Raw genomic sequence first — 72,089 nt, forward strand, 5'->3', positions numbered from 1 at the left:
AAAACCAGACCGGATCGGGTCCCCGGAATGGCATGCCACGGAAAAACCAGACCGCATCCGGACCCCGGAATGGACTGCCGCGGAATAACCGGACCGGATCCGGCCCCCGGAATGGACTGCCGCGGAAAAACTGGACTCATCCGGCCCCCGGCATAGCGTGCCGCCGAAAATCCGGACTGGATCCGGCCCCCGGAATGGCATGCCGCGGAAAAACCGGACCGGATCCGGACCCCGGAATGGACTGCCGCGGAAAAACCGGACCGGATCCGGCCCCCGGAATGGACTGCCGTGGAAAAACCAGACCGATCCGGCCCCCGGTATGGCGTGCCGCGGAAAAAACGGACTGGATCCGGCCCCCGGAATGGCGTAGCGTGGACAAACTGGACTCATCCGGCCCCCGGCATAGCGTGCCGCCGAAAATCCGAACTGAATCCGGCCCCCGGAATGGCGTGCAGCGGAAAAACCGGACCGGATCCGACCCTCCGAACAGTGTGCCCTGAAAAACCGGACCGGATCCGGCCCCCGGAATGGCATGCCGCGGAAAAACCGGACCAGATCCGGACCCCGGAATGGAGTGCCGCGGAAAAACCGGACCGGATCCGGACCCCGGAATGGACTGCCGCGGAAAAACCGGACCGGATCCGGCCCCCGGAATGGACTGCCGCGGAAAAACCGGACCGGATCCGGCCCCCGGAATGGCGTGCCGCGGAAAAACCGGACCGCATCCGGCCCCCCGAACAGTGTGCCGCGGAAAACCGGACCGGGTCCGGCTCCCAGAATGGACTGCCGCGGAAAAACCGGACCAGATCCGGCCTCCGAAACGGCGTGCCGCGGAAAAACCAGACCGGATCGCGTCCCCGGAATGGCGTTTCGCGGAAAAACCGGACCGGATCCGGCCCCTGGAATGGACTGCCGCGGAAAAACCGGACCGGGTCCGGTCCACGGAATGGACTGCCATGGAAAAACCGGACCGGATCCGGCCTCCGAAATGGCGTTTCGCGGAAAATAAGGACTGGATCCGGCCCCCGGAATGGCGTTTCGCGGAAAATCCGGATGGGATCCGGCCCCCGGAATGGCATGCCGCGGAAAAACTGGACCGGATCCGGCCCCGGAAATGGTGTGCCGCGGAAAAACCGGACTGGATACGGCCCCCGGAATGGCGTGCCGCGGAAAAACCGGACCGGATCCGGCCCCCGGAATGGACTGCCACGGAAAAACCGGACCGGATCCGGACCGCGGAATGGACTGCCGCGGAAAAACCGGACTGGATCCGGCCCCCGGAATGGCGTAGCGCGGAAAAACTGGACTCATCCGGCCCCCGGCATAGCGTGCCGCCGAAATACCGGACTGGATCCGGCCCCCGGAATGGCATTTCGCGGAAAAACTGGACTGGATCCGGCCCCCGGAATGGACTGCCGCGGAAAAACTGGACTCATCCGGCCCCCGGCATAGCGTGCCGCCGAAAATCCGGACTGGATCCGGCCCCTGGAATGGCATTTTGCGGAAAAACCGGAACGGATCCGGACCCCGGAATGGACTGCCGCGGAAAAACCGGACCGGATGCGGGCCGCGGAAAAACTGGACCGAATCCGGCCCCCGGAATGGCGTTTCGCGGAAAAACCGGACCGGATCCGGCCCCCGGTATGGCGTGCCGCGGAAAAACCAGACCGGATCCGGCCTCCAGAATGGCGTGCCGCGGAAAAAGCGGACCGGATCTGGCCCCCGGAATGGAGTGCCGCGGAAAAACCGGACCGCATCCGGCCCCCGGAATGGACTGCCGTGGAAAAACCGGACCGGATCCGGCCCCTGGAATGGCGTGCCGCGGAAAAACCGGACTGGATCCGGACCCCGGAATGGACTGCCACGGAAAAACCGGACCGGATCCGGCCCCCGGAATGGCATGCCGCGGAAAAACTGGACTCATCCGGCCCCTGGCATAGCGTGCCGCCAAAAATCCGGACCGGATCCGGACCCCGGAATGGCATGCCGCGGAAAAACCGGACCGGATCCGGCCCCCGGAATGGCGTGCCGCGGAAAAACCGGACCGAATCCGGCCCCCGGAATGGAGTGCCGCGGAAAAACCGGACCAGATCCGGCCCCCAGAATGGAGTGCCGCGGAAAAACCGGACCGGATCCAGCCCCCGGAATGGACTGCCGCGGAAAAACCGGACTGGATATGGCCCCCGGAATGGCGTGCCGCGGAAAAACCGGACCGGATCCGGCCCCTGGAATGGCGTGCCGCGGAAAAACCGGACCGGATCCGGACCCCGGAATGGACTGCCACGGAAAAACCGGACCGGATCCGGCCCCCGGAATGGCATGCCGCGGAAAAACTGGACTCATCCGGCCCCTGGCATAGCGTGCCGCCGAAAATCCGGACTGGATCCGGCCCCCGGAATGGCATGCCGCGGAAAAACCGGACCGGATCCGGCCCCCGGAATGGCGTGCCGCGGAAAAACCGGACCGAATCCGGCCCCCGGAATGGAGTGCCGCGGAAAAACCAGACCGATCCGGCCCCCGGTATGGCGTGCCGCGGAAAAACCGGACCGGCTCCGGCCCCCCGAACAGTGTGCCGCGGAAAAACCAGACCGGATCGCGTCCACGGAATGACGTGCCGCGGAAAAACCGGACCGGGTCCGGCCCCCAGAATGGACTGCCGCGGAAAAACCGGACCGGATCCGGCCCCCGGAATGGACTGCCGTGGAAAAACCAGACCGATCCGGCCCCCGGTATGGCGTGCCGCGGAAAAACCGGACTGGATCCGGCCCCCGGAATGGCGTAGCGCGGACAAACTGGACTCATCCGGCCCCCGGCATAGCGTGCCGCCGAAAATCCGAACTGAATCCGGCCCCCGGAATGGCGTGCAGCGGAAAAACCGGACCAGATCCGGACCCCGGAATGGAGTGCCGCGGAAAAACCGGACCGGATCCGGCCCCCGGAATGGCGTGCCGCGGAAAAACCGGACCGGATCCGGCTCCCGGAATGGCATAGCGCGGAAAAACTGGACTCATCCGGCCCCTGGCATAGCGTGCCGCCGAAAATCCGGACTTGATCCGGCCCCCAGAATGGACTGCCGCGGAAAAACCGGACCGGATCCGGCCCCCGGAATGGACTGCCGCGGAAAAACCAGACCGGACCCAGGCCGCGGAAAAACTGGACCGGGTCCGGCCCCCGGAATGGCGTGCCGTGGAAAAATCAGACCGGATCCGGCCTCCAGAATGGCGTGCCGCGGAAAACCGGACCGGCTCCGGACCCCGGAATGGAGTGCCGCGGAAAAACCGGACCGGATCCCGCCCCCGGAATGGACTGCCGCGGAAAAACCGGACGGGATCCGGCCCCCGGAATGGACTGCCGCGGAAAAACCAGACCGATCCGGCCCCCCGAACAGTGTGCCGCGGAAAAACCAGACCGGATCCGGCCGCCGGAATGGACTGCCGCGGAAAAACCGGACCGGGTCCGGCCCTCAGAATGGACTGCCGCGGAAAAACCGGACCGGATCCGGCCCCCGGAATGGACTGCCGTGGAAAAACCAGACCGATCCGGCCCCCGGTATGGCGTGCCGCGGAAAAACCGGACTGGATCCGGCCCCCGGAATGGCGTAGCGCGGACAAACTGGACTAATCCGGCCCCCGGCATAGCGTGCCGCCGAAAATCCGAACTGGATCCGGCCCCCGGAATGGCGTGCCGCGGAAAAACCGGACCGAATCCGGCCCCCGGAATGGAGTGCCGCGGAAAAACCAGACCGATCCGGCCCCCGGTATGGCGTTTGGCGGAAAAACCGGACCGGATCCGGCCCCCCGAACAGTGTGCCGCGGAAAAACCAGACCGGATCGCGTCCACGGAATGGCGTGCCGCGGAAAAACCGGACCGGGTCCGGCCCCCAGAATGGACTGCCGCGGAAAAACCGGACCGGATCCGGCCCCCGGAATGGACTGCCGTGGAAAAACCAGACCGATCCGGCCCCCGGTATGGCGTGCCGCGGAAAAACCGGACTGGATCCGGCCCCCGGAATGGCGTAGCGCGGACAAACTGGACTCATCCGGCCCCCGGCATAGCGTGCCGCCGAAAATCCGAACTGAATCCGGCCCCCGGAATGGCGTGCAGCGGAAAAACCGGACCAGATCCGGCCCCCAGAATGGAGTGCCGCGGAAAAACCGGACCGGATCCAGCCCCCGGAATGGACTGCCGCGGAAAAACCGGACTGGATATGGCCCCCGGAATGGCGTGCCGCGGAAAAACCGGACCGGATCCGGCCCCTGGAATGGCGTGCCGCGGAAAAACCGGACCGGATCCGGACCCCGGAATGGACTGCCACGGAAAAACCGGACCGGATCCGGCCCCCGGAATGGCATGCCGCGGAAAAACTGGACTCATCCGGCCCCTGGCATAGCGTGCCGCCGAAAATCCGGACTGGATCCGGCCCCCGGAATGGCATGCCGCGGAAAAACCGGACCGGATCCGGCCCCCGGAATGGCGTGCCGCGGAAAAACCGGACCGAATCCGGCCCCCGGAATGGAGTGCCGCGGAAAAACCAGACCGATCCGGCCCCCGGTATGGCGTGCCGCGGAAAAACCGGACCGGCTCCGGCCCCCCGAACAGTGTGCCGCGGAAAAACCAGACCGGATCGCGTCCACGGAATGACGTGCCGCGGAAAAACCGGACCGGATCCGGCCCCCGGAATGGACTGCCGTGGAAAAACCAGACCGATCCGGCCCCCGGTATGGCGTGCCGCGGAAAAACCGGACTGGATCCGGCCCCCGGAATGGCGTAGCGCGGACAAACTGGACTCATCCGGCCCCCGGCATAGCGTGCCGCCGAAAATCCGAACTGAATCCGGCCCCCGGAATGGCGTGCAGCGGAAAAACCGGACCAGATCCGGACCCCGGAATGGAGTGCCGCGGAAAAACCGGACCGGATCCGGCCCCCGGAATGGCGTGCCGCGGAAAAACCGGACCGGATCCGGCTCCCGGAATGGCATAGCGCGGAAAAACTGGACTCATCCGGCCCCTGGCATAGCGTGCCGCCGAAAATCCGGACTTGATCCGGCCCCCAGAATGGACTGCCGCGGAAAAACCGGACCGGATCCGGCCCCCGGAATGGACTGCCGCGGAAAAACCAGACCGGACCCAGGCCGCGGAAAAACTGGACCGGGTCCGGCCCCCGGAATGGCGTGCCGTGGAAAAATCAGACCGGATCCGGCCTCCAGAATGGCGTGCCGCGGAAAACCGGACCGGCTCCGGACCCCGGAATGGAGTGCCGCGGAAAAACCGGACCGGATCCCGCCCCCGGAATGGACTGCCGCGGAAAAACCGGACGGGATCCGGCCCCCGGAATGGACTGCCGCGGAAAAACCAGACCGATCCGGCCCCCCGAACAGTGTGCCGCGGAAAAACCAGACCGGATCCGGCCCCCGGAATGGACTGCCGCGGAAAAACCGGACCGGGTCCGGCCCTCAGAATGGACTGCCGCGGAAAAACCGGACCGGATCCGGCCCCCGGAATGGACTGCCGTGGAAAAACCAGACCGATCCGGCCCCCGGTATGGCGTGCCGCGGAAAAACCGGACTGGATCCGGCCCCCGGAATGGCGTAGCGCGGACAAACTGGACTAATCCGGCCCCCGGCATAGCGTGCCGCCGAAAATCCGAACTGGATCCGGCCCCCGGAATGGCGTGCAGCGGAAAAACCGGAACGGATCCGACCCTCCGAACAGTGTGCCACGGAAAAACCGGACCGGATCCGGACCCCGGAATGGAGTGCCGCGGAAAAACCGGACCGGATCCGGCCCCCGGAATGGAGTGCCGCGGAAAAACCGGACCGGATCCGGCCCCCGGAATGGACTGCCGCGGAAAAACCGGACCGGATCGGGCCCCCGGAATGGACAGCCGCGGAAAAACCGGACCGGATCGGGCCCCCGGAATGGCGTGCCACGGAAAAACCGGACTGGATCCGGCCCCCCGAACAGTGTACCGAGGAAAAACCAGACCGGATCGGGTCCCCGGAATGGCATGCCACGGAAAAACCAGACCGCATCCGGACCCCGGAATGGACTGCCGCGGAATAACCGGACCGGATCCGGCCCCCGGAATGGACTGCCGCGGAAAAACTGGACTCATCCGGCCCCCGGCATAGCGTGCCGCCGAAAATCCGGACTGGATCCGGCCCCCGGAATGGCATGCCGCGGAAAAACCGGACCGGATCCGGCCCCCGGAATGGCGTGCCGCGGAAAAACCGGACCGGATCCGGCCCCCGGAATGGACTGCCGTGGAAAAACCAGACCGATCCGGCCCCCGGTATGGCGTGCCGCGGAAAAACCGGACTGGATCCGGCCCCCGGAATGGCGTAGCGTGGACAAACTGGACTCATCCGGCCCCCGGCATAGCGTGCCGCCGAAAATCCGAACTGAATCCGGCCCCCGGAATGGCGTGCAGCGGAAAAACCGGACCGGATCCGACCCTCCGAACAGTGTGCCCTGAAAAACCGGACCGGATCCGGCCCCCGGAATGGCATGCCGCGGAAAAACCGGACCAGATCCGGACCCCGGAATGGAGTGCCGCGGAAAAACCGGACCGGATCCGGCCCCTGGAATGGCGTGCCGCGGAAAAACCGGACTGGATCCGGACCCCGGAATGGACTGCCACGGAAAAACCGGACCGGATCCGGCCCCCGGAATGGCATGCCGCGGAAAAACTGGACTCATCCGGCCCCTGGCATAGCGTGCCGCCGAAAATCCGGACCGGATCCGGACCCCGGAATGGCATGCCGCGGAAAAACCGGACCGGATCCGGCCCCCGGAATGGACTGCCGCGGAAAAACCGGACCGGATCCGGCCCCTGGAATGGCGTGCCGCGGAAAAACCGGACTGGATCCGGACCCCGGAATGGACTGCCACGGAAAAACCGGACCGGATCCGGCCCCCGGAATGGCATGCCGCGGAAAAACTGGACTCATCCGGCCCCTGGCATAGCGTGCCGCCAAAAATCCGGACCGGATCCGGACCCCGGAATGGCATGCCGCGGAAAAACCGGACCGGATCCGGCCCCCGGAATGGCGTGCCGCGGAAAAACCGGACCGAATCCGGCCCCCGGAATGGAGTGCCGCGGAAAAACCAGACCGATCCGGCCCCCGGTATGGCGTTTGGCGGAAAAACCGGACCGGATCCGGCCCCCCGAACAGTGTGCCGCGGAAAAACCAGACCGGATCGCGTCCACGGAATGGCGTGCCGCGGAAAAACCGGACCGGGTCCGGCCCCCAGAATGGACTGCCGCGGAAAAACCGGACCGGATCCGGCCCCCGGAATGGACTGCCGTGGAAAAACCAGACCGATCCGGCCCCCGGTATGGCGTGCCGCGGAAAAACCGGACTGGATCCGGCCCCCGGAATGGCGTAGCGCGGACAAACTGGACTCATCCGGCCCCCGGCATAGCGTGCCGCTGAAAATCCGAACTGAATCCGGCCCCCGGAATGGCGTGCAGCGGAAAAACCGGACCAGATCCGGACCCCGGAATGGAGTGCCGCGGAAAAACCGGACCGGATCCGGCCCCCGGAATGGCGTGCCGCGGAAAAACCGGACCGGATCCGGCTCCCGGAATGGACTGCCATGGAAAAACCGGACCGGATCCGGCCCCCGGAATGGACTGCCGCGGAAAAACCAGACCGATCCGGCCCCCGGTATGGCGTGCCGCGGAAAAACCGGACCGCATCCGGCCCACCGAACAGTGTACCGCGGAAAACCGGACCGGGTCCGGCTCCCAGAATGGACTGCCGCGGAAAAACCGGACCGGATCCAGCCTCCGAAACGGCGTGCCGCGGAAAAACCAGACCGGATCGCGTGCCCGGAATGGCGTTTCGCGGAAAAACCGGACCGGATCCGGCCCCCGGAATGGACTGCCGCGGAAAAACCGGACCGGGTCCGGTCCACGGAATGGACTGCCATGGAAAAACCGGACCGGATCCGGCCTCCGAAATGGCGTTTCGCGGAAAATCCGGACTGGATCCGGCCCCCGGAATGGCGTTTCGCGGAAAATCCGGATGGGATCCGGCCCCCGGAATGGCGTGCCGCGGAAAAACTGGACCGGATCCGGCCCCCGAAATGGCGTGCCGCGGAAAAACCGGACTGGATCCGGCCCCCGGAATGGACCGCCGCAGAAAAACCAGACCGGATCCGGCTCCCGGAACGGCGTACCGCAGAAGAATCGGACCGGATCGGGCACCAGGAATGGAGTGCCGCGGAAAAACCGGACCAGATCCGGCCCCCGGAATGGACTGCCACGGAAAAACCGGACCGGATCCGGACCGCGGAATGGACTGCCGCGGAAAAACCGGACTGGATCCGGCCCCCGGAATGGCGTAGCGCGGAAAAACTGGACTCATCCGGCCCCCGGCATAGCGTGCCGCCGAAATACCGGACTGGATCCGGCCCCCGGAATGGCATTTCGCGGAAAAACTGGACTGGATCCGGCCCCCGGAATGGACTGCCGCGGAAAAACTGGACTCATCCGGCCCCCGGCATAGCGTGCCGCCGAAAATCCGGACTGGATCCGGCCCCTGGAATGGCATTTTGCGGAAAAACCGGAACGGATCCGGACCCCGGAATGGACTGCCGCGGAAAAACCGGACCGGATCCGGCCCCCGGAAAAACTGGACCGAATCCGGCCCCCGGAATGGCGTTTCGCGGAAAAACCGGACCGGATCCGGCCCCCGGTATGGCGTGCCGCGGAAAAAGCGGACCGGATCTGGCCGCCGGAATGGAGTTCCGCGGAAAAACCGGACCGGATCCGGCCCCCAGAATGGACTGCCGTGGAAAAACCGGACCGGATCCGGCCCCCGGAATGGCGTGCCGCGGAAAAACCGGACCGAATCCGGCCCCCGGAATGGAGTGCCGCGGAAAAACCAGACCGATCCGGCCCCCGGTATGGCGTGCCGCGGAAAAACCGGACCGCATCCGGCCCCCCGAACAGTGTGCCGCGGAAAAACCAGACCGGGTCCGGCCCCCGGAATGGCGTGCCGCGGAAAAACCGGACCGGGTCCGGCCCCCGGAATGGACTGCCGCGGAAAAACCGGACCGGATCCGGCCCCCGGAATGGACTGCCGTGGAAAAACCAGACCGATCCGGCCCCCGGTATGGCGTGCCGCGGAAAAACCGGACTGGATCCGGCCCCCGGAATGGCGTAGCGCGGACAAACTGGACTCATCCGGCCCCCGGCATAGCGTGCCGCCGAAAATCCGAACTGGATCCGGCCCCCGGAATGGCGTGCAGCGGAAAAACCGGACCGGATCCGACCCTCCGAACAGTGTGCCCTGAAAAACCGGACCGTGCGGCGAGCGAGGAAAGCAAGCAGCCAACTCAACGTGAGTGATAGAGCAAGCTTCAGTTTTATTTTTAAGTCACAGCGCTTTTATATGCTCTTGTAAACAAGCTTCCACAATTACTTCATACGGATTGCGACACCTCCTTAACGAACAGTCTATTTCTGTACTTCGTGCCTAAACTCCTTGTTGTTTGTCGGATGCTCTCAAGGCCGAGAGACATCCCTGCCTTTCTTCTTTGCTCTCAAGGCCGAGATATCTCTCGCCTTTCTTCCTCCTCCTGGTGACTTGCAGATTCTCTGTAATTTCCCATCATCGGGTCTGATCTCTGTAATTTTCCATCAGCGGGTCTGACACTGGGTCTGTAGTCAAGCTAATTCCATCGCGTACCTATAATCCTCCAGCCCGCTTTCTATCTCAAACAACTTATCAGGGGACCCGCATGTGGATTCAACCCTATAGTTTCCCACATTTCCCGCTTTTTCTTTTATTCCTTGAGAAAGGAACACGGCACTCATACTTCTTTCCATCATTCGTCGCATACATTGCGATATACAAGGAACACACATTAATACAATGATAAACAGTATAAATATCATTAGTCCCATCTGCAAAATACTCTTAATCCAATTGCCAATGCCCCATCCATTAAACAAGCCGTTAAACCAATGCCATGGATCATCCTCCCTAAGTTCTGAGACCCTCCTTCTTAAGCTCTCAATACTTGCATGTATTGATTCCGAATGATCTGATAGATTCATGCAACACATCCCTTCAAACTCAGCACACCCATGTCCTTGGGCTAAAAGCAAAAAATCTATGGCTGCGCGGTTTTGCAGCGTAGCGTGTCTTACAGAGCCTACATCTAGTAATAAGTCGGATAATGCCTTTGATGTGGCATTTGTTTGCTTAGCTAGCCAACACCCTAGCTTGTTTAATGTCGTGAGGCTTTGAGCAACACCAACTCCAGGAGCCAAGAAGGAAGCAGCTATGATCTTTGCCGGATTCCAAAACTCAGCTGTAGAGTCACAGCTGTTCTCAAACTTATGAGTGCTCCTTTTGCTTCTCATCTTTCTATAATGTTGATAAATCATTGAAGTGTTAGGAGTAAGAAGTGTTAGGCGACCTATAGAGCAAGGCCCTCCCTTTATATGTGACGGGATGCCAGGCCAAGCCCGGTCTCCACAAATTAAAAACAAACCTGCAGGTAGCGCAATAGGCATATTGCTAGAGCGTGAGATATTTGCAGAGGTATAGTTACACCAAGCAGTGGCATTTTTATATACACTTAGGGTGGCATTCACAGGCCAAGAAAGAGACTGGTTTCGTTCCGTATAATTAAAGTATAAACAAGCATCCATTGACAAAGAACCCAATAGCTCAAGCTCTTGTGGCTCGAGATTAGTTTGAGGGCGATGGACTGCCCAACCGTCCCAATTATTCACACAATTCTGGGGAGTATCACAAAGGCTCCCTAAGTGTGGTGTATTTTGTGGTATCACTAGCGTCCAATTATCAACCGGCACTCCAACCAAACAGGTGGAGAGGGGATTTCCTGGCGATGACAATGATAGGCAGATGGAATCTTGGCCTGTTAGATTTGCCAGGGTAACCCATACATTCTGTTTTGGCTGGGGCGGTATGTACATGCCCTCGGTGATTCTTATCACGATACTTACGATGACTAACGGGAGTACTATTGATTTGTCTAATCCAGTCAAGGGTGTACAATTCATATCGTCTAGAACCCTCTATTTCGTGGCCTGTGATGATTAAAACCTTATGTGTCTGTGATGGGTGATAGTAGCAACTGTCACACCATCCCCTAGCTCGATGGGTTCTTACCCACCCGCGCTGTTGACAGCTATGACACTCTCTTAGTACCCAGGGTCGGCACTTACTACATTGGGGACATTCTATCCGTATCCTGGCTACCTCTACCGGTGCAGTCATACGTCTTCACTGTCTCCTGTCACTTCGCAGATTTCGTTCTTCTGTTCATTAGGCATAGCCTTTACCCATCTACTGGGTATCCACCTTGGACCTGTGGGGGTAAGCACACACATGTAACCTCGACCAAAGTATTTGACTTCTACGGGCCCTTGCCATAGACCAGTGGAAGGGTCTCGATACTTTACCATTACTGCCTGTCTTGACTCCTTCCTACCGTCATTCCCATGCACCCACGCAGGAGGGTTATCGTGTTCTGCAAATATGCACAAGTGATTTAATACAAACAAAACTTTTGCGAGCCGTTCTTGTACATCTTTTACGTCTCGAAATTTGTTTAGATATTGTTTTAGAGTCTGGTGCGCCCTCTCAATTATTGCTTGCCCTGTGGGTGAATGTGGAATGCCCGTGAGATGGCGTACCCCCCATGCCTGTAAAAATTTCCTAACCTTCTGACTACAGTATGCTGACCCATTGTCTGTCTTAATCTGTGTTGGAGTTCCCATTACAGCAAAACAGACTGTTAAATGACGTATAACATGGACAGCCTTTTCCCCTGACTGTGCTGTTGCCCATAAAAACTTGCTATAAGTATCGATAGTAACATGAACATATTTTAGTTTCCCAAATTCTGACACATGCGTAACGTCCATTTGCCATATTTCCCTGGCCTGAAGGCCTCTGGGATTAACTCCTAGCCCTATGCCTGGTCCGTGATGGCTGCAGGTAGGGCAGGCTTGTCTTCGGCTGTAGGCTTGTAAATATCCATTCCAACACCCTTATCTTCTCCCCCTTTTTCTTTTTGCGCTGAGTAAGTGCACCCAAAATGTGAGTAGAACCATGGAGTATGGTGAGATCGATGGGGAGATTGGGGTCCAGCCGGTCTACTGCTCTCTGAACGATCTCGGAGCTAAGACGTTGTATCATAGAGGTTTGTTCGGCAGTCGGTCGGACTGGCGCGGCAGGGTCAGTGCCCTTTAACATAGGGCGAAGAACCTCCAAGTCATCATTAGTGATTCCGGCTACTGGCCGTAGCCATTGTAGGTCTCCTAACAGCCGTCGAGCATCATTAAGGGTTTTGATTGCCGTGTGTAACGTAAGTTTCTGTGGACTGACTTGAGAGTCACTGATGCGCCATCCGAGGCATTTCCATACTGGCGAACGTTGAGCTTTCTCTGCTGCTATTACTAGGTCGTGTAGCTGGAGCTGTTGCTGTAAATATAATTCTTGCTGTGCCGAGAAGGGTTGTTGTTGCGCAAACAAGCTGTCATCCATGTAATGGTAAATTATAGTGTCCGGCCATTGCTGCCGCACATTTTTTAATGCAGCATCTACGAAAAGTTGACACAGAGTAGGGCTATTCTTCATGCCTTGTGGCAATACTGTCCATTCGAAACGTAAGTCAGGACCCTCTCTGTTGATTGCTGGTAATGTAAATGCAAATCGCTGGGTATCCTGAGGATGCAGCTTTATAGTAAAGAAGCAGTCCTTTAAGTCAATAATTAGCAAATGCCAACCAGCTGGTAACATGGCTGGATTTGGAAGGCCAGGCTGTAAAGCCCCCATCGCTTGCATTTGCTGATTTACTGCCCGTAAATCATGTAACAGCCTGTATTTCCCTGACTTTTTCTTGATAACAAAAATAGGGGTGTTCCAGGGGCTTGTTGACGGTCGGAGATGTCCTTGATCTAATTGTTCTTTTATTAATCTGTGGGCTTGCTGTAGACTTTCCCGTTTGAGCGGCCACTGCCCGACCCATACTGGCTCTTCTGTGAGCCATGCTGATCTTCTGTGGACGAGTGTCCATCAAAGTGACATCTACTGCTGTTGCCAAGTCCAAGCCGAGGCTTCCTCTGGTGGCGGGTTGCAAATTGGAAGCTGGCCGGAGCTGCTCGGCACGACTGGTGGCGTGGTGACGGAGTGCTGAGAAGTCACTGGAGCCGCAATTGGTGCCTGCGCGCTGCGACTCTGGGCGCTCAGCTTCCCGTTTCCCGAACGCCGGCAGGCAGCTGTATTGTGGCTTTGAGCTTGGCAGTGTTTGCACCATAAGTTAGCTTCGCTGCACTGTCTCTTCATGTGTTCTGCTTTTCCGCAGCGGAAGCATCTAAAAGTAGCTGGCCCTCTGTTAGGGTTTTTAGCTGGACCCAATGGGGCGAGAGCGGCACAAACTTGTTGTTGAACCTGTACCATTCCTTGCCCAACTTCCCTCAGTGCCTCAACTAACATAGCTTGAGGACCGGTAGGTACTCGACTCATGCGTTCAAGCATCACCTCAATGCCTGCGTCTAGGGGAAGTGTAATTAAAATACTTTTAGTAGCTTGGTTGGAGTTTTCCATAACACATTGACGCAGCAATGGGCCCTTCATAAACTCAGGTAAGTCGGTACGATCTAACGCTTCTGTAACTCGATCTACAAATGTGGCAAAAAGCTCTTCCCTCCCTTGCTTAATCGACATGTAAGAAGGGGTGATTGGTGCTGTTTTGACGCGCTGTAAGGCGTCCCTTGCTAGCCTCATTGATTGTCTTAGTACATCAGGGCCTGTCTGCATTTGCATGTCTAGAGACGAGAAGGGTCCTATTCCCATAAGTTGTTCTACTATTACTCCTGCTAGCGGATCGTTTTGCTGGCGCTGGGTGTTTGCCGATCTATCGCATAGGGCGTGCCAGTGAGCCTGCCATAAAAGCTGCTGCGACTGTGTCAGTATGAACTTCATAATGTTTTTAATATCCTCGGGACAAAGCAGCCCGCTTCCCCAAATGTAATTTAGCATCTGTCTGGTCGGCTCACTGTGTACACCCGATTCGCTGACCGTACTTCTCAGCTGGTTCAAGATTTTCCAATCAAGAGGAGTATGGTGTGCGAATAAATTTTGATTGTTAGCAGGGTCCGGTTGATAGATGACAGGGAAAGCCTGAGCCAACAAGTCGGCGGTCTCTAGGTCCCCATTTTGTAATGCCTCAAACCCGATTTTCCGCCAGTCAACTCGGCTGCGCACACTAGGCACAGAACGGTGACTAGACGGGGTGCTTGGCTTATTTTCCTCCACCGGAGAGACTACATCACATGAATTTTCAATATCTTCACCTCCCTTTCCCAAGCTTATTCCTTCTCCGCTAGTTTCTACAGATCCACCAGGAGGAGGAGGAGGGGGAGGAGGAGGAATAAGGGGCTTTCGAGGTACGGTAACTGGGATCCCCAAGAAGGGAGGCGAAGGATTGCCTAAGCCAATTCCAATCTTTCCAGCATTGGGGTCACAATTGTCTAGCCGATCAGAGGCGGCTGTTGCTAATCTTTTTTCAGTTTTATATTTTTTCATACAGTTAATAACTTCCCGCCAAGGTTTCATTAGCTTTTTCGCTGTCTTATCGTCATCTATCACCAAGTCCCACAAACAATCACCATAAGCTCTCCACTCCTCTACTTCAAAAATCGACTCCGGTTCTTTAAAGAACTCTTTCACTTTGCCCACTGTAACTAGCCTTGACAAGTCTTTTAACTGACTTACTCCCCGCTTTTCTAAAAAGCGCTTTAATAATTCAAAAGCTACCTCGACCTCCATCGCCCGATGTGAGGATAAATCAGCGTCGTTTGTACGGCTCTCGCTCCCGGGTTAGCTTCAACTGCGGAAAGCGGATCCCCTCTTGAATTCCGAGGTTGGATCCAGGCCGGAGGGTCGGAACGTATCGGAAATGATGCATAAATCGACTCCTCTTTTGCCCCCTGGCCGCCGTCTGCCAGTGCGTCTCCGTCTCTCGCTGCCGTATCAGAAATAGTCCTTTTCAGGTCCCTGTTCGGGCGCCAGTTGCGGCGAGCGAGGAAAGCAAGCAGCCAACTCAACGTGAGTGATAGAGCAAGCTTCAGTTTTATTTTTAAGTCACAGCGCTTTTATATGCTCTTGTAAACAAGCTTCAACAATTACTTCATACGGATTGCGACACCTCCTTAACGAACAGTCTATTTCTGTACTTCGTGCCTAAACTCCTTGTTGTTTGTCGGATGCTCTCAAGGCCGAGAGACATCCCTGCCTTTCTTCTTTGCTCTCAAGGCCGAGATATCTCTCGCCTTTCTTCCTCCTCCTGGTGACTTGCAGATTCTCTGTAATTTCCCATCATCGGGTCTGATCTCTGTAATTTTCCATCAGCGGGTCTGACACTGGGTCTGTAGTCAAGCTAATTCCATCGCGTACCTATAATCCTCCAGCCCGCTTTCTATCTCAAACAACTTATCAGGGGACCCGCATGTGGATTCAAGCCTATAGTTTCCCACAGGACCGGATCCGGCCCCCGGAATGGCATGCCGCGGAAAAACCGGACCAGATCCGGACCCCGGAATGGAGTGCCGCGGAAAAACCAGACCGATCCGGCCCCCGGTATGGCGTGCCGCGGAAAAACCGGACCGCATCCGGCCCCCCGAACAGTGTGCCGCGGAAAAACCAGACCGGGTCCGGCCCCCGGAATGGAGTGCCGCGGAAAAACCGGACCGGGTCCGGCCCCCGGAATGGACTGCCGCGGAAAAACCGGACCGGATCCGGACCCCGGAATGGAGTGCCGCGGAAAAACCGGACCGCATCCGGCCCCCGGAACGGACTGCCGCGGAAAAACCGGACCGGATCCGGCCCCCGGAATGGACAGCCGCGGAAAAAGCGGACCGGGTCCGGCCCCCGGAATGGACTGCCGCGGAAAAACCAGACCGGGTCCGGCCCCCAGAATGGCGTGCCGCGGAAAAACCGGACCGCATCCGGCCTCCGAAACGGCGTGCCGCGGAAAAACTGGACCGGATCCGGCCCCCGGAATGGACTGCCATGGAAAAAGCGGACCGGATTCGGACCCCGGAATGGACTGCCGCGGAAAAACCGGACCGGATCCGGCCTCCGAAATGGCGTTTAGCGGAAAATCCGGACGGGATCCGGCCCCCGGTATGGCGTGCCGCGGAAAAACTGGACCGGATCCGGCCCCCGAAATGGCGTGCCGCGGAAAAACCGGACCGGATCCGGCCTCCGAAATGGCGTGCCGCGGAAAAACCGGACTGGATCCGGCCCCCGGAATGGACCGCCGCAGAAAAACCAGACCGGATCCGGCTCCCGGAACGGCGTGCCGCGGAAAAATCAGACCGGATCCGGCTCCCGGAACGGCGTACCACGGAAAAATTGGACCGGATCGGGCACCAGGAATGGAGTGCCGCGGAAAAACGAGACCGGATCCGGCCCCCGAAATGGACTGCCGCGGAAAAACCGGACCGGATCCGGCCCCCGGAATGGACTGCCACGGAAAAACCGGACCGCATCCGGACCCCGGAATGGACTGCCGCGGAAAAACCGGACCGGATCCGGCCCCCAGAATGGACTGCCGCGGAAAAACTGGACTCATCCGGCCCCCGGCATAGCGTGCCGCCGAAAATCCGGACTGGATCCGGCCCCCGGAATGGCGTGCCGCGGAAAAACCGGACCGGGTCCGGCCCCCGGAATGGCGTGCCGCGGAAAAACCGGACCGCATCCGGCCCCCCGAACAGTGTGCCGCGGAAAAACCGGACTGGGTCCGGCCCCCGGAATGGACCGCCGCAGAAAAACCGGACCGGATCCGGCCCCCGGAATGGACTGCCGTGGAAAAACCAGACCGATCCGCCCCCCGGTATGGCGTGCCGCGGAAAAACCGGACTGGATCCGGCCCCCGGAATGGCGTAGCGCGGACAAACTGGACTCATCCGGCCCCCGGCATAGCGTGCCGCCGAAAATCCGAACTGGATCCGGCCCCCGGAATGGCGTGCAGCGGAAAAACCGGACCGGATCCGACCCTCTGAACAGTGTGCCCTGAAAAACCGGACCGTGCGGCGAGCGAGGAAAGCAAGCAGCCAACTCAACGTGAGTGATAGAGCAAGCTTCAGTTTTATTTTTAAGTCACAGCGCTTTTATATGCTCTTGTAAACAAGCTTCCACAATTACTTCATACGGATTGCGACACCTCCTTAACGAACAGTCTATTTCTGTACTTCGTGCCTAAACTCCTTGTTGTTTGTCGGATGCTCTCAAGGCCGAGAGACATCCCTGCCTTTCTTCTTTGCTCTCAAGGCCGAGATATCTCTCGCCTTTCTTCCTCCTCCTGGTGACTTGCAGATTCTCTGTAATTTCCCATCATCGGGTCTGATCTCTGTAATTTTCCATCAGCGGGTCTGACACTGGGTCTGTAGTCAAGCTAATTCCATCGCGTACCTATAATCCTCCAGCCCGCTTTCTATCTCAAACAACTTATCAGGGGACCCGCATGTGGATTCAACCCTATAGTTTCCCACAGGACCGGATCCGGCCCCCGGAATGGCATGCCGCGGAAAAACCGGACCAGATCCGGACCCCGGAATGGAGTGCCGCGGAAAAACCGGACCAGATCCGGCCCCCGGAATGGCGTGCCGCGGAAAAACCGGACCGGATCCGGCCCCCGGAATGGACTGCCATGGAAAAACCGGACCGGATCCGGCCCCCGGAATGGAGTGCCGCGGAAAAACCAGACCGATCCGGCCCCCGGTATGGCGTGCCGTGGAAAAACCGGACCGCATCCGGCCCCCGGAATGGACTGCCGCGGAAAAACCGGACCGGATCCGGCCCCCGGAATGGAGTGCCGCGGAAAAACCAGACCGGGTCCGGCCCCCAGAATGGCGTGCCGCGGAAAAACCGGACCGGATCCGGCCTCCGAAACGGCGTGCCGCGGAAAAACCAGACCAGATCGCGTCCCCGGAATGGCGTTTCGTGGAAAAACCGGACCGGATCCGGCCCCCGGAATGGACTGCCACGGAAAAACCGGACCGGGTCCGGTCCACGGAATGGACTGCCATGGAAAAAGCGGACCGGATTCGGACCCCGGAATGGACTGCCGCGGAAAAACCGGACCGGATCCGGCCTCCGAAATGGCGTTTAGCGGAAAATCCGAACTGGATCCGGCCCCCGGAATGGCGTTTCGCGGAAAATCCGGACTGGATCCGGCCCCCGGAATGGCGTTTCGCGGAAAATCCGGACGGGATCCGGCCCCCGGTATGGCGTGCCGCGGAAAAACTGGACCGGATCCGGCCCCTGAAATGGCGTGCCGCGGAAAAACCGGACCGGATCCGGACCCCGGAATGGACTGCCACGGAAAAACCGGACCGGATCCGGCCCCCGGAATGGACTGCCGCGGAAAAACTGGACTCATCCGGCCCCCGGCATAGCGTGCCGCCGAAAATCCGGACTGGATCCGGCCCCCGGAATGGACTGCCGCGGAAAAACCGGACTGGATCCGGCCCCCGGAATGGCGTGCCGCGGAAAAACTGGACCGGACCCAGGCCGCGGAAAAACCGGACCGGATCCGGCCCCCGGAATGGCGTGCAGTGGAAAAATCAGACCGGATCCGGCCTCCAGAATGGCGTGCCGCAGAAAAACCGGACCGGATCCGGCCCCCGGAATGGACTGCCGCGGAATAACCGGACCGGATTCGGACCCCGGAATGGAGTGCCGTCGAAAAACCGGACCAGATCCGGCCCCCGGAATGGACTGCCACGGAAAATCCGGACCAGATCGGGCCCCCCGAATGGCGTGCCACGGAAAAACCGGACCGGGTCCGGTCCACGGAATGGACTGCCATGGAAAAACCGGACCGGATCCGGACCCCGGAATGGACTGCCGCGGAAAAACCGGACCGGATCCGGACCCCGGAATGGACTGCCGCGGAAAAACTGGACTCATCCGGCCCCCAGCATAGCGTGCCGCCGAAAATCCGGACCGGATCCGGACCCCGGAATGGACTGCCGCGGAAAAACTGGACCGCATCCGGCCCCCGGAATGGACTGCCGCGGAAAAACCGGACCGAATCCGGCCCCCGGAATGGAGTGCCGCGGAAAAACCAGACCGATCCGGCCCCCGGTATGGCGTGCCGCGGAAAAACCGGACCGCATCCGGCCCCCCGAACAGTGTGCCGCGGGAAAACCAGACCGGATCGCGTCCCCGGAATGGCGTTTCGCAGAAAAACCGGACCGGATCCGGCCCCTGGAATGGACTGCCACGGAAAAACCGGACCGGGTCCGGTCCACGGAATGGACTGCCATGGAAAAAGCGGACTGGATTCGGACCCCGGAATGGACTGCCGCGGAAAAACCGGACCGGATCCGGCGTCCGAAATGGCGTTTAGCGGAAAATCCGGACTGGATTCGGCCGCCGAAATGGCGTTTCGCGGAAAATACGGACTGGATCCGGCCCCCGGAATGGCGTTTCGCGGAAAATCCGGACGGGATCCGGCCCCCGGAATGGCGTGCCGCGGAAAAACCGGACCGGATCCGGCCTCCGAAATGGCGTGCCGCGGAAAAACCGGACTGGATCGGCCCCCGGAATGGACCGCCGCGGAAAAACCAGACCGGATCCGGCTCCTGGAACGGTGTGCCGCGGAAAAATCAGACCGGATCCGGCTCCCGGAACGGCGTACCGCGGAAAAATCGGACCGGATCGGGCACCAGGAATGGACTGCCACGGAAAAACCGGACCGGATCCGGCCCCCGAAATGGACTGCCGCGGAAAAACCGGACCGCATCCGGACCCCGGAATGGACTGCCATGGAAAAACCGGACCGGATCCGGACCGCGGAATGGACTGCCGCGGAAAAACCGGACTGGATCCGGCCCCCGGAATGGCGTAGCGCGGAAAAACTGGACTCATCCGGCCCCCGGCATAGCGTGCCGCCGAAATACCGGACTGGATCCGGCCCCCGGAATGGCATTTCGCGGAAAAACCGGACTGGATCCGGCCCCCGGAATGGACTGCCGCGGAAAAACTGGACTCATCCGGCCCCCGGCATAGCGTGCCGCCGAAAATCCGGACTGGATCCGGCCCGCGGAATGGCATTTCGCGGAAAAACCGGAACGGATCCGGCCCCCGGAATGGCGTACCATGGAAAAACCGGACCGGAGGCGTGCCGTGGAAAAATCAGACCGGATCCAGCCTCCAGAATGGCGTGCCGCGGAAAAACCGGACCAGATCCGGACCCCGGAATGGAGTGCCGCGGAAAAACCGGACCGCATCCGGCCCCCGGAATGGACTGCCACGGAAAAACCGGACCGGATCCGGACCCCGGAATGGACTGCCACGGAAAAACCGGACCGGATCCGGCCCCCGGAATGGACTGCCGCGGAAAAACTGGACTCATCCGACCCCCGGCATAGCGTGCCGCCGAAAATCCGGACTGGATCCGGCCCCCGCAATGGACTGCCGCGGAAAAACCGGACTGGATCCGGCCCCCGGAACGGCGTGCCGCGGAAAAACTGGACCGGACCCAGGCCGCGGAAAAACCGGACCGGATCCGGCCCCCGGAATGGCGTGCAGTGGAAAAATCAGACCGGATCCGGCCTCCAGAATGGCGTGCCGCGGAAAAACCGGACCGGATCCGGCCCCCGGAATGGAGTGCCGCGGAAAAACTGGACCGCATCCGGCCCCCGGAATGGAGTGCCGCGGAAAAACCGGACCGCATCCGGCCCCCGGAATGGACTGCCACGGAAAATCCGGACCGGATCGGACCCCCAGAATGGCGTGCCACGGAAAAACCGGACCGGGTCCGGTCCACGGAATGGACTGCCATGGAAAAACCGGACCGGATCCGGACCCCGGAATGGACTGCCGCGGAAAAACCGGACCATATCCGGCCCCTGGAACGGACTGCCGCGAAAAAAACGGACCGGATCCGACCCTCCGAACAGTGTGCCACAGAATAACCGGACCGGATCCGGACCCCGGAATGGCATAGCGCGGAAAAACCGGGCCGGATCCGGACCCCGGAATGGACTGCCGCGGAAAAACCGGACCAGATCCGGCCCCCGGAACGGACTGCCGCGGGAAAACCGGACCGGAATCGGCCCCCGGAATGGCGTGCCGCAGAAAAACCGGACAGGATCGGGCCCCCGGAATGGCATGCCGCGGAAAAACCAGACCGTATCCGGCCCCCCGAACAGTGTGCCGCGGAAAAACCAGACCAGATCGGGTCCCCGGAATGGCGTTTCGCGGAAAAACTGGATGGATCAGGACCCCGGAATGGAGTGCCGCGGAAAAACCGGACCGCATCCGGCCCCCGGAATGGACTGCCACGGAAAAACCGGACCGAATCCGGCCCCCGGAATGGACTGCCGCGGAAAAACCGGACCGGATACGACCCCAGGAATGCACTCCCGCGGAAAATCCGGACCGGATCGGGCCCCCAGAATGGCGTGCCGCGGAAAAACCGGACCGGGTCCGGTCCACGGAATGGACTGCTGTGGAAAAACTGGACCGGATCCGGCCCCCGGAATGGCATGCCGCGGAAAAATCAGACCGGATCCGGGCCGCGCAAAAACCAGACCGGATCCGGCCCCCGGAATGGCGTTTCGCGGAAAAATCGGACCAAATCCGGCCCCTGGAATAACATGCCGCGGAAAAACCGGACCGGATCCAGCCCCATGAATGGCGTAGCGCGGAAAAATTGGACTGATCCGGCCCCCGGCATAGCGTGCCGCCGAAAATCCGAACTGGATCCGGCCCCCGGAATGGACTGCCGCGGAAAAACCGGACCGGATCCGGCCCCCGGAATGGACAGCCGCGGAAAAACCGGACCGGATCGGGTCCCCGGAACGGACTGCCGCGGAAAAACCAGACCGGATCCGGCCCCCGGAATGGACTGCCGTGGAAAAACCGGACCGGATCCGGACCCCGGAATGGACTGCCGCGGAAAAACCGGACCGGATCCGGACCCCGGAATGGCGTGCAGCGGAAAAACCGGACCGGATCCGACCCTCCGAACAGTGTGCCATGGAAAAACCGGACCGTATCCGGCCCCCGGAATGGACTGCCGCGGAAAAACCTGACCGGATCCGGCCCCCGGAATGGAGTGCCGCGGAAAAACTGGACCGGATCTGGCCTCCGAAATGGCGTGCCGCGGAAAAACCGGACCGGATCCGGCTCCCGGAATGGACTGCCATGGAAAAACCGGACCGGATGCGGCCTCCGGAATGCACTGCCGCGGAAAAACCGGACCGGATCCGCCCCCGGAATGGAGTGCCACGGAAAAACCGGACCGGATCCGGCCCCCCGAACAGTGTGCCGAGGAAAAACCGGACCGCATCCGGACCCCGGAATGGACTGCCGCGGAATAACCGGACCGGATTCGGACCCCGGAATGGAGGGCCGCGGAAAAACCGGACCAGATCCGGCCCCCGGAACGGACTGCCACGGAAAATCCGGACCAGATCCGGCCCCCCGAATGGCGTGCCACGGAAAAACCGGACCGGGTCCGGTCCACGGAATGGACTGCCGCGGAAAAACCGGACCGGATCCGGACCCCGGAATGGACTGCCGCGGAAAAACCGGACCGGATCCGGCCCCCGGAATGGACTGCCGCGGAAAAACTGGACTCATCTGGCCCCCGGCATAGCGTGCCGCCGAAAATCCGGACCGGATCCGGCCCCCGGAATGGACTGCCGCGGAAAAACCGGACCGGATCCGGCCCCCGGAATGGCGTGCCGCGGAAAAACCGGACCGAATCCGGCCCCCGGTATGGAGTGCCGCGGAAAAACCAGACCGATCCGGCCCCCGGTCTGGCGTGCCGCGGAAAAACCGGACCGCATCCGGCCCCCGGAATGGACTGCCGCGGAAAAACCGGACCGGATCCGGCCCCCCGAACAGTGTGCCGCGGGAAAACCAGACCAGATCGCGTCCCCGGAATGGCGTTTCGTGGAAAAACCGGACCGGATCCGGCCCCCGGAATGGACTGCCACGGAAAAACCGGACCGGGTCCGGTCCACGGAATGGACTGCCATGGAAAAAGCGGACTGGATTCGGACCCCGGAATGGACTGCCGCGGAAAAACCGGACCGGATCCGGCGTCCGAAATGGCGTTTCGCGGAAAATCCGGACTGAATTCGGCCGCCGAAATGGCGTTTCGCGGAAAATACGGACTGGATCCGGCCCCCGGAATGGCGTTTCGCGGAAAATCCGGACGGGATCCGGCCCCCGGAATGGCGTGCCGCGGAAAAACCGGACCGGATCCGGCCTCCGAAATGGCGTGCCGCGGAAAAACCGGACTGGATCGGCCCCCGGAATGGACCGCCGCGGAAAAACCAGACCGGATCCGGCTCTTGGAACGGCGTGCCGCGGAAAAATCAGAACGGATGCGGCTCCCGGAACGGCGTACCGCGGAAAAATCGGACCGGATCGGGCACCAGGAATGGACTGCCACGGAAAAACCGGACCGGATCCGGCCCCCGAAATGGACTGCCGCGGAAAAACCGGACTGGATACGGCCCCCGGAATGGCGTGCCGCGGAAAAACCGGACCGGATCTGGCCCCCGGAATGGACTGCCATGGAAAAACCGGACCGGATCCGGACCGCGGAATGGACTGCCGCGGAAAAAGCGGACTGGATCCGGCCCCCGGAATGGCGTAGCGCGGAAAAACTGGACTCATCCGGCCCCCGGCATAGCGTGCCGCCGAAATACCGGACTGGATCCGGCCCCCGGAATGGCATTTCGCGGAAAAACCGGACTGGATCCGGCCCCCAGAAAGGCATGCCTCGGAAAAACTGGACTCATCCGGCCCCCGGCATAGCGTGCCGCCGAAAATCCGGACTGGATCCGGCCCGCGGAATGGCATTTCGCGGAAAAACCGGAACGGATCCGGCCCCCGGAATGGCGTACCATGGAAAAACCGGACCGGAGGCGTGCCGTGGAAAAATCAGACCGGATCCAGCCTCCAGAATGGCGTGCCGCGGAAAAACCGGACCAGATCCGGACCCCGGAATGGAGTGCCGCGGAAAAACCCGACCGCATCCGGCCCCCGGAAAGGACTGCCGCGGAAAAACCGGACCGGGTCTGGCCCCCGGAATGGAGTGCCGTCGAAAAACCGGACCGGATCCGGCCCCCAGAATGGCGTTTCGCGGAAAAACCGGACCGGATCCGGCCGTCGGAATGGACTGCCGCGGAAAAACCGGACAGGATCCGGCCCCCGGAATGGCGTGCCGCGGAAAAACCGGACCATATCCAGCTCCTGGAACGGACTGCCGCGAAAAAACCGGACCGGATCCGACCCTCCGAACAGTGTGCCACAGAATAACCGGACCGGATCCGGACCCCGGAATGGACTGCCGCGGAAAAACCGGACCGCATCCGGCCCCCGGAATGGACTGCCGCGGAAAAACCGGACCAGATCCGGCCCCCGGAATGGAGTGCCGCGGGAAAACCGGACCGGAATCGGCCCCCGGAATGGCGTGCCGCAGAAAAACCGGACCGGATCGGGCCCCCGGAATGGCATGCCGCGGAAAAACCGGACCGTCTCCGGCCCCCCGAACAGTGTGCCGCGGAAAAACCAGACCGGATCGCGTCCCCGGAATGGCGTTTCGAGGAAAAACTGGACCGGATCAGGACCCCGGAATGGACTGCCGCGGAAAAACCGGACCGGATCCAGCCCCCGGAATGGACTGCCACGGAAAAACCGGACCGGGTCCGGTCCACGGAATGGACTGCCACGGAAAAACCGGACCGGGTCCGGTGCACGGAATGGACTGCCATGGAAAAAGCGGACCGGATCCGGCCCCCGGAATGGAGTGCTGCGGAAAAACCGGACCGGATCGGGCACCAGGAATGGAGTGCCGCGGAAAAACGAGACCGGATCCGGCCCCCGAAATGGCGTGCCGCGGAAAAACGAGACCGGATCCGGCCCCCGAAATGGCGTGCCACGGAAAAACCGGACCGGATCCGGCCCCCGGAATGGCGTGCCGCGGAAAAACCGGACCGCATCCGGCCCCCGGAATGGACTGCCACGGAAAAACCGGACCGGATCCGGACCCCGGAATGGACTGCCACGGAAAAACCGGACTGGATCCGGCCCCCGGAATGGCGTAGCGCGGAAAAACTGGACTCATCCGGCCCCCGGCATAGCGTGCCGCCGAAAATCCGGACTGGATCCGGCCCCCGGAATGGCATTTCGCGGAAAAAACGGACTGGATCTGGCCCCCAGAAAGGCATGCCGCGGAAAAACTGGACTCATCCGGCCCCCGGCATAGCGTGCCGCCGAAAATCCGGACTGGATCCGGCCCCCGGAATGGCATTTCGCGGAAAAACCGGAACGGATCCGGCCCCGGAATGGCGTACCGTGGAAAAACCGGACCGGATGAGGGCCGCGGAAAAACTGGACCGAATCCGGCCCCCGGAATGGCGTGCAGCGGAAAAACCGGACCGGGTCCGGCCCCCGGAATGGACTGCCACGGAAAAACCGGACCGGATCCGGCCCCCGGAATAGAGTGCCGCGGAAAAACCGGACCGGATCCGGACCCCGGAATGGCGTGCCGCGGAAAAACCGGACTGGATACGGCCCCCGGAATGGCGTGCCGCGGAAAAACCGGACCGGATCCGGACCCCGGAATGGACTGCCACGGAAAAACCGGACCGGATCCGGACCCCGGAATGGCATAGCGCGGAAAAACTGGACTCATCCGGCCCCTGGCATAGCGCGCCGCCGCAAATCCGGACTGGATCCGGCCCCCGGAATGGACTGCCGCGGAAAAACCGGACCGGATCCGGCCCCCGGAATGGACTGCTGCGGAAAAGCCGGACCGGACCCAGGCCGCGGAAAAACCGGACCGGATCCGGCCCCCGGAATGGCGTTTCGCGGAAAAACTGGACCGGATCCGGCTCCCGGAATGGACTGCCATGGAAAAACCGGACCGGATCCGGCCCCCGGAATGGACTGCCGTGGAAAAACCGGACCGGATCCGGCCCCCGGAATGGACTGCCGCGGAAAAACCGGACCGGATCGGGCCCCCGGAATGGAGTGCCGCGGAAAAACCGGACCGGATCGGGCCCCCGGAATGGCGTGCCACGGAAAAACCGGACCGGATCCGGCCCCCCGAACAGTGTGCCGAGGAAAAACCAGACCGGATCGGGTCCCCGGAATGGCATGCCACGGAAAAACCGGACCGCATCCGGACCCCGGAATGGACTGCCGCGGAAAAACCGGACCGGATCCGGACCCCGGAATGGACTGCCGCGGAAAAACTGGACTCATCCGGCCCCCGGCATAGCGTGCCGCCGAAAATCCGGACCGGATCCGGCCCCCGGAATGGAGTGCCGCGGAAAAACCAGACCGATCCGGCCCCCGGTATGGCGTGCCGCGGAAAAACCGGACCGCATCCGGCCCCCCGAACAGTGTGCCGCGGAAAAACCAGACCGGATCGCGTCCCCGGAATGGCGTTTGGCGGAAAAACCGGACCGGATCCGGCCTCCGAAATGGCGTGCCGCGGAAAAACCGGGCCGGGTCCGGTCCACGGAATGGACTGCCATGGAAAAAGCGGACTGGATTCGGACCCCGGAATGGACTGCCGCGGAAAAACCGGACCGGATCCGGCGTCCGAAATGGCGTTTAGCGGAAAAACCGGACTGGATTCGGCCGCCGAAATGGCGTTTCGCGGAAAATACGGACTGGATCCGGCCCCCGGAATGGCGTTTCGCGGAAAATCCGGACGGGATCCGGCCCCCGGAATGGCGTGCCGCGGAAAAATCGGACCGGATCCGGCCTCCGAAATGGCGTGCCGCGGAAAAACCGGACTGGATCGGCCCCCGGAATGGACCGCCGCGGAAAAACCAGACCGGATCCGGCTCCTGGAACGGCGTGCCGCGGAAAAATCAGAACGGATCCGGCTCCCGGAACGGCGTACCGCGGAAAAATCGGACCGGATCGGGCACCAGGAATGGACTGCCACGGAAAAACCGGACCGGATCCGGCCCCCGAAATGGACTGCCGCGGAAAAACCGGACTGGATACGGCCCCCAGAATGGCGTGCCGCGTAAAAACCGGACCGGATCCGGCCCCCGGAATGGACTGCCATGGAAAAAACGGACCGGATCCGGACCGCGGAATGGACTGCCGCGGAAAAAGCGGACTGGATCCGGCCCCCGGAATGGCGTAGCGCGGAAAAACTGGACTCATCCGGCCCCCGGCATAGCGTGCCGCCGAAATACCGGACTGGATCCGGCCCCCGGAATGGCATTTCGCGGAAAAACCGGACTGGATCCGGCCCCCGGAATGGCATGCCGCGGAAAAACTGGAGTCATCCGGCCCCCGGCATAGCGTGCCGCCGAAAATCCGGACTGGATCCGGCCCGCGGAATGGCATTTCGCGGAAAAACCGGAACGGATCCGGCCCCGGGAATGGCGTACCGTGGAAAAACCGGACCGGATGAGGGCCGCGGAAAAACTGGACCGAATCCGGCCCCCGGAATGGCGTGCAGCGGAAAAACCGGACCGCATCCGGCCCCCGGAATGGACTGCCACGGAAAAACCGGACCGGATCCGGCCCCCGGAATAGAGTGCCGCGGAAAAACCGGACCGGATCCGGACCCCGGAATGGACTGCCGCGGAAAAACCGGACTGGATACGGCCCCCGGAATGGCGTGCCGCGGAAAAACCGGACCGGATCCGGACCCCGGAATGGACTGCCACGGAAAAACCGGACCGGATCCGGACCCCGGAATGGCATAGCGCGGAAAAACTGGACTCATCCGGCCCCTGGCATAGCGCGCCGCCGCAAATCCGGACTGGATCCGGCCCCCGGAATGGACTGCCGCGGAAAAACCGGACCGGATCCGGCCCCCGGAATGGACTGCTGCGGAAAAGCCGGACCGGACCCAGGCCGCGGAAAAACCGGACCGGATCCGGACCCCGGAATGGCGTTTCGCGGAAAAACTGGACCGGATCCGGCTCCCGGAATGGACTGCCATGGAAAAACCGGACCGGATCCGGCCCCCGGAATGGACTGCCGTGGAAAAACCGGACCGGATCCGGCCCCCGGAATGGACTGCCGCGGAAAAACCGGACCGGATCGGGCCCCCGGAATGGAGTGCCGCGGAAAAACCGGACCGGATCGGGCCCCCGGAATGGCGTGCCACGGAAAAACCGGACCGGATCCGGCCCCCCGAACAGTGTGCCGAGGAAAAACCAGACCGGATCGGGTCCCCGGAATGGCATGCCACGGAAAAACCGGACCGGATCCGGACCCCGGAATGGACTGCCGCGGAAAAACCGGACCGGATCCGGACCCCGGAATGGACTGCCGCGGAAAAACTGGACTCATCCGGCCCCCGGCATAGCGTGCCGCCGAAAATCCGGACCGGATCCGGCCCCCGGAATGGAGTGCCGCGGAAAAACCAGACCGATCCGGCCCCCGGTATGGCGTGCCGCGGAAAAACCGGACCGCATCCGGCCCCCCGAACAGTGTGCCGCGGAAAAACCAGACCGGATCGCGTCCCCGGAATGGCGTTTGGCGGAAAAACCGGACCGGATCCGGCCTCCGAAATGGCGTGCCGCGGAAAAACCGGGCCGGGTCCGGTCCACGGAATGGACTGCCATGGAAAAAGCGGACTGGATTCGGACCCCGGAATGGACTGCCGCGGAAAAACCGGACCGGATCCGGCGTCCGAAATGGCGTTTAGCGGAAAAACCGGACTGGATTCGGCCGCCGAAATGGCGTTTCGCGGAAAATACGGACTGGATCCGGCCCCCGGAATGGCGTTTCGCGGAAAATCCGGACGGGATCCGGCCCCCGGAATGGCGTGCCGCGGAAAAATCGGACCGGATCCGGCCTCCGAAATGGCGTGCCGCGGAAAAACCGGACTGGATCGGCCCCCGGAATGGACCGCCGCGGAAAAACCAGACCGGATCCGGCTCCTGGAACGGCGTGCCGCGGAAAAATCAGAACGGATCCGGCTCCCGGAACGGCGTACCGCGGAAAAATCGGACCGGATTGGGCACCAGGAATGGACTGCCACGGAAAAACCGGACCGGATCCGGCCCCCGAAATGGACTGCCGCGGAAAAAACGGACTGGATACGGCCCCCGGAATGGCGTGCCGCGTAAAAACCGGACCGGATCCGGCCCCCGGAATGGACTGCCATGGAAAAAACGGACCGGATCCGGACCGCGGAATGGACTGCCGCGGAAAAACCGGACTGGATCCGGCCCCCGGAATGGCGTAGCGCGGAAAAACTGGACTCATCCGGCCCCCGGCATAGCGTGCCGCCGAAATACCGGACTGGATCCGGCCCCCGGAATGGCATTTCACGGAAAAACCACACTGGATCCGGCCCCCGGAATGGCATGCCGCGGAAAAACTGGAGTCATCCGGCCCCCGGCATAGCGTGCCGCCAAAAATCCGGACTGGATCCGGCCCGCGGAATGGCATTTCGCGGAAAAACCGGAACGGATCCGGCCCCCGGAATGGCGTACCATGGAAAAACCGGACCGGAGGCGTGCCGTGGAAAAATCAGACCGGATCCAGCCTCCAGAATGGCGTGCCGTGGAAAAACCGGACCGGGTCTGGCCCCCGGAATGGAGTGCCGTCGAAAAACCGGACCGGATCCGGCCCCCAGAATGGCGTTTCGCGGAAAAACCGGACCGGATCCGGCCGTCGGAATGGACTGCCGCGGAAAAACCGGACTGGATCCGGCCCCCGGAATGGCGTGCCGCGGAAAAACCGGACCATATCCAGCCCCTGGAACGGACTGCCGCGAAAAAACCGGACCGGATCCGACCCTCCGAACAGTGTGCCACAGAATAACCGGACCGGATCCGGACCCCGGAATGGACTGCCGCGGAAAAACCGGACCGCATCCGGCCCCCGGAATGGACTGCCGCGGAAAAACCGGACCAGATCCGGCCCCCGGAATGGAGTGCCGCGGGAAAACCGGACCGGAATCGGCCCCCGGAATGGCGTGCCGCAGAAAAACCGGACCGGATCGGGCCCCCGGAATGGCATGCCGCGGAAAAACCGGACTGGATCCAGCCCCCCGAACAGTGTGCCGCGGAAAAACCAGACCGGATCGGATCCCCGGAATGGCGTTTCGCGGAAAAACTGGACCGGATCAGGACCCCGGAATGGACTGCCGCGGAAAAACCGGACCGGATCCAGCCCCGGGAATGGACTGCCACGGAAAAACCGGACCGGGTCCGGTCCACGGAATGGACTGCCACGGAAAAACCGGACCGGGTCCGGTGCACGGAATGGACTGCCATGGAAAAAGCGGACCGGATTCGGACCCCGGAATGGACTGCCGCGGAAAATCCGGACCGGATCCGGCCTCCGAAATGGCGTGCCGCGGAAAATCCGGACTGGATTCGGCCCCCGAAATGGCGTTTCGCGGAAAATCCGGACTGGATCCGGCCCCCGGAATGGACTGCCGCGGAAAAACCGGACGGGATCCGGACCCCGGAATGGCGTGCCGCGGAAAAACTGGACCGGATCCGGCCCGCGGAATGGCGTGCCGCAGAAAAACCGCACCGGATCCGACCTCCGAAATGGCGTGCCGTGCAAAAACCGGACCGGATCCGGCCCCCGGAGTGGACAGCCGCGGAAATACCAGACCGGATCCGGCTCCCGGAACGGCGTGCCGCGGAAAAATCAGACCGGATCCGGCTCCCGGAACGGCGTGCCGCGGAAAAATCGGACCGGATCCGGCCCCCGGAATGGAGTGCTGCGGAAAAACCGGACCGGATCGGGCACCAGGAATGGAGTGCCGCGGAAAAACGAGACCGGATCCGGCCCCCGAAATGGACTGCCACGGAAAAACCGGACCGGATCCGGCCCCCGGAATGGCGTGCCGCGGAAAAACCGGACCGCATCCGGCCCCCGGAATGGACTGCCACGGAAAAACCGGACCGGATCCGGACCGCGGAATGGACTGCCACGGAAAAACCGGACTGGATCCGGCCCCCGGAATGGCGTAGCGCGGAAAAACTGGACTCATCCGGCCCCCGGCATAGCGTGCCGCCGAAAATCCGGACTGGATCCGGCCCCCGGAATGGCATTTCGCGGAAAAACCGGACTGGATCCGGCCCCCAGAAAGGCATGCCTCGGAAAAACTGGACTCATCCGGCCCCCGGCATAGCGTGCCGCCGAAAATCCGGACTGGATCCGGCCCCCGGAATGGCATTTCGCGGAAAAACCGGAACGGATCCGGACCCGGAATGGCGTACCGTCGAAAAACCGGACCGGATGAGTGCCGCGGAAACACTGGACCGAATCCGGCCCCCGGAATAGAGTGCCGCGGAAAAACCGGACCGGATCCGGCCCCCGGAATGGCGTGCCGCGGAAAAACCGGACCGCATCCGGACCCCGGAATGGACTGCCACGGAAAAACCGGACCGGATCCGGACCCCGGAATGGCATAGCGCGGAAAAACTGGACTAATCCGGCCCCTGGCATAGCGCGCCGCCGCAAATCCGGACTGGATCCGGCCCCCGGAATGGACTGCCGCGGAAAAACCGGACCGGATCCGGCCCCCGGAATGGACTGCTGCGGAAAAGCCGGACCGGACCTAGGCCGCGGAAAAACCGGACCGGATCCGGCCCCCGGAATGGCGTGCCGCGGAAAAACCGGACCGGATCCGGCTCCCGGAATGGACTGCCATGGAAAAACCGGACCGGATCCGGCCCCCGGAATGGACTGCCGTGGAAAAACCGGACCGATCCGGCCCCCGGAATGGACTGCCGCGGAAAAACCGGACCGGATCGGGCCCCCGGAATGACATGCCGCGGAAAAACCGGACCGGATCGGGCCCCCGGAATGGCGTGCCACGGAAAAACCAGACCGGATCCGGCCCCCCGAACAGTGTGCCGAGGAAAAACCAGACCGGATCGGGTCCCCGGAATGGCATGCCACGGAAAAACCGGACCGCATCGGGACCCCGGAATGGACTGCCGCGGAATAACCGGACCGGATCCGGCCCCCGGAATGGCGTGCCGCGGAAAAACCGGACCGGATCCGGCCTCCGGAATGGACTGCCACGGAAAATCCGGACCGGATCGGGCCCCGAGAATGGCGTGCCACGGAAAAACCGGACCGGGTCCGGTCCCCGGAATGGCGTGCCGCGGAAAAACCGGACCGGATCCGGACCCCGGAATGGACTGCCATGGAAAAACCGGACCGCATCCGGCCCCCGGAATGGACTGCCGTGGAAAAACCGGACCGGATCCGGCCCCCGGAATGGACTGCCGCGGAAAAACCGGACCGGATCGGGCCCCCGGAATGGCATGCCGCGGAAAAACCGGACCGGATCGGGCCCCCCGAACAGTGTGCCGAGGAAAAACCAGACCGGATCGGGTCCCCGGAATGGCATGCCACGGAAAAACCGGACCGCATCCGGACCCCGGAATGGACTGCCGCGGAATAACCGGACCAGATTCGGACGCCAGAATGGAGTGCCGCGGAAAAACCGGACCGGATCCGGCCCCCGGAATGGACTGCCACGGAAAACCCGGACCGGATCGGGCCCCCAGAATGGCGTGCCACAGAAAAACCGGACCGGGTCCGGCCCCCCGAACAGTGTACCGCGGAAAAACCAGACCGGATCGTGTCCCCGGAATGGCGTGCCGCGGAAAAACCGAACCACATCGGGACCCCGGAATGGACTGCCGCGGAAAAACCGGACCGGATCCGGCCCCCGGAATGGACTGTCACGGAAAAACCGGACCGGGTCCGGCCTCCGAAATGGCGTGCCGTGGAAAAAGCAGACCGGATTCAGACCCCGGAATGGACTGCCGCGGAAAATCCGGACCGGATCCGGCCTCCGAAATGGCGTGCCGCGGAAAAACCGGACCGGATCCGGCCCCCGGAATGGACCGCCGCGGAAAAACCAGACCGGATCCGGCTCCCGGAACGGCGTGCCGCGGAAAAATCAGACCGGATCCGGACCCCGGAATGGACTGCCGCGGAAAAAGCGGACTGGATCCGGCCCCCGGAATGGCGTAGCGCGGAAAAACTGGACTCATCCGGCCCCCGGCATAGCGTGCCGCCGAAAATCCGGACTGGATCCGGCCCCCGGAATGGCATTTCGCGGAAAAACCACACTGGATCCGGCCCCCGGAATGGCATGCCGCGGAAAAACTGGACTCATCCGGCCCCCGGCATAGCGTGCCGCCGAAAATCCGGACTGGATCCGGCCCCCGGAATGGCATTTCGCGGAAAAACCGGACCGGATCCGGCCCCCGGAATGGACTGCCATGGAAAAATCGGACCGCATCCGACCCCCGGAATGGACTGCCACGGAAAAACCGGACCGGATCCGGCCCCCGGAATAGAGTGCCGCGGAAAAACCGGACCGGATCCGGACCCCGGAATGGACTGCCGCGGAAAAACCGGACTGGATACGGCCCCCGGAATGGCGTGTCGCGGAAAAACCGGACCGGATCCGGACCCCGGAATGGACTGCCACGGAAAAACCGGACCGGATCCGGACCCCGGAATGGCATAGCGCGGAAAAACTGGACTCATCCGGCCCCTGGCATAGCGCGCCGCCGCAAATCCGGACTGGATCCGGCCCCCGGAATGGACTGCCGCGGAAAAACCGGACCGGATCCGGCCCCCGGAATGGACTGCTGCGGAAAAGCCGGACCGGACCCAGGCCGCGGAAAAACCGGACCGGATCCGGACCCCGGAATGGCGTTTCGCGGAAAAACTGGACCGGATCCGGCTCCCGGAATGGACTGCCATGGAAAAACCGGACCGGATCCGGCCCCCGGAATGGACTGCCGTGGAAAAACCGGACCGGATCCGGCCCCCGGAATGGACTGCCGCGGAAAAACCGGACCGGATCGGGCCCCCGGAATGGAGTGCCGCGGAAAAACCGGACCGGATCGGGCCCCCGGAATGGCGTGCCACGGAAAAACCGGACCGGATCCGGCCCCCCGAACAGTGTGCCGAGGAAAAACCAGACCGGATCGGGTCCCCGGAATGGCATGCCACGGAAAAACCGGACCGCATCCGGACCCCGGAATGGACTGCCGCGGAAAAACCGGACCGGATCCGGACCCCGGAATGGACTGCCGCGGAAAAACTGGACTCATCCGGCCCCCGGCATAGCGTGCCGCCGAAAATCCGGACCGGATCCGGCCCCCGGAATGGAGTGCCGCGGAAAAACCAGACCGATCCGGCCCCCGGTATGGCGTGCCGCGGAAAAACCGGACCGCATCCGGCCCCCCGAACAGTGTGCCGTGGAAAAACCAGACCGGATCGCGTCCCCGGAATGGCGTTTGGCGGAAAAACCGGACCGGATCCGGCCTCCGAAATGGCGTGCCGCGGAAAAACCGGACTGGATCGGCCCCCGGAATGGACCGCCGCGGAAAAACCAGACCGGATCCGGCTCCTGGAACGGCGTGCCGCGGAAAAATCAGAACGGATCCGGCTCCCGGAACGGCGTACCGCGGAAAAATCGGACCGGATCGGGCACCAGGAATGGACTGCCACGGAAAAACCGGACCGGATCCGGCCCCCGAAATGGACTGCCGCGGAAAAAACGGACTGGATACGGCCCCCGGAATGGCGTGCCGCGTAAAAACCGGACCGGATCCGGCCCCCGGAATGGACTGCCATGGAAAAAACGGACCGGATCCGGACCGCGGAATGGACTGCCGCGGAAAAACCGGACTGGATCCGGCCCCCGGAATGGCGTAGCGCGGAAAAACTGGACTCATCCGGCCCCCGGCATAGCGTGCCGCCGAAATACCGGACTGGATCCGGCCCCCGGAATGGCATTTCACGGAAAAACCACACTGGATCCGGCCCCCGGAATGGCATGCCGCGGAAAAACTGGAGTCATCCGGCCCCTGGCATAGCGTGCCGCCAAAAATCCGGACTGGATCCGGCCCGCGGAATGGCATTTCGCGGAAAAACCGGAACGGATCCGGCCCCCGGAATGGCGTACCATGGAAAAACCGGACCGGAGGCGTGCCGTGGAAAAATCAGACCGGATCCAGCCTCCAGAATGGCGTGCCGTGGAAAAACCGGACCGGGTCTGGCCCCCGGAATGGAGTGCCGTCGAAAAACCGGACCGGATCCGGCCCCCAGAATGGCGTTTCGCGGAAAAACCGGACCGGATCCGGCCGTCGGAATGGACTGCCGCGGAAAAACCGGACTGGATCCGGCCCCCGGAATGGCGTGCCGCGGAAAAACCGGACCATATCCAGCCCTTGGAACGGACTGCCGCGAAAAAACCGGACCGGATCCGACCCTCCGAACAGTGTGCCACAGAATAACCGGACCGGATCCGGACCCCGGAATGGACTGCCGCGGAAAAACCGGACCGCATCCGGCCCCCGGAATGGACTGCCGCGGAAAAACCAGACCAGATCCGGCCCCCGGAATGGAGTGCCGCGGGAAAACCGGACCGGAATCGGCCCCCGGAATGGCGTGCCGCAGAAAAACCGGACCGGATCGGGCCCCCGGAATGGCATGCCGCGGAAAAACCGGACTGGATCCAGCCCCCCGAACAGTGTGCCGCGGAAAAACCAGACCGGATCGGATCCCCGGAATGGCGTTTCGCGGAAAAACTGGACCGGATCAGGACCCCGGAATGGACTGCCGCGGAAAAACCGGACCGGATCCAGCCCCGGGAATGGACTGCCACGGAAAAACCGGACCGGGTCCGGTCCACGGAATGGACTGCCACGGAAAAACCGGACCGGGTCCGGTGCACGGAATGGACTGCCATGGAAAAAGCGGACCGGATTCGGACCCCGGAATGGACTGCCGCGGAAAATCCGGACCGGATCCGGCCTCCGAAATGGCGTGCCGCGGAAAATCCGGACTGGATTCGGCCCCCGAAATGGCGTTTCGCGGAAAATCCGGACTGGATCCGGCCCCCGGAATGGACTGCCGCGGAAAAACCGGACGGGATCCGGACCCCGGAATGGCGTGCCGCGGAAAAACTGGACCGGATCCGGCCCGCGGAATGGCGTGCCGCAGAAAAACCGCACCGGATCCGACCTCCGAAATGGCGTGCCGTGCAAAAACCGGACCGGATCCGGCCCCCGGAGTGGACAGCCGCGGAAATACCAGACCGGATCCGGCTCCCGGAACGGCGTGCCGCGGAAAAATCAGACCGGATCCGGCTCCCGGAACGGCGTGCCGCGGAAAAATCGGACCGGATCCGGCCCCCGGAATGGAGTGCTGCGGAAAAACCGGACCGGATCGGGCACCAGGAATGGAGTGCCGCGGAAAAACGAGACCGGATCCGGCCCCCGAAATGGACTGCCACGGAAAAACCGGACCGGATCCGGCCCCCGGAATGGCGTGCCGCGGAAAAACCGGACCGCATCCGGCCCCCGGAATGGACTGCCACGGAAAAACCGGACTGGATCCGGCCCCCGGAATGGCGTAGCGCGGAAAAACTGGACTCATCCGGCCCCCGGCATAGCGTGCCGCCGAAAATCCGGACTGGATCCGGCCCCCGGAATGGCATTTCGCGGAAAAACCGGACTGGATCCGGCCCCCAGAAAGGCATGCCGCGGAAAAACTGGACTCATCCGGCCCCCGGCATAGCGTGCCGCCGAAAATCCGGACTGGATCCGGCCCCCGGAATGGCATTTCGCGGAAAAACCGGAACGGATCCGGCCCCGGAATGGCGTACCGTCGAAAAACCGGACCGGATGAGTGCCGCGGAAAAACTGGACCGAATCCGGCCCCCGGAATGGCGTGCCGCGGAAAAACCGGACTGGATACGGCCCCCGGAATGGCGTGCCGCGGAAAAACCGGACCGCATCCGGACCCCGGAATGGACTGCCACGGAAAAACCGGACCGGATCCGGACCCCGGAATGGCATAGCGCGGAAAAACTGGACTAATCCGGCCCCTGGCATAGCGCGCCGCCGCAAATCCGGACTGGATCCGGCCCCCGGAATGGACTGCCGCGGAAAAACCGGACCGGATCCGGCCCCCGGAATGGACTGCTGCGGAAAAGCCGGACCGGACCTAGGCCGCGGAAAAACCGGACCGGATCCGGCCCCCGGAATGGCGTGCCGCGGAAAAACCGGACCGGATCCGGCTCCCGGAATGGACTGCCATGGAAAAACCGGACCGGATCCGGCCCCCGGAATGGACTGCCGTGGAAAAACCGGACCGATCCGGCCCCCGGAATGGACTGCCGCGGAAAAACCGGACCGGATCGGGCCCCCGGAATGACATGCCGCGGAAAAACCGGACCGGATCGGGCCCCCGGAATGGCGTGCCACGGAAAAACCAGACCGGATCCGGCCCCCCGAACAGTGTGCCGAGGAAAAACCAGACCGGATCGGGTCCCCGGAATGGCATGCCACGGAAAAACCGCACCGCATCGGGACCCCGGAATGGACTGCCGCGGAATAACCGGACCGGATCCGGCCCCCGGAATGGCGTGCCGCGGAAAAACCGGACCGGATCCGGCCTCCGGAATGGACTGCCACGGAAAATCTGGACCGGATCGGGCCCCGAGAATGGCGTGCCACGGAAAAACCGGACCGGGTCCGGTCCCCGGAATGGACTGCCGCGGAAAAACCGGACCGGATCCGGACCCCGGAATGGACTGCCATGGAAAAACCGGACCGCATCCGGCCCCCGGAATGGACTGCCGTGGAAAAACCGGACCGGATCCGGCCCCCGGAATGGACTGCCGCGGAAAAACCGGACCGGATCGGGCCCCCGGAATGGCATGCCGCGGAAAAACCGGACCGGATCGGGCCCCCCGAACAGTGTGCCGAGGAAAAACCAGACCGGATCGGGTCCCCGGAATGGCATGCCACGGAAAAACCGGACCGCATCCGGACCCCGGAATGGACTGCCGCGGAATAACCGGACCAGATTCGGACGCCAGAATGGAGTGCCGCGGAAAAACCGGACCGGATCCGGCCCCCGGAATGGACTGCCACGGAAAATCCGGACCGGATCGGGCCCCCAGAATGGCGTGCCACAGAAAAACCGGACCGGGTCCGGCCCCCCGAACAGTGTACCGCGGAAAAACCAGACCGGATCGCGTCCCCGGAATGGCGTGCCGCGGAAAAACCGAACCACATCGGGACCCCGGAATGGACTGCCGCGGAAAAACCGGACCGGATCCGGCCCCCGGAATGGACTGTCACGGAAAAACCGGACCGGGTCCGGCCTCCGAAATGGCGTGCCGTGGAAAAAGCAGACCGGATTCAGACCCCGGAATGGACTGCCGCGGAAAATCCGGACCGGATCCGGCCTCCGAAATGGCGTGCCGCGGAAAAACCGGACCGGATCCGGCCCCCGGAATGGACCGCCGCGGAAAAACCAGACCGGATCCGGCTCCCGGAACGGCGTGCCGCAGAAAAATCAGACCGGATCCGGACCCCGGAATGGACTGCCGCGGAAAAAGCGGACTGGATCCGGCCCCCGGAATGGCGTAGCGCGGAAAAACTGGACTCATCCGGCCCCCGGCATAGCGTGCCGCCGAAAATCCGGACTGGATCCGGCCCCCGGAATGGCATTTCGCGGAAAAACCACACTGGATCCGGCCCCCGGAATGGCATGCCGCGGAAAAACTGGACTCATCCGGCCCCCGGCATAGCGTGCCGCCGAAAATCCGGACTGGATCCGGCCCCCGGAATGGCATTTCGCGGAAAAACCGGAACGGATCCGGCGCCCGGAATGGATTGCCACGGAAAAATCGGACCGCATCCGACCCCCGGAATGGACTGCCACGGAAAAACCAGAACGGATCCGGCCCCCGGAATAGAGTGCCGCGGAAAAACCGGACCGGATCCGGACCCCGGAATGGACTGCCGCGGAAAAACCGGACTGGATACGGCCCCCGGATTGGCGCGCCGCCGAAATTCCGGACTGGATCCGGCCCCCGGAATGGACTGCTGCGGAAAAGCCGGACCGGACCCAGGCCGCGGAAAAACCGGACCGGATCCGGCCCCCGGAATGGACTGCCGCGGAAAAACCGGACCGGATCTGGCCCCCGGAATGGCGTGCCGCGGAAAAACCGGACCGGATCCGGCCCCCGGAATGGACTGCCGCGGAAAAACCGGACCGGATCCGGCCCCCGGAATGGACTGCCGTGGAAAAACCGGACCGGATCCGACCCCCGGAATGGACTGCCGCGGAAAAACCGGACCGGATCGGGCCCCCGGAATGGCATGCCGTGGAAAAACCGGACCGGATCCGACCCCCGGAATGGACTGCCGCGGAAAAACCGGACCGGATCCGGCCCCCGGAATGGCGTTCCGCGGAAAAACCGGACCGGATCCGGACCCCGGAATGGACTGCTGCGGAAAAACCGGACTGGATCCGGCCCCGGGAATGGCGTAGCACGGACAAACTCGACTCATCCGGACCCCGGCATAGCGTGCCTCCGAAAATCCGGACTGGATCCGGCCCCCGGAATGGACTGCCGCAGAAAAACCGGACTGGATCCGGCCCCCGGAATGGCGTGCCACGGAAAAACCGGACCGGATCCGGCCTCCGAAATGGCGTGCCGCGGAAAAACCGGACCGGATCCGGCCCCCGGAATGGAGTGCCGTGGAAAAACCGGACCGGATCCGGCCCCCGGAATGGAGTGCCACGGAAAATCCGGACAGGATCCGGCCCCCGGAATGGCGTGCCGGGGAAAAACCGGACTGGATCCGGCCCCCGGAATGGACAGCCACGGAAAAACCAGACCGGGTCCGGCCCCCAGAATGGTGTGCCGTGGAAAAACTGGACAGGATCCGGCCCCCGGAATGGACTGCCGCGATAAAACCGGGACGGATCCGGCCTCCGAAATGGTGTGCCGTGGAAAAACCAGACCGGATCCGGCCCCCGGAATGGCGTAGCGCGGAAAAACCGGACCGGATCCGGCCCCCGGAATGGACTGCCGCGGAAAAACCAGACCGGATCCAGGCCCCCGGAATGGACTGCCGCGGAAAATCCGGACAGGATCCGGCCCCCGGAATGGCGTAGCAAGGAAAAACTGGACTCATCCGGCCCCCGGCATAGCGTGCCGCCGAAAATCCGGACTGGATACGGCCCCCGGAATTGCATTTCGCGGAAAAACCGGAACGGATCCGGCCCCCGGAATGGACTGCCGCGGAAAAACCGGACCGGATCCGGACCCCGGAATGGACAGCCACGGAAAAACCAGACCAGGTCCGGCCTCCAGAATGGCGTGCCGCAGAAAAACCGGACCGCATCCGGCCCCCGGAATGGAGTGCCACGGAAAAACCGGACCGGATCCGGCCTCCGAAATGGCGTGCCATGGAAAAACCGGACCGGATCCGGCCCCCCGAACAGTGTGCCGCGGAAAAACCAGACCGGATCCGGCCCCCGGAACGGAGTGCCGCGCAAAAACTGGACCGGATCCGGACCCCGGAATGGACTGCCGCGGAAAAACCGGACCGGATCCGGCCCCCGGAATGGCGTGCCGCGGAAAAACCGGACCGGATATGGCCCCCGGAATGGCATAGCGCGGAAAAACTGGACTCATCCGGCCCCTGGCATAGCATGCCGCCGAAAAACCAGACCGGATCGCGTCCCCGGAATGGCGTTTGGCGGAAAAACCGGACCGGATCCCGCCCCCGGAATGGACTGCCGCGGAAAAACCGGACCGGACCCAGGCCGCGGAAAAACTGGACCGGATCCGGCCCCCGGAATGGACTGCCGCGGAAAAACCGGACCGGATCCGGCCCCCCGAACAGTGTGCCGCGGAAAAACCAGACCGGACCCGGCCCCCGGAATGGCGTGCCGCGGAAAAACCGGACCGCATCCGGCCCCCGGAATGGACTGCCGCGGAAAAACCGCACCGCATCGGGACCCCGGAATGGACTGCCGCGGAAAAACCAGACCGATCCGGCCCCCGGTATGGCGTGCCGCAGAAAAACCGGACAGGATACGGCCCCCGGAATGGACTGCCGCGGAAAAACCGGACCGGATCCGGCCCCCGGAATGGACTGCCGCGGAAAAACCAGACCGGATCCGGCCCCCGAAATGGACTGCCGCGGAAAAACCGGAACGGATCCGGCCCCCGGAATGGACTGCCGTGAAAAACCGGACCGGATCCGGCCCCCGGAATAGAGTGCCGCGGAAAAACCGGACTGGATCCGGCCCCCAGCATGGACTGCCGCGGAAAAACCGGACTCATCCGGCCCCCGGCATAGCGTGCCGCCGAAAATCCGGACTGGATCCGGCCCCCGGAATGGACTGCCGCGGAAAAACCGGACCGGATCCGGCCCCCGGAATGGCGTGCCGTGGAAAAACCGGACCGGATCCGGCCCCCGGAATGGAGTGCCGCGGAAAAACCGGACCGGATCCGGCCCCCGGAATGGAGTGCCGTGGAAAAACCGGACCGGATCCGGCCCCCGGAATGGACTGCCGTGGAAAAACCAGACTGGATACGGCCCCCGGAATGGTGTGCCGCGGAAAAACCGGACCGGATCCGGCCCCCGGAATGGTGTGCCGCGGAAAAACCGGACCGGATCCGGCCCCCAGAATGGACTGCCGCGGAAAAACCGGACCGGATCCGGCCCCCGGAATGGCATAGCGCGGAAAAACTGGACTCATCCGCCCCTGGCATAGCGTGCCGCCGAAAATCCGGACTGGATCCGGCCCCCGGAATGGACTGCCGCGGAAAAACCGGACGGGATCCGGCCCCCGGAATGGACTGCCGTGGAAAAACCAGACCGGATCCGGCCCCCCGAACAGTGTGCCGCGGAAAAACCAGACCGGACCCGGCCCCCGGAATGGCGTGCCGCGGAAAAACCGGACCGGATCCGGACCGCGGAATGGACTGCCGCGGAAAAAGCGGACTGGATCCGGCCCCCGGAATGGCGTAGCGCGGAAAAACTGGACTCATCCGGCCCCCGGCATAGCGTGCCGCCGAAAATCCGGACTGGATCCGGCCCCCGGAATGGCATTTCGCGGAAAAACCACACTGGATCCGGCCCCCGGAATGGCATGCCGCGGAAAAACTGGACTCATCCGGCCCCCGGCATAGCGTGCCGCCGAAAATCCGGACTGGATCCGGCCCCCGGAATGGCATTTCGCGGAAAAACCGGAACGGATCCGGCACCCGGAATGGCGTTTCGCGGAAACACCGGACCGCATCCGGCCCCCGGAATGGACTGCCACGGAAAAACCGGACCGGATCCGGCCCCCGGAATAGAGTGCCGCTGAAAAACCGGACCGGATCCGGACCCCGGAATGGACTGCCGCGGAAAAACCGGACTGGATACGGCCCCCGGAATGGCGTGCCGCGGAAAAACCGGACCGGATCCGGACCCCGGAATGGACTGCCACGGAAAAACCACACCGGATCCGGCCCCCGGAATGGACTGCCGCGGAAAAGCCGGACCGGACCCAGGCCGCGGAAAAACCGGACCGGATCCGGCCCCCGGAATGGACTGCCGCGGAAAAACCGGACCGGATCTGGCCCCCGGAATGGCGTGCCGCGGAAAAACCGGACCAGATCCGGCTCCCGGAATGGACTGCCATGGAAAAACCGGACCGGATCCGGCCCCCGGAATGGACTGCCGCGGAAAAACCGGACAGGATCGGGCCCCCGGAATGGCATGCCGCGGAAAAACCGGACCGGATCGGGCCCCCGGAATGGCGTGCCACGGAAAAACCGGACCGGATCCGGCCCCCCGAACAGTGTGCCGAGGAAAAACCAGACCGGATCGGGTCCCTGAAATGGCATGCCACGGAAAAACCGGACCGCATCTGGACCCCGGAATGGACTGCCGCGGAATAACCGGACCGCATTCGGACCCCGGAATGGAGTGCCGCGGAAAAACCGGACCGGGTCCGGTCCACGGAATGGACTGCCATGGAAAAACCGGACCGGATCCGGACCCCGGAATGGACTGCCTGGGAAAAACCGGACCGGATCCGGCCCCCGGAATGGACTGCCGCAGAAAAACTGGACTCATCCGGCCCCTGGCATAGCGTGCCGCCGAAAATCCGGACTGGATCCGGCCCCCGGAACGGACTGCCGCGGAAAAACCGGACCGGATCCGGCCCCTGGAATGGCGTGCCGTGGAAAAACCGGACCGAATCCGGCCCCCGGAATGGAGTGCCGCGGAAAGACCAGACCGATCCGGCCCCCGGTATGGCGTGCCGCGGAAAAACCGGACCGCATCCGGCCCCCCGAACAGTGTACCACGGAAAAACCAGACCGGATCGCGTCCCCGGAATGGCGTGCCGCGGAAAAACCGGACCGGATCGGGACCCCGGAATGGACTGCCGCGGAAAATCCGGACAGGATCCGGACCCCGGAATGGACTGCCGCGGAAAAACCGGACTGGATCCGGCCCCCGGAATGGCACGCCGCGGAAAAACTGGACTCATCCGGCCCCCGGCAAAGCGTGCCGCCGAAAATCCGGACTGGATCCGGCCCCCGGAATGGCATTTCGCGGAAAAACCGGAACGGATCCGGCCCCCGGAATGGCATTTCGCGGAAAAACCGGAACGGATCCGGCCCCGGAATGGCGTACCGTCGAAAAACCGGACCGGATGAGTGCCGCGGAAAAACTGGACCGAATCCGGCCCCCGGAATGGCGTGCAGCGGAAAAACCGGACCGCATCCGGCCCCCGGAATAGAGTGCCGCGGAAAAACCGGACCGGATCCGGGCCCCGGAATGGCGTGCCGCGGAAAAACCGTACTGGATACGGCCCCCGGAATGGCGTGCCGCGGAAAAACCGGACCGAATCCGGCCCCCGGAATGGAGTGCCGCGGAAAAACCAGACCGATCCGGCCCCCGGTATGGCGTGCCGCGGAAAAACCGGACCGAATCCGGCCCCCGGAATGGACTGCCGCGGAAAAACCGGACCGGATCCGGCCCCCCGAACAGTGTGCCGCGGGAAAACCAGACCAGATCGCGTCCCCGGAATGGCGTTTCGTGGAAAAACCGGACCGGATCCGGCCCCCGGAATGGACTGCCACGGAAAAACCGGACCGGGTCCGGTCCACGGAATGGACTGCCATGGAAAAAGCGGACTGGATTCGGACCCCGGAATGGACTGCCGCGGAAAAACCGGACCGGATCCGGCGTCCGAAATGGCGTTTCGCGGAAAATCCGGACTGGATTCGGCCGCCGAAATGGCGTTTCGCGGAAAATACGGACTGGATCCGGCCCCGGAATGGCGTTTCGCGGAAAATCCGGACGGGATCCGGCCCCCGGAATGGCGTGCCGCGGAAAAACCGGACCGGATCCGGCCTCCGAAATGGCGTGCCGCGGAAAAACCGGACTGGATCGGCCCCCGGAATGGACCGCCGCGGAAAAACCAGACCGGATCCGGCTCTTGGAACGGCGTGCCGCGGAAAAATCAGAACGGATGCGGCTCCCGGAACGGCGTACCGCGGAAAAATCGGACCGGATCGGGCACCAGGAATGGACTGCCACGGAAAAACCGGACCGGATCCGGCCCCCGAAATGGACTGCCGCGGAAAAACCGGACTGGATACGGCCCCCGGAATGGCGTGCCGCGGAAAAACCGGACCGGATCTGGCCCCCGGAATGGACTGCCATGGAAAAACCGGACCGGATCCGGACCGCGGAATGGACTGCCGCGGAAAAAGCGGACTGGATCCGGCCCCCGGAATGGCGTAGCGCGGAAAAACTGGACTCATCCGGCCCCCGGCATAGCGTGCCGCCGAAATACCGGACTGGATCCGGCCCCCGGAATGGCATTTCGCGGAAAAACCGGACTGGATCCGGCCCCCGGAATGGCGTGCCGCGGAAAAACCGGACCATATCCAGCCCCTGGAACGGACTGCCGCGAAAAAACCGGACCGGATCCGACCCTCCGAACAGTGTGCCACAGAATAACCGGACCGGATCCGGACCCCGGAATGGACTGCCGCGGAAAAACCGGACCGCATCCGGCCCCCGGAATGGACTGCCGCGGAAAAACCGGACCAGATCCGGCCCCCGGAATGGAGTGCCGCGGGAAAACCGGACCGGAATCGGCCCCCGGACTGGCGTGCCGCAGAAAAATCGGACCGGATCGGGCCCCCGGAATGGCATGCCGTGGAAAAACCGGACCGTCTCCGGCCCCCCGAACAGTGTGCCGCGGAAAAACCAGACCGGATCGCGTCCCCGGAATGGCGTTTCGAGGAAAAACTGGACCGGATCAGGACCCCGGAATGGACTGCCGCGGAAAAACCGGACCGGATCCAGCCCCCGGAATGGACTGCCACGGAAAAACCGGACCGGGTCTGGTCCACGGAATGGACTGCCACGGAAAAACCGGACCGGGTCCGGTGCACGGAATGGACTGCCATGGAAAAAGCGGACCGGATCCGGCCCCCGGAATGGAGTGCTGCGGAAAAACCGGACCGGATCGGGCACCAGGAATGGAGTGCCGCGGAAAAACGAGACCGGATCCGGCCCCCGAAATGGCGTGCCACGGAAAAACCGGACCGGATCCGGCCCCCGGAATGGACTGCCACGGAAAAACCGGACCGGATCCGGACCCCGGAATGGACTGCCACGGAAAAACCGGACTGGATCCGGCCCCCGGAATGGCGTAGCGCGGAAAAACTGGACTCATCCGGCCCCCGGCATAGCGTGCCGCCGAAAATCCGGACTGGATCCGGCCCCCGGAATGGCATTTCGCGGAAAAAACGGACTGGATCTGGCCCCCAGAAAGGCATGCCGCGGAAAAACTGGACTCATCCGGCCCCCGGCATAGCGTGCCGCCGAAAATCCGGACTGGATCCGGCCCCCGGAATGGCATTTCGCGGAAAAACCGGAACGGATCCGGCCCCGGAATGGCGTACCGTGGAAAAACCGGACCGGATGAGGGCCGCGGAAAAACTGGACCGAATCCGGCCCCCGGAATGGCGTGCAGCGGAAAAACCGGACCGCATCCGGCCCCCGGAATGGACTGCCACGGAAAAACCGGACCGGATCCGGCCCCCGGAATAGAGTGCCGCGGAAAAACCGGACCGGATCCGGACCCCGGAATGGACTGCCGCGGAAAAACCGGACTGGATACGGCCCCCGGAATGGCGTGCCGCGGAAAAACCGGACCGGATCCGGACCCCGGAATGGACTGCCACGGAAAAACCGGACCGGATCCGGACCCCGGAATGGCATAGCGCGGAAAAACTGGACTCATCCGGCCCCTGGCATAGCGCGCCGCCGCAAATCCGGACTGGATCCGGCCCCCGGAATGGACTGCCGCGGAAAAACCGGACCGGATCCGGCCCCCGGAATGGACTGCTGCGGAAAAGCCGGACCGGACCCAGGCCGCGGAAAAACCGGACCGGATCCGGCCCCCGGAATGGCGTTTCGCGGAAAAACTGGACCGGATCCGGCTCCCGGAATGGACTGCCATGGAAAAACCGGACCGGATCCGGCCCCCGGAATGGACTGCCATGGAAAAACCGGACCGGATCCGGCCCCCGGAATGGACTGCCGCGGAAAAACCGGACCGGATCGGGCCCCCGGAATGGAGTGCCGCGGAAAAACCGGACCGGATCGGGCCCCCGGAATGGCGTGCCACGGAAAAACCGGACCGGATCCGGCCCCCCGAACAGTGTGCCGAGGAAAAACCAGACCGGATCGGGTCCCCGGAATGGCATGCCACGGAAAAACCGGACCGCATCCGGACCCCGGAATGGACTGCCGCGGAAAAACCGGACCGGATCCGGACCCCGGAATGGACTGCCGCGGAAAAACTGGACTCATCCGGCCCCCGGCATAGCGTGCCGCCGAAAATCTGGACCGGATCCGGCCCCCGGAATGGAGTGCCGCGGAAAAACCAGACCGATCCGGCCCCCGGTATGGCGTGCCGCGGAAAAACCGGACCGCATCCGGCCCCCCGAACAGTGTGCCGCGGAAAAACCAGACCGGATCGCGTCCCCGGAATGGCGTTTGGCGGAAAAACCGGACCGGATCCGGCCTCCGAAATGGCGTGCCGCGGAAAAACCGGGCCGGGTCCGGTCCACGGAATGGACTGCCATGGAAAAAGCGGACTGGATTCGGACCCCGGAATGGACTGCCGCGGAAAAACCGGACCGGATCCGGCGTCCGAAATGGCGTTTAGCGGAAAATCCGGACTGGATTCGGCCGCCGAAATGGCGTTTCGCGGAAAATACGGACTGGATCCGGCCCCCGGAATGGCGTTTCGCGGAAAATCCGGACGGGATCCGGCCCCCGGAATGGCGTGCCGCGGAAAAATCGGACCGGATCCGGCCCCCGGAATGGCATGCCGCGGAAAAACCGGACCGTCTCCGGCCCCCCGAACAGTGTGCCGCGGAAAAACCAGACCGGATCGCGTCCCCGGAATGGCGTTTCGAGGAAAAACTGGACCGGATCAGGACCCCGGAATGGACTGCCACGGAAAAACCGGACCGGATCCGGACCCCGGAATGGACTGCCGCGGAAAAACCGGACCGGGTCTGGTCCACGGAATGGACTGCCACGGAAAAACCGGACCGGGTCCGGTGCACGGAATGGACTGCCATGGAAAAAGCGGACCGGATCCGGCCCCCGGAATGGAGTGCTGCGGAAAAACCGGACCGGATCGGGCACCAGGAATGGAGTGCCGCGGAAAAACGAGACCGGATCCGGCCCCCGAAATGGCGTGCCACGGAAAAACCGGACCGGATCCGGCCCCCGGAATGGCGTGCCACGGAAAAACCGGACCGGATCCGGCCCCCGGAATGGACTGCCACGGAAAAACCGGACCGGATCCGGACCGCGGAATGGACTGCCACGGAAAAACCGGACTGGATCCGGCCCCCGGAATGGCGTAGCGCGGAAAAACTGGACTCATCCGGCCCCCGGCATAGCGTGCCGCCGAAAATCCGGACTGGATCCGGCCCCCGGAATGGCATTTCGCGGAAAAAACGGACTGGATCTGGCCCCCAGAAAGGCATGCCGCGGAAAAACTGGACTCATCCGGCCCCCGGCATAGCGTGCCGCCGAAAATCCGGACTGGATCCGGCCCCCGGAATGGCATTTCGCGGAAAAACCGGAACGGATCCGGCCCCGGAATGGCGTACCGTGGAAAAACCGGACCGGATGAGGGCCGCGGAAAAACTGGACCGAATCCGGCCCCCGGAATGGCGTGCAGCGGAAAAACCGGACCGCATCCGGCCCCCGGAATGGACTGCCACGGAAAAACCGGACCGGATCCGGCCCCCGGAATAGAGTGCCGCGGAAAAACCGGACCGGATCCGGACCCCGGAATGGACTGCCGCGGAAAAACCGGACTGGATACGGCCCCCGGAATGGCGTGCCGCGGAAAAACCGGACCGGATCCGGACCCCGGAATGGACTGCCACGGAAAAACCGGACCGGATCCGGACCCCGGAATGGCATAGCGTGGAAAAACTGGACTCATCCGGCCCCTGGCATAGCGCGCCGCCGCAAATCCGGACTGGATCCGGCCCCCGGAATGGACTGCCGCGGAAAAACCGGACCGGATCCGGCCCCCGGAATGGACTGCTGCGGAAAAGCCGGACCGGACCCAGGCCGCGGAAAAACCGGACCGGATCCGGACCCCGGAATGGCGTTTCGCGGAAAAACTGGACCGGATCCGGCTCCCGGAATGGACTGCCATGGAAAAACCGGACCGGATCCGGCCCCCGGAATGGACTGCCGTGGAAAAACCGGACCGGATCCGGCCCCCGGAATGGACTGCCGCGGAAAAACCGGACCGGATCGGGCCCCCGGAATGGACTGCCGCGGAAAAACCGGACCGGATCGGGCCCCCGGAATGGCGTGCCACGGAAAAACCGGACCGGATCCGGCCCCCCGAACAGTGTGCCGAGGAAAAACCAGACCGGATCGGGTCCCCGGAATGGCATGCCACGGAAAAACCGGACCGCATCCGGACCCCGGAATGGACTGCCGCGGAAAAACCGGACCGGATCCGGCCCCCGGCATAGCGTGCCGCCGAAAATCTGGACCGGATCCGGCCCCCGGAATGCAGTGCCGCGGAAAAACCAGACCGATCCGGCCCCCGGTATGGCATGCCGCGGAAAAACCGGACCGCATCCGGCCCCCCGAACAGTGTGCCGCGGAAAAACCAGACCGGATCGCGTCCCCGGAATGGCGTTTGGCGGAAAAACCGGACCGGATCCGGCCTCCGAAATGGCGTGCCGCGGAAAAACCGGGCCGGGTCCGGTCCACGGAATGGACTGCCATGGAAAAAGCGGACTGGATTCGGACCCCGGAATGGACTGCCGCGGAAAATCCGGACCGGATCCGGCGTCTGAAATGGCGTTTAGCGGAAAATCCGGACTGGATTCGGCCGCCGAAATGGCGTTTCGCGGAAAATACGGACTGGATCCGGCCCCCGGAATGGCGTTTCGCGGAAAATCCGGACGGGATCCGGCCCCCGGAATGGCGTGCCGCGGAAAAATCGGACCGGATCCGGCCTCCGAAATGGCGTGCCGCGGAAAAACCGGACTGGATCGGCCCCCGGAATGGACCGCCGCGGAAAAACCAGACCGGATCCGGCTCCTGGAACGGCGTGCCGCGGAAAAATCAGAACGGATCCGGCTCCCGGAACGGCGTACCGCGGAAAAATCGGACCGGATCGGGCACCAGGAATGGACTGCCACGGAAAAACCGGACCGGATCCGGCCCCCGAAATGGACTGCCGCGGAAAAAACGGACTGGATACGGCCCCCGGAATGGCGTGCCGCGTAAAAACCGGACCGGATCCGGCCCCCGGAATGGACTGCCATGGAAAAAACGGACCGGATCCGGACCGCGGAATGGACTGCCGCGGAAAAACCGGACTGGATCCGGCCCCCGGAATGGCGTAGCGCAGAAAAACTGGACTCATCCGGCCCCCGGCATAGCGTGCCGCCGAAATACCAGACTGGATCCGGCCCCCGGAATGGCATTTCGCGGAAAAACCACACTGGATCCGGCCCCCGGAATGGCATGCCGCGGAAAAACTGGAGTCATCCGGCCCCCGGCATAGCGTGCCGCCAAAAATCCGGACTGGATCCGGCCCGCGGAATGGCATTTCGCGGAAAAACCGGAACGGATCCGGCCCCCGGAATGGCGTACCATGGAAAAACCGGACCGGAGGCGTGCCGTGGAAAAATCAGACCGGATCCAGCCTCCAGAATGGCGTGCCGTGGAAAAACCGGACCGGGTCTGGCCCCCGGAATGGAGTGCCGTCGAAAAACCGGACCGGATCCGGCCCCCAGAATGGCGTTTCGCGGAAAAACCGGACCGGATCCGGCCGTCGGAATGGACTGCCGCGGAAAAACCGGACAGGATCCGGCCCCCGGAATGGCGTGCCGCGGAAAAACCGGACCATATCCAGCCCCTGGAACGGACTGCCGCGAAAAAACCGGACCGGATCCGACCCTCCGAACAGTGTGCCACAGAATAACCGGACCGGATCCGGACCCCGGAATGGACTGCCGCGGAAAAACCGGACCGCATCCGGCCCCCGGAATGGACTGCCGCGGAAAAACCGGACCAGATCCGGCCCCCGGAATGGAGTGCCGCGGGAAAACCGGACCGGAATCGGCCCCCGGAATGGCGTGCCGCAGAAAAACCGGACCGGATCGGGCCCCCGGAATGGCATGCCGCGGAAAAACCGGACTGGATCGGATCCCCGGAATGGCGTTTCGCGGAAAAACTGGACCGGATCAGGACCCCGGAATGGACTGCCGCGGAAAAACCGGACCGGATCCAGCCCCGGGAATGGACTGCCACGGAAAAACCGGACCGGGTCCGGTCCACGGAATGGACTGCCACGGAAAAACCGGACCGGGTCCGGTGCACGGAATGGACTGCCATGGAAAAAGCGGACCGGATTCGGACCCCGGAATGGACTGCCGCGGAAAATCCGGACCGGATCCGGCCTCCGAAATGGCGTGCCGCGGAAAATCCGGACTGGATTCGGCCCCCGAAATGGCGTTTCGCGGAAAATCCGGACTGGATCCGGCCCCCGGAATGGACTGCCGCGGAAAAACCGGACGGGATCCGGACCCCGGAATGGCGTGCCGCGGAAAAAATGGACCGGATCCGGCCCGCGGAATGGCGTGCCGCAGAAAAACCGGACCGGATCCGACCTCCGAAATGGCGTGCCGTGCAAAAACCGGACCGGATCCGGCCCCCGGAGTGGACAGCCGCGGAAATACCAGACCGGATCCGGCTCCCGGAACGGCGTGCCGCGGAAAAATCAGACCGGATCCGGCTCCCGGAACGGCGTGCCGCGGAAAAATCGGACCGGATCCGGCCCCCGGAATGGAGTGCTGCGGAAAAACCGGACCGGATCGGGCACCAGGAATGGAGTGCCGCGGAAAAACGAGACCGGATCCGGCCTCCGAAATGGACTGCCACGGAAAAACCGGACTGGATCCGGCCCCCGGAATGGCGTGCCGCGGAAAAACCGGACCGGATCCGGCCCCCGGAATGGACTGCCACGGAAAAACCGGACCGGATCCGGACCGCGGAATGGACTGCCACGGAAAAACCGGACTGGATCCGGCCCCCGGAATGGCGTAGCGCGGAAAAACTGGACTCATCCGGCCCCCGGCATAGCGTGCCGCCGAAAATCCGGACTGGATCCGGCCCCCGGAATGGCATTTCGCGGAAAAACCGGAACGGATCCGGCCCCGGAATGGCGTACCGTCGAAAAACCGGACCGGATGAGTGCCGCGGAAAAACTGGACCGAATCCGGCCCCCGGAATGGCGTGCAGCGGAAAAACCGGACCGCATCCGGCCCCCGGAATAGAGTGCCGCGGAAAAACCGGACCGGATCCGGCCCCCGGAATGGCGTGCCGCGGAAAAACCGGACTGGATACGGCCCCCGGAATGGCGTGCCGCGGAAAAACCGGACCGCATCCGGACCCCGGAATGGACTGCCACGGAAAAACCGGACCGGATCCGGACCCCGGAATGGCATAGCGCGGAAAAACTGGACTAATCCGGCCCCTGGCATAGCGCGCCGCCGCAAATCCGGACTGGATCCGGCCCCCGGAATGGACTGCCGCGGAAAAACCGGACCGGATCCGGCCCCCGGAATGGACTGCTGCGGAAAAGCCGGACCGGACCTAGGCCGCGGAAAAACCGGACCGGATCCGGCCCCCGGAATGGCGTGCCGCGGAAAAACCGGACCGGATCCGGCTCCCGGAATGGACTGCCATGGAAAAACCGGACCGGATCCGGCCCCCGGAATGGACTGCCGTGGAAAAACCGGACCGATCCGGCCCCCGGAATGGACTGCCGCGGAAAAACCGGACCGGATCGGGCCCCCGGAATGACATGCCGCGGAAAAACCGGACCGGATCGGGCCCCCGGAATGGCGTGCCACGGAAAAACCAGACCGGATCCGGCCCCCCGAACACTGTGCCGAGGAAAAACCAGACCGGATCGGGTCCCCGGAATGGCATGCCACGGAAAAACCGGACCGCATCGGGACCCCGGAATGGACTGCCGCGGAATAACCGGACCGGATCCGGCCCCCGGAATGGACTGCCACGGAAAATCCGGACCGGATCGGGCCCCGAGAATGGCGTGCCACGGAAAAACCGGACCGGGTCCGGTCCCCGGAATGGACTGCCGCGGAAAAACCGGACCGGATCCGGACCCCGGAATGGACTGCCATGGAAAAACCGGACCGCATCCGGCCCCCGGAATGGACTGCCGTGGAAAAACCGGACCGGATCCGGCCCCCGGAATGGACTGCCGCGGAAAAACCGGACCGGATCGGGCCCCCGGAATGGACTGCCGCGGAAAAACCGGACCGGATCGGGCCCCCCGAACAGTGTGCCGAGGAAAAACCAGACCGGATCGGGTCCCCGGAATGGCATGCCACGGAAAAACCGGACCGCATCCGGACCCCGGAATGGACTGCCGCGGAATAACCGGACCAGATTCGGACGCCAGAATGGAGTGCCGCGGAAAAACCGGACCGGATCCGGCCCCCGGAATGGACTGCCACGGAAAACCCGGACCGGATCGGGCCCCCAGAATGGCGTGCCACAGAAAAACCGGACCGGGTCCGGCCCCCCGAACAGTGTACCGCGGAAAAACCAGACCGGATCGCGTCCCCGGAATGGCGTGCCGCGGAAAAACCGAACCACATCGGGACCCCGGAATGGACTGCCGCGGAAAAACCGGACCGGATCCGGCCCCCGGAATGGACTGTCACGGAAAAACCGGACCGGGTCCGGCCTCCGAAATGGCGTGCCGTGGAAAAAGCAGACCGGATTCAGACCCCGGAATGGACTGCTGCGGAAAATCCGGACCGGATCCGGCCTCCGAAATGGCGTGCCGCGGAAAAACCGGACCGGATCCGGCCCCCGGAATGGACCGCCGCGGAAAAACCAGACCGGATCCGGCTCCCGGAACGGCGTGCCGCGGAAAAATCAGACCGGATCCGGACCCCGGAATGGACTGCCGCGGAAAAAGCGGACTGGATCCGGCCCCCGGAATGGCGTAGCGCGGAAAAACTGGACTCATCCGGCCCCCGGCATAGCGTGCCGCCGAAAATCCGGACTGGATCCGGCCCCCGGAATGGCATTTCGCGGAAAAACCACACTGGATCCGGCCCCCGGAATGGCATGCCGCGGAAAAACTGGACTCATCCGGCCCCCGGCATAGCGTGCCGCCGAAAATCCGGACTGGATCCGGCCCCCGGAATGGCATTTCGCGGAAAAACCGGACCGGATCCGGCCCCCGGAATGGACTGCCACGGAAAAATCGGACCGCATCCGACCCCCGGAATGGACTGCCACGGAAAAACCGGACCGCATCCGGCCCCCGGAATAGAGTGCCGCGGAAAAACCGGACCGGATCCGGACCCCGGAATGGACTGCCGCGGAAAAACCGGACTGGATACGGCCCCCGGATTGGCGCGCCGCCGAAATTCCGGACTGGATCCGGCCCCCGGAATGGACTGCTGCGGAAAAGCCGGACCGGACCCAGGCCGCGGAAAAACCGGACCGGATCCGGCCCCCGGAATGGACTGCCGCGGAAAAACCGGACCGGATCTGGCCCCCGGAATGGCGTGCCGCGGAAAAACCGGACCGGATCCGGCCCCCGGAATGGACTGCCGCGGAAAAACCGGACCGGATCCGGCCCCCGGAATGGACTGCCGTGGAAAAACCGGACCGGATCCGACCCCCGGAATGGACTGCCGCGGAAAAACCGGACCGGATCGGGCCCCCGGAATGGCATGCCGTGGAAAAACCGGACCGGATCGGGCCCCCGGAATGGTGTGCCACGGAAAAACAGGACCGGATCCGGCCCCCCGAACAGTGTGCCGAGGAAAAACCAGACCGGATCGGGTCCCCGGAATGGCATGCCACGGAAAAACCGGACCGCATCCGGACCCCGGAATGGACTGCCGCGGAATAACCGGACGGGATTCGGACCCCGGAATGGAGTGCCGCGGAAAAACCGGACCGGATCCGGCCCCCGGAATGGCGTTCCGCGGAAAAACCGGACCGGATCCGGACCCCAGAATGGACTGCTGCGGAAAAACCGGACTGGATCCGGCCCCGGGAATGGCGTAGCACGGACAAACTCGACTCATCCGGACCCCGGCATAGCGTGCCTCCGAAAATCCGGACTGGATCCGGCCCCCGGAATGGACTGCCGCAGAAAAACCGGACTGGATCCGGCCCCCGGAATGGCGTGCCACGGAAAAACCGGACCGGATCCGGCCTCCGAAATGGCGTGCCGCGGAAAAACCGGACCGGATCCGGCCCCCGGAATGGAGTGCCGTGGAAAAACCGGACCGGATCCGGCCCACGGAATGGAGTGCCACGGAAAATCCGGACAGGATCCGGCCCCCGGAATGGCGTGCCGGGGAAAAACCGGACTGGATCCGGCCCCCGGAATGGACAGCCACGGAAAAACCAGACCGGGTCCGGCCCCCAGAATGGTGTGCCGTGGAAAAACTGGACAGGATCCGGCCCCCGGAATGGACTGCCGCGATAAAACCGGGCCGGATCCGGCCTCCGAAATGGTGTGCCGTGGAAAAACCAGACCGGATCCGGCCCCCGGAATGGACTGCCGCGGAAAAACCAGACCGGATCCAGGCCCCCGGAATGGACTGCTGCGGAAAATCCGGACAGGATCCGGCCCCTGGAATGGCATGCCGCGGAAAAACCGGACCGGATCCGGACCCCGGAATGGACTGCCGCGGAAAAACCGGACTGGATCCGGCCCCCGGAATGGCGTAGCAAGGGAAAACTGGACTCATCCGGCCCCCGGCATAGCGTGCCGCCGAAAATCCGGACTGGATCCGGCCCCCGGAATTGCATTTCGCGGAAAAACCGGAACGGATCCGGCCCCCGGAATGGACTGCCGCGGAAAAACCGGACCGGATCCGGACCCCGGAATGGACAGCCACGGAAAAACCAGACCAGGTCCGGCCTCCAGAATGGCGTGCCGCAGAAAAACCGGACCGCATCCGGCCCCCGGAATGGAGTGCCACGGAAAAACCGGACCGGATCCGGCCTCCGAAATGGCGTGCCATGGAAAAACCGGACCGGATCCGGCCCCCCGAACAGTGTGCCGCGGAAAAACCAGACCGGATCCGGCCCCCGGAACGGAGTGCCGCGCAAAAACTGGACCGGATCCGGACCCCGGAATGGACTGCCGCGGAAAAACCGGACCGGATCCGGCCCCCGGAATGGCGTGCCGCGGAAAAACCGGACCGGATCGGGCCCCCGGAATGGCATGCCTCGGAAAAACCGGACCGGATCCGGACCCCGGAATGGACTGCCGCAGAAAAACCGGACCGGATCTGGCCCCCGGAATGGCATAGCGCGGAAAAATTGGACTCATCCGGCCCCTGGCATAGCATGCCGCCGAAAAACCAGACCGGATCGCGTCCCCGGAATGGCGTTTGGCGGAAAAACCGGACTGGATCCCGCCCCCGGAATGGACTGCCGCGGAAAAACCGGACCGGACCCAGGCCGCGGAAAAACTGGACCGGATCCGGCCCCCGGAATGGACTGCCGCGGAAAAACCGGACCGGATCCGGCCCCCCGAACAGTGTGCCGCGGAAAAACCAGACCGGACCCGGCCCCCGGAATGGACTGCCGCGGAAAAACTGGACTCATCCGGCCCCCAGAATGGACTGCCGCGGAAAAACCGGACCGCATCCGGCCCCCGGAATGGACTGCCGCGGAAAAACCAGACCGATCCGGCCCCCGGTATGGCGTGCCGCAGAAAAACCGGACTGGATACGGCCCCCGGAATGGACTGCCGCGGAAAAACCGGAACGGATCCGGCCCCCGGAATGGACTGCCGTGAAAAACCGGACCGGATCCGGCCCCCGGAATGGACTGCCGCGGAAAAACCGGACTGGATCCGGCCCCCAGAATGGACTGCCGCGGAAAAACCGGACTCATCCGGCCCCCGGCATAGCGTGCCGCCGAAAATCCGGACTGGATCCGGCCCCCGGAATGGCATTTCGCGGAAAAACCGGACCGGATCCGGCCCCCGGAATGGCGTGCCGTGGAAAAACCGGACCGGATCCGGCCCCCGGAATGGAGTGCCGCGGAAAAACCGGACCGGATCCGGCCCCCGGAATGGAGTGCCGTGGAAAAACCGGACCGGATCCGGCCCCCGGAATGGACTGCCGTGGAAAAACCAGACTGGATACGGCCCCCGGAATGGTGTGCCGCGGAAAAACCGGACCGGATCCGGCCCCCGGAATGGTGTGCCGCGGAAAAACCGGACCGGATCCGGCCCCCAGAATGGACTGCCGCGGAAAAACCGGACCGGATCCGGCCCCCGGAATGGCATAGCGCGGAAAAACTGGACTCATCCGCCCCTGGCATAGCGTGCCGCCGAAAATCCGGACTGGATCCGGCCCCCGGAATGGACTGCCGCGGAAAAACCGGACGGGATCCGGCCCCCGGAATGGACTGCCGTGGAAAAACCAGACCGGATCCGGCCCCCCGAACAGTGTGCCGCGGAAAAACCAGACCGGACCCGGCCCCCGGAATGGCGTGCCGCGGAAAAACCGGACCGGATCCGGACCGCGGAATGGACTGCCGCGGAAAAAGCGGACCGGATCCGGACCCCGGAATGGCGTAGCGCGGAAAAACTGGACTCTTCCGGCCCCCGGCATAGCGTGCCGTCGAAAATCCGGACTGGATCCGGCCCCCGGAATGGCATAGCGCGGAAAAACCACACTGGATCCGGCCCCCGGAATGGCATGCCGCGGAAAAACTGGACTCATCCGGCCCCCGGCATAGCGTGCCGCCGAAAATCCGGACTGGATCCGGCCCCCGGAATGGCATTTCGCGGAAAAACCGGAACGGATCCGGCACCCGGAATGGCGTTTCGCGGAAACACCGGACCGCATCCGGCCCCCGGAATGGACTGCCACGGAAAAACCGGACCGGATCCGGCCCCCGGAATAGAGTGCCGCTGAAAAACCGGACCGGATCCGGACCCCGGAATGGACTGCCGCGGAAAAACCGGACTGGATACGGCCCCCGGAATGGCGTGCCGCGGAAAAACCGGACCGGATCCGGCCCCCGGAATGGACTGCCACGGAAAAACCACACCGGATCCGGCCCCCGGAATGGACTGCCGCGGAAAAGCCGGACCGGACCCAGGCCGCGGAAAAACCGGACCGGATCCGGCCCCCGGAATGGACTGCCGCGGAAAAACCGGACCGGATCTGGCCCCCGGAATGGCGTGCCGCGGAAAAACCGGACCAGATCCGGCTCCCGGAATGGACTGCCATGGAAAAACCGGACCGGATCCGGCCCCCGGAATGGACTGCCGCGGAAAAACCGGACAGGATCGGGCCCCCGGAATGGCATGCCGCGGAAAAACCGGACCGGATCGGGCCCCCGGAATGGCGTGCCACGGAAAAACCGGACCGGATCCGGCCCCCCGAACAGTGTGCCGAGGAAAAACCAGACCGGATCGGGTCCCTGAAATGGCATGCCACGGAAAAACCGGACCGCATCTGGACCCCGGAATGGACTGCCGCGGAATAACCGGACCGCATTCGGACCCCGGAATGGAGTGCCGCGGAAAAACCGGACCGGGTCCGGTCCACGGAATGGACTGCCATGGAAAAACCGGACCGGATCCGGACCCCGGAATGGACTGCCTGGGAAAAACCGGACCGGATCCGGCCCCCGGAATGGACTGCCGCAGAAAAACTGGACTCATCCGGCCCCTGGCATAGCGTGCCGCCGAAAATCCGGACTGGATCCGGCCCCCGGAACGGACTGCCGCGGAAAAACCGGAACGGATCCGGCCCCTGGAATGGCGTGCCGTGGAAAAACCGGACCGAATCCGGCCCCCGGAATGGAGTGCCGCGAAAAAACCAGACCGATCCGGCCCCCGGTATGGCGTGCCGCGGAAAAACCGGACCGCATCCGGCCCCCCGAACAGTGTACCACGGAAAAACCAGACCGGATCGCGTCCCCGGAATGGCGTGCCGCGGAAAAACCGGACCGGATCGGGACCCCGGAATGGACTGCCGCGGAAAATCCGGACAGGATCCGGACCCCGGAATGGACTGCCGCGGAAAAACCGGACTGGATCCGGACCCCGGAATGGCACGCCGCGGAAAAACTGGACTCATCCGGCCCCCGGCAAAGCGTGCCGCCGAAAATCCGGACTGGATCCGGCCCCCGGAATGGCATTTCGCGGAAAAACCGGAACGGATCCGGCCCCCGGAATGGCGTACTGTGGAAAAACCGGACCGGATGCGGGCCGCGGAAAAACTGGACCGAATCCGGCCCCCGGAATGGCGTTTCGCGGAAAAACCGGAACGGATCCGGCCCCCAGAATGGACTGCCGCGGAAAAACCGGACCGGATCCGGACCCCGGAATAGAGTGCCGCGGAAAAACCGGACTGGATACGGCCCGCGGAATGGCGTTCCGCGGAAAAACCGGACCGGATCCGGCCCCCGAAATGGAGTGCCGTGGAAAAACCGGACCGGATCCGGCCCCCGGAATGGAGTGCCACGGAAAAACCGGACCGGATCTGGCACCCCGAACAGTGTGCCGCGGAAAAACCAGACCAGATCCGGCCCCCGGAACGGAGTGCCGCGCCAAAACCGGACCGGATCCGGACCCCGGAATGGACTGCCGCGGAAAAAGCGGACCGGATCCGGCCCCCGAAATGGACTGCCGCGGAAAAACCGGGCCGGATCCGGCCCCCGGAATGGCATGCCGCGGAAAAACCGGACCGGATCCGGACCCCGGAATAGACTGCCGCAGAAAAACCGGACCGGATCTGGCCCCCGGAATGGCATAGCGCGAAAAACTGGACTCATCCGGCCCCTGGCATAGCGTGCCGCCGAAAATCCGGACTGGATCCGGCCCCCGGAATGGCGTGCCGCGGAAAAACCGGACCGGATCCGGCCCCCGGAATGGACTGCCGCGGACAAACCGGACCGGACCCAGGCCGCGGAAAAACTGGACCGGATCCGGACCCCGGAATGGCGTGCCGTGGAAAAATCAGACCGGATCCGGCCTCCAGAATGGCGTGCCGCGGAAAAACCGGACCGCATCCGGCCCCCGGAATGGACTGCCGCGGAAAAACCGGACCGGATCCGGCCCCCGGAATGGACTGCCGCGTAAAAACCGGACCGGATCCGGCCCCCGGAATGGAGTACCGCGGAAAAACCGGACCGCGTCCGGCCCCCGGAATGGCGTGCCGCGGAAAAACCGGACCGGATCCGGGCCGCGGAAAAACCGGACCGGATCCGGCCCCCGGAATAGAGTGCCGCGGAAAAACCGGACCGGATCCGGCCCCCGGAATGGACTGCCATGGAAAAACCGGACCAGATCCGGCCCCCGGAAAGGACTGCCGTGGAAAAACCGGACCGGGTCTGGCCCCCGGAATGGAGTGCCGTCGAAAAACCGGACTGGATCCGGCCCCCAGAATGGCGTTTCGCGGAAAAACCGGACCGGATCCGGCCGTCGGAATGGACTGCCGCGGAAAAACCGGACAGGATCCGGCCCCCGGAATGGCGTGCCGCGGAAAAACCGGACCATATCCAGCCCCTGGAACGGACTGCCGCGAAAAAACCGGACCGGATCCGACCCTCCGAACAGTGTGCCACAGAATAACCGGACCGGATCCGGACCCCGGAATGGACTGCCGCGGAAAAACCGGACCGCATCCGGCCCCCGGAATGGACTGCCGCGGAAAAACCGGACCAGATCCAGCCCCCGGAATGGAGTGCCGCGGGAAAACCGGACCGGAATCGGCCCCCGGAATGGCGTGCCGCAGAAAAACCGGACCGGATCGGGCCCCCGGAATGGCATGCCGCGGAAAAACCGGACTGGATCCAGCACCCCGAACAGTGTGCCGCGGAAAAACCAGACCGGATCGGATCCCCGGAATGGCGTTTCGCGGAAAAACTGGACCGGATCCGGCCCCCGGAATGGACTGCCGCGGAAAAACCGGACCGGATCCAGCCCCGGGAATGGACTGCCACGGAAAAACCGGACCGGGTCCGGTCCACGGAATGGACTGCCACGGAAAAACCGGACCGGGTCCGGTGCACGGAATGGACTGCCATGGAAAAAGCGGACCGGATTCGGACCCCGGAATGGACTGCCGCGGAAAATCCGGACCGGATCCGGCCTCCGAAATGGCGTGCCGCGGAAAATCCGGACTGGATTCGGCCCCCGAAAAGGCGTTTCGCGGAAAATCCGGACTGGATCCGGCCCCCGGAATGGACTGCCGCGGAAAAACCGGACGGGATCCGGACCCCGGAATGCCGTGCCGCGGAAAAACTGGACAGGATCCGGCCCGCGGAATGGCGTGCCGCAGAAAAACCGCACCGGATCCGACCTCCGAAATGGCGTGCCGTGCAAAAACCGGACCGGATCCGGCCCCCGGAGTGGACAGCCGCGGAAATACCAGACCGGATCCGGCTCCCGGAACGGCGTGCCGCGGAAAAATCAGACCGGATCCGGCTCCCGGAACGGCGTGCCGCGGAAATATCGGACCGGATCCGGCCCCCAGAATGGAGTGCTGCGGAAAAACCGGACCGGATCGGGCACCAGGAATGGAGTGCCGCGGAAAAACGAGACCGGATCCGGCCCCCGAAATGGACTGCCACGGAAAAACCGGACCGGATCCGGCCCCCGGAATGGCGTGCCGCGGAAAAACCGGACCGGATCCGGCCCCCGGAATGGACTGCCACGGAAAAACCGGAACGGATCCGGACCGCGGAATGGACTGCCACGGAAAAACCGGACTGGATCCGGCCCCCGGAATGGCGTAGCGCGGAAAAACTGGACTCATCCGGCCCCCGGCATAGCGTGCCGCCGAAAATCCGGACTGGATCCGGCCCCCGGAATGGCATTTCGCGGAAAAACCGGACTGGATCCGGCCCCCAGAAAGGCATGCCTCGGAAAAACTGGACTCATCCGGCCCCCGGCATAGCGTGCTGCCGAAAATCCGGACTGGATCCGGCCCCCGGAATGGCATTTCGCGGAAAAACCGGAACGGATCCGGCCCCGGAATGGCGTACCGTCGAAAAACCGGACCGGATGAGTGCCGCGGAAAAACTGGACCGAATCCGGCCCCCGGAATGGCGTGCAGCGGAAAAACCGGACCGCATCCGGCCCCCGGAATAGAGTGCCGCGGAAAAACCGGACCGGATCCGGCCCCCGGAATGGCGTGCCGCGGAAAAACCGGACTGGATACGGCCCCCGGAATGGCGTGCCGCGGAAAAACCGGACAGGATCCGGACCCCGGAATGGACTGCCACGGAAAAACCGGACCGGATCCGGACCCCGGAATGGCATAGCGCGGAAAAACTGGACTAATCCGGCCCCTGGCATAGCGCGCCGCCGCAAATCCGGACTGGATCCGGCCCCCAGAATGGACTGCCGCGGAAAAACCGGACCGGATCCGGCCCCCAGAATGGACTGCTGCGGAAAAGCCGGACCGGACCCAGGCCGCGGAAAAACCGGACCGGATCCGGCCCCCGGAATGGCGTGCCGCGGAAAAACCGGACCGGATCCGGCTCCCGGAATGGACTGCCATGGAAAAACCGGACCGGATCCGGCCCCCGGAATGGACTGCCGTGGAAAAACCGGACCGGATCCGGCCCCCGGAATGGACTGCCGCGGAAAAACCAGACCGGATCCAGGCCCCCGGAATGGACTGCCGCGGAAAATCCGGACAGGATCCGGCCCCCGGAATGCCGTGCCACGGAAAAACCAGACCGGATCCGGCCCCCCGAACAGTGTGCCGAGGAAAAACCAGACCGGATCGGGTCCCCGGAATGGCATGCCACGGAAAAACCGGACCGGATCCGGCCCCCGGAATGGACTGCCACGGAAAATCCGGACCGGATCGGGCCCCGAGAATGGCGTGCCACGGAAAAACCGGACCGGGTCCGGTCCCCGGAATGGACTGCCGCGGAAAAAACGGACCGGATCCGGACCCCGGAATGGACTGCCATGGAAAAACCGGACCGCATCCGGCCCCCGGAATGGACTGCCGTGGAAAAACCGGACCGGATCCGGCCCCCGGAATGGACTGCCGCGGAAAAACCGGACCGGATCGGGCCCCCGGAATGGCATGCCGCGGAAAAACCGGACCGGATCGGGCCCCCGGAATGGCGTGCCACGGAAAAACCGGACCGGATCGGGTCCCCGGAATGGCATGCCACGGAAAAACCGGACCGCATCCGGACCCCAGAATGGACTGCCGCGGAATAACCGGACCAGATTCGGACGCCAGAATGGAGTGCCGCGGAAAAACCGGACCGGATCCGGCCCCCGGAATGGACTGCCACGGAAAACCCGGACCGGATCGGGCCCCCAGAATGGCGTGCCACAGAAAAACCGGACCGGGTCCGGCCCCCCGAACAGTGTACCGCGGAAAAACCAGACCGGATCGCGTCCCCGGAATGGCGTGCCGCGGAAAAACCGGACCAGATCGGGACCCCGGAATGGACTGCCGCGGAAAAACCGGACCGGATCCGGCCCCCAGAATGGACTGTCACGGAAAAACCGGACTGGGTCCGGCCTCCGAAATGGCGTGCCGTGGAAAAAGCAGACCGGATTCAGACCCCGGAATGGACTGCCGCGGAAAATCCGGACCGGATCCGGCCTCCGAAATGGCGTGCCGCGGAAAAACCGGACCGGATCCGGCCTCCGAAATGGCGTGCCGCGGAAAAACCGGACCGGATCCGGCTCCCGGAACGGCGTGCCGCGGAAAAATCAGACCGGATCCGGCTCCCGGAACGGCGTGCCGCGGAAAAATCGGACCGCATCCGGCCCCCGGAATGGAGTGCTGCGGAAAAACCGGACCGGATCGGGCACCAGGAACGGAGTGCCGCGGAAAAACGAGACCGGATCCGGCCCCCGAAATGGCGTGCCGCGGAAAAACCGGACTGGATACGGCCCCCGGAATGGCGTGCCGCGGAAAAACTGCACCGGATCCGGCCCCCGGAATGGCGTGCCGCGGAAAAACCGAACCGGATCCGGGCCCCGGAATGGACTGCCACGGAAAAACCGGACCGGATCCGGACCGCGAAATGGACTGCCGCGGAAAAAGCGGACTGGATCCGGCCCCCGGAATGGCGTAGCGCGGAAAAACTGGACTCATCCGGCCCCCGGCATAGCGTGCCGCCGAAAATCCGGACTGGATCCGGCCCCCGGAATGGCATTTCGCGGAAAAACCACACTGGATCCGGCCCCCGGAATGGCATGCCGCGGAAAAACTGGACTCATCCGGCCCCCGGAATAGAGTGCCGCGGAAAAACCGGACCGGATCCGGACCCCGGAATGGCGTGCCGCGGAAAAACCGGACTGGATACGGCCCCCGGATTGGCGCGCCGCCGAAATTCCGGACTGGATCCGGCCCCCGGAATGGACTGCTGCGGAAAAGCCGGACCGGACCCAGGCCGCGGAAAAACCGGACCGGATCCGGCCCCCGGAATGGACTGCCGCGGAAAAACCGGACCGGATCTGGCCCCCGGAATGGCGTGCCGCGGAAAAACCGGACCGGATCCGGCTCCCGGAATGGACTGCCATGGAAAAACCGGACCGGATCCGGCCCCCGGAATGCACTACCGTGAAAAAACCGGACCGGATCCGACCCCCGGAATGGACTGCCGCGGAAAAACCGGACCGGATCGGGCCCCCGGAATGGCATGCCGCGGAAAAACCGGACCGGATCGGGCCCCCGGAATGGTGTGCCACGGAAAAACAGGACCGGATCCGGCCCCCCGAACAGTGTGCCGAGGAAAAACCAGACCGGATCGGGTCCCCGGAATGGCATGCCACGGAAAAACCGGACCGCATCCGGACCCCGGAATGGACTGCCGCGGAATAACCGGAGGGGATTCGGACCCCGGAATGGAGTGCCGCGGAAAAACCGGACCGGATCCGGACCCCAGAATGGACTGCTGCGGAAAAACCGGACTGGATCCGGCCCCGGGAATGGCGTAGCACGGACAAACTCGACTCATCCGGACCCCGGCATAGCGTGCCTCCGAAAATCCGGACTGGATCCGGCCCCCGGAATGGACTGCCGCAGAAAAACCGGACTGGATCCGGCCCCCGGAATGGCGTGCCACGGAAAAACCGGAGTGGATCCGGCCTCCGAAATGGCGTGCCGCGGAAAAACCGGACCGGATCCGGCCCCCGGAATGGAGTGCCGTGGAAAAACCGGACCGGATCCGGCCCCCGGAATGGAGTGCCACGGAAAATCCGGACAGGATCCGGCCCCCGGAATGGCGTGCCGGGGAAAAACCGGACTGGATCCGGCCCCCGGAATGGACAGCCACGGAAAAACCAGACCGGGTCCGGCCCCCAGAATGGTGTGCCGTGGAAAAACCGGACCGGATCCGGCCCCCGGAATGGACTGCCGCGGAAAAACCGGGCCGGATCCGGCCTCCGAAATGGTGTGCCGTGGAAAAACCAGACCGGATCCGGCCCCCGGAATGGAGTACCGCAGAAAAACCGGACCGGATCCGGCCCCCGGAATGGAGTGCCGCGGAAAAACCGGACCGGATCCGGCCCCCGGAATGGCGTGCCGCGGAAAAACCGGACCGGATCCGGACCCCGGAATGGACTGCCGCAGAAAAACCGGACTGGATACGGCCCCCGGAATGGAGTGCCGCGGAAAAACCGGACCGGATCCGGCCCCCGGAATGGCGTGCCGCGGAAAAACCGGACCGCATCCGGACCCCGGAATGGACTGCCGCAGAAAAACCGGACCGGATCTGGCCCCCGGAATGGCATAGCGCGGAAAAACTGGACTCATCCGGCCGCTGGCATAGTGTGCCGCCGAAAATCCGGACTGGATCCAGCCCCCGGAATGGACTGCCGCGGAAAAACCAGACCGGATCCGGCCCCCGGAATGGACTGCCGCGGAAAAACCGGACCGGACCCAGGCCGCGGAAAAACTGGACCGGATCCGGCCCCCGGAATGGACTGCCGCGGAAAAACCGGATCGGATCCGGCCCCCGGAATGGAGTGCCGCGGAAAAACCGGACCGGATCATGCCCCCGGAATGGACTGCCGCGGAAAAAGCGGACCGGATCCGGCCCCCGGAATGGAGTACCGCGGAAAAACCGGACGGGATCCGGCCCCCGGAATGGACTGCCGCGGAAAAACCGGACCGGATCCGGCCCCCCGAACAGCGTGCCGCGGAAAAACCAGACCGGACCCGGCCCCCGGAATGGCGTGCCGCGGAAAAACCGGGCCGGATCCGGCCTGCGAAATGGCGTGCCGCGGCAAAACCGGGCCGGATCCGGCCTCCGAAATGGCATGCCGCGGAAAAACCGGACCGGATCCGGACCCCGGCATGGCGTGCTGTGGAAAAACCGGACCGGATCCGGCCTCCGAAATGGCGTGCCGCGGAAAAACCGGACCGGATCCGGCCCCCGGAATGGACTGCCGCGGAAAAACCAGACCGGATCCAGGCCCCCGGAATGGACTGCCGCGGAAAATCCGGACAGGATCCGGCCCCCGGAATGGCGTGCCGCGGAAAAACCGGACCGGATCCGGACCCCGGAATGGACTGCCGCGGAAAAACCGGACTGGATCCGGCCCCCGGAATGGCGTAGCAAGGAAAAACTGGACTCATCCGGCCCCCGGCATAGCGTGCCGCCGAAAATCCGGACCGGATACGGCCCCCGGAATTGCATTTCGCAGAAAAACCGGAACGGATCTGGCCCCCGGAATGGACTGCCGCGGAAAAACCGGACCGGATCCGGACCCCGGAATGGACAGCCACGGAAAAACCAGACCAGGTCCGGCCTCCAGAATGGCGTGCCGCAGAAAAACCGGACCGCATCCGGCCCCCGGAATGGAGTGCCATGGAAAAACCGGACCGGATCCGGCCTCCGAAATGGCGTGCCGTGGAAAAACCGGACCGGATCCGGCCCCCCGAACAGTGTGCCGCGGAAAAACCAGACCGGATCCGGCCCCCGGAACGGAGTGCCTCGCAAAAACTGGACCGGATCCGGACCCCGGAATGGACTGCCGCGGAAAAACCGGACCGGATCCGGCCCCCGGTATGGCGTGCCGCGGAAAAACCGGACCGGATATGGCCCCGGGAATGGACTGCCTCGGAAAAACCGGACCGGATCCGGACCCCGGAATGGACTGCCGCAGAAAAACCGGACCGGATCTGGCCCCCGGAATGGCATAGCGCGGAAAAACTGGACTCATCCGGCCCCTGGCATAGCATGCCGCCGAAAATCCGGACTGGATCCGGCCCCCGGAATGGACTGCCGCGGAAAAACCGGACCGGATCCGGCCCCCGGAATGGACTGCCGCGGAAAAACCGGACCGGACCCAGGCCGCGGAAAAACTGGACCGGATCCGGCCCCCGGAATGGACTGCCGCGGAAAAACCGGACCGGATCCGGCCCCCCGAACAGTGTGCCGCGGAAAAACCAGACCGGACCCGGCCCCCGGAATGGCGTGCCGCGGAAAAACCGGACCGGGTCCGGCCCCCAGAATGGACTGCCGCGGAAAAACCGGACCGCATCCGGCCCCCGGAATGGACTGCCGCGGAAAAACCAGACCGATCCGGCCCCCAGAATGGCGTGCCGCAGAAAAACCGGACTGGATACGGCCCCCGGAATGGACTGCCGCGGAAAAACCGGACCGGATCCGGCCCCCGGAATGGACTGCCGCGGAAAAACCAGACCGGATCCGGCCCCCGAAATGGAGTACCGCGGAAAAACCGGAACGGATCCGGCCCCCGGAATGGACTGCCGTGAAAAACCGGACCGGATCCGGCCCCCGGAATGGACTGCCGCGGAAAAACCGGACTGGATCCGGCCCCCAGAATGGACTGCCGCGGAAAAACCGGACTCATCTGGCCCCCGGCATAGCGTGCCGCCGAAAATCCGGACTGGATCCGGCCCCCGGAATGGCATTTCGCGGAAAAACCGGACCGGATCCGGCCCCCGGAATGGCGTGCCGTGGAAAAACCGGACCGGATCCGGCCCCCGGAAAAACTGGACCGGGTCCGGCCCCCAAAATGGACTGCCGTGGAAAAACCGGACCGGATCCGGCCCCCAGAATGGACTGCCGCGGAAAAACCGGACGGGATCCGGCCCCCGGAATGGCGTGCCGTGGAAAAACCGGACCGGATCCGGCCCCCGGAATGGACTGCCGTGGAAAAACCAGACTGGATACGGCCCCCGGAATGGTGTGCCGCGGAAAAACCGGACCGGATCCGGCCCCCGGAATGGTGTGCCGCGGAAAAACCGGACCGGATCCGGACCCCGGAATGGACTGCCGCGGAAAAACCGGACCGGATCCGGCCCCCGGAATGGCATAGCGCGGAAAAACTGGACTCATCCGGCCCCTGGCATAGCGTGCCGCCGAAAATCCGGACTGGATCCGGCCCCCGGAATGGACTGCCGCGGAAAAACCGGACCGGATCCGGCCTCCGAAATGGCGTGCCGTGGAAAAACCGGACCGGATCCGGCCGCGGAAAAACTGGACCGGGTCTGGCCCCCGGAATGGAGTGCCGTGGAAAAACCGGACCGGATCCGGCCCCCAAAATGGACTGCCGCGGAAAAACCGGACGGGATCCGGCCCCCGGAATGGACTGCCGTGGAAAAACCGGACCGGATCCGGCCCCCCGAACAGTGTGCCGCGGAAAAACCAGACCGGATCCGGCCCCCGGAATGGCGTGCCGCGGAAAAACCGGACCGGATCCGGACCGCGGAATGGACTGCCGCGGAAAAAGCGGACCGGATCCGGCCCCCGGAATGGCGTAGCGCGGAAAAACTGGACTCATCCGGCCCCCGGCATAGCGTGCCGCCGAAAATCCGGACTGGATCCGGCCCCCGGAATGGCATTTCGCGGAAAAACCACACTGGATCCGGCCCCCGGAATGGCATGCCGCGGAAAAACTGGACTCATCCGGCCCCCGGCATAGCGTGCCGCCGAAAATCCGGACTGGATCCGGCCCCCGGAATGGCATTTCGCGGAAAAACCGGAACGGATCCGGCACCCGGAATGGCGTTTCGCGGAAACACCGGACCGCATCCGGCCCCCGGAATGGACTGCCACGGAAAAACCAGACCGCATCCGGCCCCAGGAATAGAGTGCCGCGGAAAAACCGGACCGGATCCGGACCCCGGAATGGACTGCCGCGGAAAAACCGGACTGGATACGGCCCCCGGAATGGCGTGCCGCGGAAAAACCGGACCGGATCCGGACCCCGGAATGGACTGCCACGGAAAAACCGGACCGGATCCGACCCCCGGAATAGAGTGCCGCTGAAAAACCGGACCGGATCCGGCCCCCGGAATGGAGTGCCACGGAAAAACCGGACCGGATCTGGCCCCCCGAACAGTGTGCCGCGCAAAAACCGGACCGGATCCGGACCCCGGAATGGAGTGCCGCGGAAAAAGCGGACCGGATCCGGCCCCCGGAATGGCGTGCCGCGGAAAAACCGGACCGGATCCGGCCCCCGGAATGGCATGCCGCGGAAAAACCGGACCGGATCCGGACCCCGGAATAGACTGCCGCAGAAAAACCGGACCGGATCTGGCCCCCGGAATGGCATAGCGCGAAAAACTGGACTCATCCGGCCCCTGGCATAGCGTGCCGCCGAAAATCCGGACTGGATCCGGCCCCCGGAATGGCGTGCCGCGGAAAAACCGGACCGGATCCGGCCCCCGGAATGGACTGTCGCGGAAAAACCGGACCGGACCCAGGCCGCGGAAAAACTGGACCGGATCCGGACCCCGGAATGGCGTGCCGTGGAAAAATCAGACCGGATCCGGCCTCCAGAATGGCGTGCCGCGGAAAAACCGGACCGGATCCGGCCCCCGGAATGGACTGCCGCGGAAAAACCGGACCGGATCCCGCCCCCGGAATGGACTGCCGCGGAAAAACCGGACCGGATCCGGCCCCCGGAATGGAGTACCGCGGAAAAACCGGACCGCGTCCGGCCCCCGGAATGGCATGCCGCGGAAAAACCGGACCGGATCCGGGCCGCGGAAAAACCGGACCGGATCCGGCCCCCGGAATGGACTGCCGCGGAAAAACCAGACCGGATCCGGCCCCCGAAATGGAGTACCGCGGAAAAACCGGAACGGATCCGGCCCCCGGAATGGCATGCCGTGAAAAACCGGACCGGATCCGGCCCCCGGAATGGACTGCCGCGGAAAAACCGGACTGGATCCGGCCCCCAGAATGGACTGCCGCGGAAAAACCGGACTCATCCGGCCCCCGGCATAGCGTGCCGCCGAAAATCCGGACTGGATCCGGCCCCCGGAATGGCATTTCGCGGAAAAACCGGACCGGATCCGGCCCCCGGAATGGCGTGCCGTGGAAAAACCGGACCGGATCCGGCCCCCGGAATGGAGTGCCGCGGAAAAACCGGACCGGATCCGGCCCCCGGAATGGAGTGCCGTGGAAAAACCGGACCGGATCCGGCCCCCGGAATGGACTGCCGTGGAAAAACCAGACTGGATACGGCCCCCGGAATGGTGTGCCGCGGAAAAACCGGACCGGATCCGGCCCCCGGAATGGTGTGCCGCGGAAAAACCGGACCGGATCCAGACCCCGGAATGGACTGCCGCGGAAAAACCGGACCGGATCCGGCCCCCGGAATGGCATAGCGCGGAAAAACTGGACTCATCCGCCCCTGGCATAGCGTGCCGCCGAAAATCCGGACTGGATCCGGCCCCCGGAATGGACTGCCGCGGAAAAACCGGACCGGATCCGGCCTCCGAAATGGCGTGCCGTGGAAAAACCGGACCGGATCCGGCCGCGGAAAAACTGGACCGGGTCCGGCCCCCGGAATGGAGTGCCGTGGAAAAACCGGACCGGATCCGGCCCCCAGAATGGACTGACGCGGAAAAACCGGACGGGATCCGGCCCCCGGAATGGCGTGCCGCGGAAAAACCGGACCGGATCCGGACCGCGGAATGGACTGCCGCGGAAAAAGCGGACTGGATCCGGCCCCCGGAATGGCGTAGCGCGGAAAAACTGGACTCATCCGGCCCCCGGCATAGCGTGCCGCCGAAAATCCGGACTGGATCCGGCCCCCGGAATGGCATTTCGCGGAAAAACCACACTGGATCCGGCCCCCGGAATGGCATGCCGCGGAAAAACTGGACTCATCCGGCCACCGGCATAGCGTGCCGCCGAAAATCCGGACTGGATCCGGCCCCCGGAATGGCATTTCGCGGAAAAACCGGAACGGATCCGGCCCCCGGAATGGCGTTTCGCGGAAACACCGGACCGCATCCGGCCCCCGGATTGGACTGCCACGGAAAAACCGGACCGGATCCGGCCCCCGGAATAGAGTGCCGCTGAAAAACCGGACCGGATCCGGACCCCGGAATGGACTGCCGCTGAAAAACCGGACTGGATACGGCCCCCGGAATGGCGTGCCGCGGAAAAACCGGACCGGATCCGGACCCCGGAATGGACTGCCACGGAAAAACCGGACCGGATCCGACCCCCGGAATAGAGTGCCGCTGAAAAACCGGACCGGATCCGGCCCCCGGAATGGAGTGCCACGGAAAAACCGGACCGGATCTGGCCCCCCGAACAGTGTGCCGCACAAAAACCGGACCGGATCCGGACCCCGGAATGGACTGCCGCGGAAAAAGCGGACCGGATCCGGCCCCCGGAATGGCGTGCCGCGGAAAAACCGGACCGGATCCGGCCCCCGGAATGGCATGCCGCGGAAAAACCGGACCGGATCCGGACCCCGGAATAGACTGCCGCAGAAAAACCGGACCGGATCTGGCCCCCGGAATGGCATAGCGCGAAAAACTGGACTCATCCGGCCCCTGGCATAGCGTGCCGCCGAAAATCCGGACTGGATCCGGCCCCCGGAATGGCGTGCCGCGGAAAAACCGGACCGGATCCGGCCCCCGGAATGGACTGTCGCGGAAAAACCGGACCGGACCCAGGCCGCGGAAAAACTGGACCGGATCCGGACCCCGGAATGGCGTGCCGTGGAAAAATCAGACCGGATCCGGCCTCCAGAATGGCGTGCCGCGGAAAAACCGGACCGGATCCGGCCCCCGGAATGGACTGCCGCGGAAAAACCGGACCGGATCCCGCCCCCGGAATGGACTGCCGCGGAAAAACCGGACCGGATCCGGCCCCCGGAATGGAGTACCGCGGAAAAACCGGACCGCGTCCGGCCCCCGGAATGGCGTGCCGCGGAAAAACCGGACCGGATCCGGGCCGCGGAAAAACCGGACCGGATCCGGCCCCCGGAATGGACTGCCGCGGAAAAACCAGACCGGATCCGGCCCCCGAAATGGAGTACCGCGGAAAAACCGGAACGGATCCGGCCCCCGGAATGGCATGCCGTGAAAAACCGGACCGGATCCGGCCCCCGGAATGGACTGCCGCGGAAAAACCGGACTGGATCCGGCCCCCAGAATGGACTGCCGCGGAAAAACCGGACTCATCCGGCCCCCGGCATAGCGTGCCGCCGAAAATCCGGACTGGATCCGGCCCCCGGAATGGCATTTCGCGGAAAAACCGGACCGGATCCGGCCCCCGGAATGGCGTGCCGTGGAAAAACCGGACCGGATCCGGCCCCCGGAATGGAGTGCCGCGGAAAAACCGGACCGGATCCGGCCCCCGGAATGGAGTGCCGTGGA

This window comes from Phalacrocorax aristotelis, chromosome 16 (assembly GCF_949628215.1).
Source record: "Phalacrocorax aristotelis chromosome 16, bGulAri2.1, whole genome shotgun sequence".
Lineage (NCBI taxonomy): Eukaryota > Metazoa > Chordata > Aves > Suliformes > Phalacrocoracidae > Phalacrocorax > Phalacrocorax aristotelis.